This window comes from Zingiber officinale, chromosome 3A (genome assembly GCF_018446385.1).
Source record: "Zingiber officinale cultivar Zhangliang chromosome 3A, Zo_v1.1, whole genome shotgun sequence".
Lineage (NCBI taxonomy): Eukaryota > Viridiplantae > Streptophyta > Magnoliopsida > Zingiberales > Zingiberaceae > Zingiber > Zingiber officinale.
In genome coordinates, this window is record NC_055990.1 from 134382036 (window position 1) to 134439972 (window position 57937).

The 57937-nt window shown below is 41.0% G+C and overlaps 2 protein-coding genes across 2 annotated transcripts; one reads left to right on the top strand and one right to left on the bottom strand.

Annotated features, from left to right (window-relative positions):
- The first annotated feature begins 28850 nt into the window (after window positions 1-28850).
- LOC122050679 (G-type lectin S-receptor-like serine/threonine-protein kinase B120) lies at window positions 28851-30332 on the top strand. The gene is made up of 4 exons (XM_042611567.1): window positions 28851-29073; window positions 29169-29406; window positions 29892-30034; window positions 30202-30332. The coding sequence occupies exons 1-4, from the start codon at window positions 28851-28853 to the stop codon at window positions 30330-30332; spliced, it is 735 nt and encodes a 244-aa protein (XP_042467501.1).
- A 1435-nt stretch (window positions 30333-31767) lies between these two features.
- LOC122054049 (WD repeat-containing protein 48-like) lies at window positions 31768-35591 on the bottom strand. The gene is made up of 14 exons (XM_042615892.1): window positions 35490-35591; window positions 35120-35278; window positions 34938-35000; window positions 34760-34849; window positions 34396-34665; window positions 34222-34319; window positions 34070-34105; window positions 33240-33360; window positions 32930-33163; window positions 32733-32828; window positions 32581-32646; window positions 32397-32435; window positions 32160-32294; window positions 31768-32076 (listed from the first exon to the last, which is right to left on the bottom strand). Exons 1-14 carry the CDS (start codon window positions 35589-35591, stop codon window positions 31768-31770), a joined length of 1818 nt encoding a protein of 605 aa, XP_042471826.1.
- Window positions 35592-57937: the final 22346 nt, after the last annotated feature.

Consider the following 57937-nt stretch of genomic DNA (forward strand, 5'->3'; position numbering starts at 1 on the left):
TATAAGTTCGATAAACGATTACAAGTTGAAGTACAATAAACGACAGTAAATAATTATACCAACGACAAAGAAATGAAGATTCGGAGCTCCTGGTCGTCGGGCACAAGTAGCAGCACTTCGGAACGTCGTTTGGAGCAGCACGTAGCACTTGAATCACTTGGAAGAAGATCGTGTGAAGCTGCTGGTCGAGACCCCTTATAAAGGGGGTTTAAGGCGCCTTATACTGTTCATTAAGGCGCCTTGAACGAGCCGAGTCACCCGCGTGGATCAGCACTGACCTGGTCGAACTCTATCTGGTTCAAGGCGCCTTCAGCCTATCCAAGGCGCCTTCAACCTCCGGTCCAAGGCGCCTTGAACTCCATTCAAGGCGCCTCCAGTCTGCTGCGCTGGCCTTTTCCTGGCTCGCACCCGAGGCGCCTCCAAGCTCCATGGAGGTGCCTCGGACACTGTTCATCCGAGTTCTTCTTTGTGTTTTTGGTACCTGCAAGTATGTTAATCCAAAAGTACCTGCAACACAAAGTTAACACAAAATAATAGTATGAATATGAAGTTATGACAGTCTCTGGACTGTCTGGGTCTGACTTCGGATTTTCGACCGGAAACCCTATGTCGACCCAACGCCTATTGTTCCCTCAACGGGGAACGCGTCCTCACCTACTCCACTCAGGAGATTTACCTGTTGCCAGTCGATCCTCCAGATCGACTGGACTTTTGCTCGGCACTCGATGCTCCCGGACTTTCTGCTGAACATCCGCTTCACCGGCCAGTTCAGACTTTCACCTGGTTCGCGACACCAGGACTTTCCACCTAGGGTTACCACCCCCTAGGACTTTTGCCTGAAGCCATCGACCTGCCAAGGCTTTCCGCATAGGGTTACCACCCCCTATGACCTAGGGTTACCACCCCCTAGGGTTTTACCTTGCCTAACCGCAGTTAGGACTTTCCTGAAACACTCAGCAAAAGCTGTCAGACAACAAAGCACCTTAACTTTGAATCCTTTGCCATTATCAAAACTTAGGTTCGATCGTCGGATGCTTCCCGCACCAACAATCTCCCCCTTTTTGATTATGGCAATACGTAATTCAAAGTTAAGAAAAAAACAACATATGCATAAAGTAAACCAAGCTTAAGTAAATAAACTTCAAATGCAATAACAGTTAAGCTGGAAACTTTTAACTTGGTAATATTAGACTCCCTCTTAATAAAAGCCCTCCTTTTATTAATTACTTTGAGTTTTCTTTTAACTTTAATTTACCTACTCTCCCCCTTTTCCATATATCAAAAATAAACCAGTTTGAAAGTAGATTTGTATTTTTTTGAAGGAAAATTTTCAAAGAAGGATAACAACACATTTTCTTCTTAGATTGCCAAATTTGAAAATACTTAGCTATATATTTAGCTTCGAAATGATTTGTATTGAGAAAATATTTTGCCAAATAGCTAAGTTTAGAGTACAATCTAACTAAGTCTAGTTAAAATAGTCTTAAAACTAACTAAGTTTGAAAATATGAGTATTTGAATTTTCAATAAAGGGATTTGCTTAGAAGTTATAAAATATGAGGTCACTTGAAAACTTTAAAACGTTATAAAAAGTTGACCAGATTTGAAAATATTTGAATACTCAATTACATGGACAAGTTTTGAAAAACTGTAATTAAGTTTTGAATATGCATTTTGAAGAAACTTTGATATATAAAAAATATTTAGTTTTAGGACACAGGGAGTAGCAGTAGATTGTTTTCTAGTCCAAGCATGAGTCAAATTAAATTACTGAGTTTAATTTGATTAAGTATCAGAGCCTTAAAATGATCAGGTAAAGTAATTTGATTAGAACCTTAAAACAAATTGAAACACACTTTTCTCAATTGTCTAACCTTTAGCTACTTGCTGATTGCCTAGAGGGCAGTAGCTTTCACATGGTTAGTCAAATTAAGTCCATTTGGTCCAGATAGAGTTGGCTAGAGCTGGAAGACTTGACTTAATTAATATTTATGATGTGTTTAACGCCCAGACTCATATTGATGCACAAATATAAGCATTCCTGAGTCCAGGCTGTACCCTATGCACCTCACGCCATTCTAAGTTTGTCAAACACAAGCAAGGTATACCTAGGTGATTGTGAGATGCTCTGGCTTTAATCTAGGGGTACATGATATCTAGGGGAAAGCCTAAGCTAAATCCAGAATTTTTGAAAATTCTAAGAAATTAGAATTTTGAAATAAGTATTTTCCTAGAAATTTTTAAAAGCAAATCATAACCAATTTTTTTTTTTTAAAAAAAACATTGTCTATTCTACCCAACACATTCCTATTTGTCTTCTAAGTGAGCTGAACTCAAGTTCAGGTAAGGGTTTTGTGAAGATGTCAGCTAGATTTGATTTTGACTCAACATAGTTGAGTATAATATCACCCTTAGCTACATGATCCCTTACAAAATGGTGCTTCACTTCTATATGTTTAGTCCTTGAGTGATGAATTGGGTTTTTTGTTAAATTTATGGAACTTATATTATCAATTGAGATTTTTGTTTATGATAGTTCAGTTGATAGTCTTTAAGAGTGTGCATCATCCAAAGCAATTGAGATGTGCATTCACCTAAGGCTATATATTCAGCTTCAGTGGTAGACAAAGCCACACAATGTTGCTTTCTACTTGACCAACTTACTAGGCATTGTCCTAGAAATTGACAACTACCACTTGTGCTTTTTCTATCTAACTTGCATCCGGCGTAATCCGAGTCAGAATAGCCAAGAAGGTCAAAGGTGCAAGTTCTAGGGTACCAGAGTCCTATATTTAGAGTACCTTTAATGTACCTAAGTATTCTTTTAACATAGGTTAAATGTGACTCTTTTGCACAAGATTGGTATCTTGCGCACATACCAACTGCAAATAATATGTCGGGTCGGCTTGCAGTTAGGTAAAGCAAGCTTCCTATGGCACTCCTATAGTACTTTGGATCTACTGGTTTTCCTTCAGGGTCAGAGTCTATGTTAATGTTGGTTGCCATTGGAGTATTTATTATTTTTGAATTTTCCATGCAGAATTTTTTAATTAATTCCTTTGCATATTTAGTTTGATAAATATATATTCCATCTTTAGTTTGTTTTATTTGTAAGCCTAAGAAAAAATTAAGTTCACCAACCATACTCATTTCGAATTCATTTTCCATTAATTTAGTGAATTCTTTTAAAAATTTAGAGTTATTTGATCCAAAAATTATATCATCAACATAGATTTGAGCTATGAAGATGTCTTTGTCTATAGTTTTTACAAATAGAGTTGGATCTATTTGACCTTGGTTGAAACCTTTGGATATTAAGTGATTTGACAATCGTTCATACCATGCCCTAGGGGCTTGTTTAAGTCCGTACAAGGCCTTTTTTAACCTAAATACATGATTACGATATCCTAAGTCCTCAAATCCTAGGGGTTGGCTTACATATACTTCCTCCTTAATAAATCCATTTAAGAATGCTGACTTGACATCCATTTGGTATAGTTTAAATCCTTTGTTTGCTACATAGGCTAACAACATTCTAATGGATTCGAGTCTAGCTACTGGGGCATAGGTTTCATCATAGTCCAAACCTTCAACTTGGCTGAATCCTTTAGCTACAAGCCTAGCCTTATTTCTAATTATTTCGCCTTGATCATCTAGCTTGTTTCTAAATACCCATTTTGTATCGATTATTGATTTATTTGAGGGTTTAGATACAAGTTCCCAGACTTGATTTCTCTCAAATTGGGCTAACTCTTCCTGCATAGCTATGATCCAGTCCGGGTCAGGTAGTGCTTCTTCTATTGTTTTTGGTTCGATTTTAGAAATTAGGGCAATCTGACTGTGAATTCTATAGGAGGATCTAGTTCTTACCCCTAGATTTGGATCACCCAAAATTTGATCAGATGGGTGAGAGGTACTGACCCTAGTTGGTCTGATAAGTGGGTCAGGGGCTGGTTCCTCTGGTATATTAAGATTTGGTTGAATTTCATCATCTTCTATATTTCTTGGGTCAACTTCAACATTCTCATTTGGTAGATTATATTCTTCATCAAATATTAAATTAGTTGTTTCTTCAACTTTTAGGGTGTTTTGATTGTAGACTCTATAGGCTCGACTGTTTGAGGAATATCCTAAAAATATTCCTTTGTTAGATTTGGGTGTGAATTTTCTTAAATAATCTTTAGTATTTAAAATGTGAACTTTACATCCAAATACTTTTAAATAATTTAAGTTAGGAATTTTATGATAATATAGTTCATAAGGGGTTTTCTTGTGAAATTTGTTGATCAAGATTCGATTTTGAATATGATTTGCAGTATTTATTGCTTCTGCCCAAAATTGGTGATTTAAATTATATTCATTTAACATGGTTCTTGCGGCTTCTTGTAGAGTTCTATTTTTACGTTCCACCAGACCATTTTGTTGAGGGGTTCTAGGACATGAAAATTCATGTTGATAACCATTTATTTTACAAAATTGGGTAAATTTATGATTTTCAAATTCCCCTCCGTGATCACTTCTTATTCTTTTAATTTTAGTATCTTTTTCATTTTCTATTAATTTACAAAAGTTACTAAATATTTCATAGGTTTCATCTTTAGTTTTTAGGAATTTTACCCATGAAAATCTAGAGTAGTCATCGATTATTACTAAGCAATACTGGTTCTTGCTTAGTGACTTAGCTCCATGTGAATCAAATAGGTCAAGGTGAAGGAGCTCAAGTAAGGAGCTGGTTCTTTCAAGATTTGTTGATTTGTGTGTTGACTTAGTTTGTTTTCCTTGTTGACACGCATTACAGATAGAATTTTCAATGAATTTTAGTTTTGGTAAACCTTTAACTAAACCATTATGACTCATTTTTGAAATGAGTCTAGTGTGAGTGTGACACAATCTTCTGTGCCACAAATCAGTTTCCTCTTCTTGTGTTAGAAAACACCTTTTTGAGGATGTCGGTAGATTAATTGAATACATATTATTTATCCTAAGTCCCTTAAGTAAGATTTCAGGATTTTCAATGTTTTTAACTAAACACCTGGTTTTGTCAAAAGTTACTAAGTATCCGCTATCACACAATTGACTTATACTTAATAAATTAAACTTGAAATTTTCAACTAACAGGACTTTTCGAATAATAAAATCGGAGTTGAGTTCAATATTACCTCTTCCGATTACCTTAAGTTGACCTTCGTTACCGAATGCAACTGATCCTAAGTTCTTGTACGTTAGTTTAGTAAACTTCAATTTATCTCCAGTCATGTGTCTGGAGCAGCCACTATCCAGCATCCATTGATCCAATTCCTACATAGTAAGTGGTTGAATTGTTTTAATGGATTTCATGATAGTTAAATTGAAGTAAACTTGTTAGAGATAAATTTTTTTTGAAGGAGTTTTGAATAATTTTGAGATTTAGTTTAATTTTGAGATTTAGTTTTAAAATAATTTTGAAATTTAAGTTTAAAATAATTTTGAAATTTAAGTTTAAATAATTTTGAAATTTAAGTTTAAAATAATTTTGAAATTTAAGTTTAAAATAATTTTGAAGTTTAAGTTTAAAATAATTTTGAAATTTAAGTTTTTAAAATAATTTTGAAGTTTAAGTTTAAATTAATTTTGAAGTTTAAGTTTTTAAAATAATTTTGAAATTTAAGTTTTAAAATAATTTTGAAATTTAAGTTTTTAAAATTTCTTAATCATCTCACCCGACCTAGATTTTCAATCAGGGAATCCTATAATTGTTGTGAGATGAATTATAATTCAATTTTAAGGTTTGGGTTAACTTTGTGTTAGATTCAGGTTTAGCTTTGGGTTCAACAAGTAAGCATTCTTTGGATAAACTTCTGGGCTATGGTGAGTCACAAGGAACTCATTAAAGTAACCATGCCTTCGAGGTTTTCCAAATAGTCCTACCCATTGAGCTTGGTACTAAACCTTGGTCTAACTAGTTAGGATCCATTTAAGGGTAGCTTCAGTCAGTTCCACTTGGCCAAATGCACCAGGTCGAAGCCATATCTTCCTAGACATGCGATGCCCAAGCTTCCCTAACGTACTATCATCCAAAAACTTCACCAGTACTGTGGTTCAAGTTAACCTTAGTCCGTTTTAATCTAACCTTAATTGCCCTGCCGGGTGATCTACTCTTGTTTTACCCATTTCGGGTAGATTAGGTTCAGCTACCCTGCCGGGTAATTTAGTTGGGGGTGCCAGTGAGTCTGGATCCTCTATATTGAGTTTTAATTTCAAATTTTGAATTTAATTTGAATTTAATTTTAATTTCGAATTTTGAATTTAATTTTAATTTTAATTTTGAATTTAATTTTAATTTTGAATTTAATTTTAATTTTAATTTGAATTTTAATTCTAATTTTAATTTTGAATTTAATTTTAATTTTGAATTTAATTTTAATTTTAATTTTAATTTGAATTTTAATTTTTTTTTTTTTTTTTAGGATTGTTTTTCTTCTTGCTCCCCCTGGATCATGGCCTCGATATGGTCTATCGAGGTAGTGTATTTGATCCTTCGGAACCCAGTATTGGCCAAGTCCAACTTGATTGACCAAGTTAGATTTGGAGACCCATGCTTGGACTGATTTAACACTTTGTTTGTTTATTAATGATAAATAAGATCTATATTTACTTTTGTATCCCAGCCCAGTTCTGTTGTAGACGGCTCTTTGTGTCCCAAGAATCAAGTCCAAATTCTTGGAGCCCAAAGTAAACCGTTCTAAGGTATTTTCTAAATTTTTAACCTGATTTGTTAGACTTGAATTTTCTTTCTCAAGTTTTTGAACTTGAGTTGGTAATTCAGTCTGACTCTGGTCAGGTAAAGGTTTGGTGTTAGCCACTTCTTTAAGGACACTTACTTCCTTTAGAAGTGACTTAACTTTCAGGTTTGACTTAGCTAATTTGCGCAATAAATAGCTAACTAAAGTATTCAACCGGGAAATACTTACAGCGGGGTCTGGTCCTTCGGAAACGGATACGGATCCGTGGCTTTGCTCGGACTCGGCCTCAGACTCGCTCTCGCATCCGTATTCGACGACTTGGTCCCGGGCCATTAATGCAAGTAGACTCGTTTGTTCGAGCTCGTCGTCGTCGTCCTCCGATGAAGATTCGTCCCATGTTGCCTTAAGGACCTTTTTCCTTCTTTGCTTTTTGACCTCCTTCAAGTTAGGGCAGTTGGATTTGATCTGCCCTTTTTGGTTACACCCGTAGCATGTAACTTCAAACTTCATCTTTGTATTTTGTGGGCCTTCCTTTGATTTTACTACCTTCTTTAGATCTCTTTTGTCGAATCCTTTCGTCTTGTAAAGCTTCTTCACGAGGTTTACCAGCTCGGTTGTAATGTCACCTTCTTCATCGTCAAAATCTGGTTCAGCTTCTGATGCTGGTTCGGTTCTCCATCGTGGTCTTGGTTCCCGGGTTCGGCTTGTACCTGCAACCAACGCAATACCTTTCTCGGTAGGCTGTGCATTAGTCTGCTCATGAAGTTCAAATTCACTAAAAAGTTCATCTAGTTTTAAAGAAGATAAATCCTTGGAAACTTTGTAGGCATCTACCATTGATGCCCACAATGTATTCCTTGGAAACGAGTTTAGGGCATACCTTATCACGTCCCGATTTTCTATCTTTTGGCCAATTCCGTGAAGAGAGTTAAGGATATCTTGTATTCTCGCGTGAAGAGAGCTCGCTGTTTCGCCTTCCTGCATTTTTAGATTATATAATTTATTAAGCAAAAGATCTCTTTTACTTACCTTGGTGTCGTCAGTGCCTTCATGGAGTTCGATGAGCTTTTCCCAGAGCTCCTTTGCAGAGGAGAACGGGCCAACTCTGTTGAGTTCTTCCTTGGTAAGACCACACTGGAGGGTGCAGGTAGCTTTGGCGTCGGCTTCAACCTTTTTTATTAAAGAGGCGTCCCACTTCTCGCAGGGTGTAGTTTTGCCGTCGTCATCGATTGGCAGTTTCAGTCCCGTCTTTATGATCATCCACGTTTCGAATTGTATCTTTAGATACGTTTCCATTCTTCCCTTCCAGTAGCCAAAATCCTCTCCGGAGAATAGCGGGGGACGTACAGTGCTGAAACCCTCTTGTTGGGCCATTTATAATATGTAACAAAAGAAAATAACAAAATATGTTCCAAGACTGAGTCTTGGATTAGTAGTGCTGGAATAAAGAATAATAAAGACGAACTCGAGTGGTGTTGCACCTACTTCGAGCAAAAGTCGATTCGAGGGAAACAGAAATTAGAATATAGCTATAAGGCTAAATTCTAATTCGACTCCGAAAACGAAAAAAAACTGCGAAAAAATTTGTTTTGAAAGGTGGTTGCACCAATTCAAAACGACCCCGCTCTGATACCAATTGTTGGATCGAAACCGCGCTAGAGGGGGGGTGAATAGCGCTCGCGGCTATTTCGTTTTTCGGAAAACACTCGAGTAGAATACGCAGCGAAAAATGTAAATAAACACAAACACAGAGACACGGTCGTTTACTTCGTTCGGAGCCTAAGGCGACTCCTACTCGAAGGCCTGCGATCCTTGATCGCTTCCGGTGGGCAACAACTATAAGTTCGATAAACGATTACAAGTTGAAGTACAATAAACGACAGTAAATAATTATACCAACGACAAAGAAATGAAGATTCGGAGCTCCTGGTCGTCGGGCACAAGTAGCAGCACTTCGGAACGTCGTTTGGAGCAGCACGTAGCACTTGAATCACTTGGAAGAAGATCGTGTGAAGCTGCTGGTCAAGACCCCTTATAAAGGGGGTTCAAGGCGCCTTATACTGTTCATTAAGGCGCCTTGAACGAGCCGAGTCACCCGCGTGGATCAGCACTGACCTGGTCGAACTCTATCTGGTTCAAGGCGCCTTCAGCCTATCCAAGGCGCCTTCAACCTCCGGGCGCCTTGAACTCCATTCAAGGCGCCTCCAGTCTGCTGCGCTGGCCTTTTCCTGGCTCGCACCCGAGGCACCTCCAAGCTCCATGGAGGCGCCTCGGACACTGTTCATCCGAGTTCTTCTTTGTGTTTTTGGTACCTGCAAGTATGTTAATCCAAAAATACCTGCAACACAAAGTTAACACAAAATAATAGTACGAATATGAAATTATGACAGTCTTCGGACTGTCCGGGTCTGACTTCGGATTTCCTTCCGGAAACCCTAGGTCGACCCGACGCCTACTGTTCCCTCTACGGGGAACGCGTCCTCACCTACTCCACTCAGGAGATTTTACCTGTTGCCAGTACGATCCTCCAGATCGACTGGACTTTTGCTCGGCACTCGATGCTCCCGGACTTTCTGCTGAACATCCGCTTCACCGGCCAGTTCAGACTTTCACCTGGTTCGCGACACCAGGACTTTCCACCTAGGGTTACCACCCCCTAGGACTTTTGCCTGAAGCCATCGACCTGCCAAGGCTTTCCGCATAGGGTTACCACCCCCTATGACCTAGGGTTACCACCCCCTAGGGTTTTACCTTGCCTAACCGCAGTTAGGACTTTCCTGAAACACTCAGCAAAAGCTGTCAGACAACAAAGCACCTTAACTTTGAATCCTTTGCCATTATCAAAACTTAGGTTCGATCGTCGGATGCTTCCCGCACCAACATAGACTAGTAGCCAAAGGATTTAGTCAGGTTGAAGGTTTAGATTATGACGAAACCTATGCACCAGTAGCTAGACTCGAATCCATTAGGATGCTGCTAGCTTATGCAGCACATAAAGGATTTAGATTATACCAAATGGATGTTAAGTCAGCCTTTTTGAATGGATTTATTAAAGAAGAGGTATATGTAAGTCAACCCCCAGGTTTTGAGGACTTAGATCATCCAAACCATGTATTTAGATTAAAAAATGTCTTATATGGACTAAAACAAGCACCTAGGGCATGGTATGAATGGTTATCTAATTACCTAATATCCAAAGGCTTTAACCAAGGTCACATAGATCCAATTCTATTTGTAAAAACTATAGAAAAAGACATCTTCATAACCCAAATCTATGTTGATGATATAATTTTTGGCTCAACTAACTCTAAATTTCTAAAAGAATTCGTTAAATTAATGGAAAATGAATTTGAAATGAGTATGATTGGGGAACTAAATTTTTTCTTAGGTTTACAAATTAAACAAACTGAAGATGAAATATATATTTACCAAACTAAATATGCTAAAGAACTAATTAAAATATTTGGCATGAAAAATTCAAAAATCATAAATACCCCAATGGTCACTAACATCAACATTGACTCTGACCCAGAAGGAAAACCAGTAGACCCAAAGTACTATAGAAGTATAATAGGAAGTCTACTCTACCTAACTGCAAGTCGACCAGATATAATATTTGCAGTTGGTATGTGCGCAAGATACCAATCTTGTGCAAAAGAATCACATCTAACATATGTTAAAAGAATACTTAAGTATATTAAGGGCACCCTCAATATAGGACTTTGGTACCCTATAACTAGCACCTTTGACCTTTTTGGCTATTCTGACTCAGACTATGCCGGGTGCAAATTAGATAGAAAAAGTACAAGTGGTAGCTGCCAAATCCTAGGTCAGTGCCTAGTAAGTTGGTTAAGCAGAAAGCAACATTGTGTTGCTTTGTCCACCACTGAAGCTGAATACATAGCCCTAAGAGAGTGTGCCTCTCAACTTTTGTGGATGATGCATACCTTAAAAGACTATCAATTAGAATACAAAAATACAAAAATCTTAATTGATAATATAAGCTTAATTAATCTAACTAAAAATCCAATTCACCACTCTAGGACTAAACACATAGAGGTAAAACACCACTTTGTAAGGGATCATGTAGCTAAAGGTGAACTTGCACTCAACTATGTTGAGTCCAAATCAAACCTAGCTGACATTTTCACAAAACCCTTACCTGAACTTGAGTTCAGTACACTTATAAGACAAATAGGAATGTGCTGGGTAGAATAGATGTTGATCTTCAAACTTATTGTCTTACTTAATCATCGTGTTCTTTTAAAAAAACTGTTTTGAGAATTATAGGGAAAATAATGATTTTAAAATCCCCTTTTCTTAGATTTTTCATATATGGACTTAGCCTAGGCTTTCCCCCTAGAAATCCTGTTCCCCTAGATTTAAGCCAGAGCATCTCACAAACACCTAGGTATACCTTGCTTGTGTTTGAAAAACATAGAATGGTGTGAGATGCATAGGGTACAGCCTGAACTCAAGAATGCTTATTTCTGTGCATCAATATGAGTCTAGGCGTTAAATACTTTATTAACAGTAATCAGTTTAAGTCATCCAGCCTTAGTCAAATCTAACTGGACCAAAAGACTTAACTTGACTAACAAGTGAAAACTGCTGCCCTCTAGGCAATCAGCAAGTAGCTAAAGGTTAGACAGTTGGTGAAGAAAATGGAGATTTTAAGATTGAGCATGCTTGTATTTTAGGGCTCTGATACCTGATCAAAACATTTTGGATAAAGTTAACAACTATTTAACTTGACTCATGCTTGGACTTAAGGACCAACTAAATTTAAATAAATAACCTAAATTATTTAGTTACTCCCTCTTCATCCTAAAATTTACTAAATTTTTACACGAATATTTTCAAAATTAAGTTTTTTAATTAAGCTAAGTACCTTTTTAAACTAAAACTACATTTTCAAAATTCAATGTTTACAAAAGATTTAGCTAAGTGATTCATATAGCTACTTTCAAACTTTCTCAAACTTAGTCACCTTTATAAATTTTTGCTAAAATACTTTTCTAAGTTACCTATTAGATTCATTCTATACATAGCTAAAAGTAGTAAAAAGCATATTTCTTCACTTGCAAAATTTATCTCATTGCTTTCAAAAGATTTGTGCTAAGTAAAAAGAGACTTCCAATTTTTTAAAAAATAATTTGGCTCCAAAAAATTCTTTAAAATCTAGCTAAGTTTTTCAAAATGTTCTCAAAAAAAAACAACTAGGTTTAAAAAGTGGCTAAAATCACTTCAAAGTCAACCATATATTAGCCTTTTAAACTTAGGTGAAAAATATTCCGTTTAAGTCCTCTTTCTCCCTTAGCTAACAATTTTCTTTCAGTAAAATTTTATTATAAGCTAAGTATGTTTTTTATAAATACTTAAAACTTGCTTTCAAATGGCTTATTTTTTGATAAATGGCAAAGGGGGAGAGTAGGGAAATTCAAAAGTAAAAATTTGATTCACAAAGAAAGCCCTGTATTAAGGGGGAGCTTCACAAAGTTTAAGTGTTAGCTTAAGTTATGCTTGTATTTGAACTTATGTACTTAAGCTTGCTCACTTACACTTTTTAAGTATCTTATGCATTTGTTTTACTTAACTTTGAATTTCGGTTGCCATAATCAAAAAGGAGGAGATTGTTGGTGCGGGAAGCATCCGACGATCGAACCTGAGTTTTGATAATGACAAAAGATTCAAAGTTAAGGTGGTTGGTGATCTAACGATCTGAATGAGATTGCAGGAAAGTCCTAAGTGTACTTAGGCAAAAGTCCTAACTGTGGTTAGGCAAGGTGAAAACCCTAGGAGGTGGTAACCCTAGGTCATAGGGGGTGGTAACCCTATGCGGAAAGTCTTGGTGGGTCGAGTACTTCAGGCAAAAGTCCTGGGGGGGTAACCCTAGGTGGAAAGTCCTAGTGTCGCGAACCAGGTGAAAGACTGGACCAGCCGAGAAGCGAAAGTCCAACAGAAAGTCCGGAAGCATCGAGCGCCGAGCAAAAATCCAGTCGATCTGGAGGATCGCACTGGCATCAGGTAAATCTCCTGAGTGGAGTAGGTGAGGACGCGTTCCCCGTAGAGGGAACAGTAGGCGTCGAGTCGACCTAGGGTTTCCGGTCGGAAACCCGAAGTCAGACTCGGACAGTCCGATGATTGTCGTTCACTTATATTATTATATTTTATGTGCTAAATTTGTACTGCAGGGTATATTTGGAATTAATGTATCTTGCAGGGACCAAAGTGCAAAGAATAGCCTCAGATGAACAATACCGAGGCACCTCCATGGAGCTTGGAGGCGCCTCGAGTGCGAGCCGAAGCCAGCTGTCCAGAAGGGTTGGAGGCGCCTTGAAGGAAGCTCAAGGCGCCTTGAACAGGTGGTTTAAGGCGCCTTGGACAGTGATGAAGGCGCCTTGATATGGATAAAAGGCAGCGGTTAAAGCTTCATCGCAGAGTCATTTCCGGGATAAAACTTAGGGATTCAAGGCACCTTGGAGCCTGATGGAGGCGCCTTAAACACACTTTATAAGAGGGTATCGACCAGCAGCTCAAAAAGTCAAGTACCAAGCGATCCATCTACAACGTGCTGCTAACGAAAGGCTCCAGATAAGCTGCGACAAGTTTTCGACAACCCGACGCTCCGATTTCTGTAAATTTTGTTGTCGGTATTGCTTAGATTTTCTGTACTCATTTCATACTTGTACTATTGACGATTCTATAGTTGTTGTCCACCGAAAGCGGTCAACGACCGCGGGCCTTCGAGTAGGAGTCGAACTAGACTCCGAACGAAGTAAACACCTTGCGTCTTTATGTGTGCTTTTAATTTCCGCTGCATTTATTACTCTGTTAACTCTTCGTACGATTTACGATTACGAATCGAACGAAATAGCCACGAGCGCTATTCACCCCCCCCCCCCTCTAGCGCTTCTCGATCCAATAGCGGCGACAGAGCTAAAGTAATTAAGATTTGAATAAATTTTGGATTAATTTTGTTATTATAAATTTATTTTATTTTTTAATACAATATAGGAAAAATATGTTGAGTTAGAGGCAGCACAGAGATGTTCAGCTTCTGCTAGTGCTGATATTGAGGGGTATGAGTCGTCTATTGGTACTAATTTCAATTTATGGTTACAGGTGAGTGGGGGCTAAAACGGGAAGGAAAGATATTCAAAATGAGTTCTTTAAGCAGAACCTATAGAGTTGGTCGTATATCTTCTTCCTCCACCTCATATACCAAGCAGAAGCATAACTTGACTGAAGAAATTTCCCAGTTGAAGGGCATTGTAAATGAAAGGGATTAAGAAATGAGAGAAATTAAATGCGCTGACAAGAAGACTTTATTATGCAGCATCTTTAGTTAAGTTATGTTCCAAATCAAATTCTTCCCGGTGACGATGATGATGGTGATGATGATAATAGTGGTGATGGTGATTCTTTATAAATTTATGGTAAATTTTATGTTTGGATTTTTTTTTCATGTCATGTTATAATTGATTCTATATTTTTATTTTTCCTTGATACTTTGCATATTGTGTCATGTTTGATATATTTTTACAAGTACATCATATGTCATAACTATACAAAAAATATATTCAAATCAATATTATGAGTTTGACATTAGTAGGTATTACAACTCTCTATAAGAAATATAAAACAAAACATTAACTAGAAACATTACTCTTGAACAAAGGATATGAATTGCAAATAGCTTTAATTTCACCTTAATACTTTGCATTTTATGTCATGGTGATACTTTACATGTTATAACAAACAATCATAGTTACAAATTCCATTTATGTGAATATTAGATACAAATATCAGTAATATGTTTGATATATTTTTTTAGTTATAAATGTTACTTATTGTTTGTTTGTAATTTAACGCAAGAAAAGAAGTATGGAAAGCGAATGAAGCTCCTGAGACATGACGATTTGTATTTTTTTAGCTTTGGATGCCTTGTTATATTTGTTGTTTGGATTATGATAGAACTTTCATGTTTAGATATTATGATTTGTTGAACTTGCTTTTGTTTGGATTTTGATTATTTGTATATATAAATATGATGTGTTTAGTTTTTGGATGATTTGTTTGGATGTTGGATATGGATGTGTTTAGTTTTAGGATGATTTGTTTGGATGTTTGATATGGATGTGTTGGATATAATTTGTTGAAGATGTTGTATGTGTAATATGTAAATAGGATTAAAGAAAAAATTAGGAAAGATTTGGAAATTTTTTTATTTTTGGGACAAATTTTGAGACTTTTTACCGTAAAATTATCATAAATTTATGACAAATCAAGAGTCGTTGTAAATTTGCAACAAATATGGATTAATTCCAAATCTGTGATGAATCAAGATTCGTCCCAAAATTCGTCGTAAATTTAGGACAAAAATTAGGGTGTGTTTGGTTTATGTGTTTTCCATTTTTATTTCTTGGAAAATGCATGTTTTCTATAAAATAGAAAACGACTTTTAGACATTCTCTATTTTTTTTAGAAAATGATATCTAGTTTTTTAGAAAACAAACATAGAAAATGTAAACCAAACATCATTTTTCAGAAACGTGCATTTTTTCAGAAAATGAAAATGAAAATGAAAAACGCACAGACCAAACCCACCGATAGTTTTTTGTCGCAAATTTTGGCCGAGATTCATATGGAAAAGGAACAAGTATTGCGACGAATCAGAATTCATCCCAAAATGCATCATAGATTTGGGACAAAAATTAGTTTTTCGTTGCAAATTCTGGCCGAAAGGAACAACTTTTGCAACGAATCTAGATTTTTCCCAAAATTCGTTGCAAATCTACGACAAATCTAGATTTGTCCCAAAAATTATCCCAAATTTGTAAAGGATGACCGAGCTTTGTAGGGGAAAAAGCGACTTTTTCTGGGACGAATCTAGATTTGTGCCAAATCTACGACGAATGCAGATTCATTGTAAATTTGCGACGAATCTTGATTCATTGTAGATTTGCGACAAAAATCTATTTTTGTCGCAAATTTGCGAAGAAAATAGCGTTTTTTTTTTTTTTGCCATGGTTATTTGCAATTATGCAACATTTTTTGTGACGAAAAATTTTCGTTGCAAATTTGGGAGGAAATATATATTTGTAGTAGATTTAAGATTATGAAATTTATGATGAATTAATGTTTCTTGTAGATTTACAACGAATTCAGCAATGAATATTAAAATTTGTCACAAAAAATTCTAATAAAAATTATTTATTCGTCGTAAAATTTAGCAGTGCCATTTTTGAGACGAATATATCTTCATCCTAAAATTCATCATAAATTTTTTTGTGATGAATTTTTTTAATAAATTCATCCCAAATTTCATCCCTAAAAATAAAATTTTTTTTTTTTTTTTTTGTAGTGCTTGTCTAGGAACACAGCTAGCGTGGGGGAGATTGCTGGGAGGCGTGCTTGATAAATTGCTCGTGCCTAGCCTACGCTTATCGCGCCACTGATATCTCGTGATTGATGTGGACGACTGATCTCATCGACATTTACCAATCGACCGTTTTCGACTACGATCTCAACATCAAGCTCGCCGCTTCTGAATTGGGTGAGTCATTAATTATATTGCCTTTGAATACTTCTTCAATTTCTGATTGATGGAAAATAGTGGATTTGGATCATGTGATTATGTGCTTCTAGTTGTTTGCTAAGTCTTAAGAAAATAATATATCGAGTTTCATCCAATGAAACTTCATCCCTGTGGCACAATTAATTGGATGCATGGTATGGGTCAAGCCCACACTGATTGATGTTTAAAAAAGTGGGAAAGAAACGTGCTTGTGATATCCAAGCAACCTTCGCTAATTAATTCTCCATTCAACAAAGCACTGACACGATAAAAATCAGGATATTATAAAGTAGACTATTTCGAATTTAATTTGACTGGCAAAGTGCAAGTTGAAGTTTGTGTATGTATATATATGGTTGACTTTTGTAATTGTCTATAACGCCATATGAAAATATGTTCAACGAACTTAATATTTCTAAGTTGTTGGCTATTCATTCGTAGATTGAAGAAAACGTGTAAAGTTGCACTGTGATATTATAATACTTTTATTGTTATAACTATTGATTTATTAAATATTATAACAAAAGATGAATATATTTATTTTTAATGTTCTCATTAATTCATTTCAGGATCAATATGCAGAAGATAAATCATGGGCGACTATTAACCTTTAGAATAGTGACTAGTACATATACAACTGCAGGTAATACGAGCAAATCAATTAGAACAGTAGCACTGATTGCATCTATGTCAGCTTTGACGTCTTTCTTCATTGTATCCCTAACTATAATATATTTATAGAATTTTTTTTTTCTAAATGAGGAGCGTAATCAAAGGATGTTGGATTTCTAAATTGATCACCGCGTGCACTTCTCGATTTATCATAATGATCGATAAAAAAAATTTCCGATCAGATCGATTATTCCAAAAATAATCAATAAAATTAATTAAAATTATCAATTTTTATCATGAAAAGATAATGCAAGAAGAAAAGTTCAGTAATATTTGGTTCATTATTTGACGTGTAACTCTGACTGAATTATCATGCTTTAGTTTTTGAAGACATCAACTCAAAACATAAGAAACACCATGTAAGTCCAATTTCTTTCTATTTTAATAACATGAAAATCAGAAGGAAGTTTCTATTATATTTCATCCTATTAAAATTGCTTTGCAGTAATCGTAGATATTCCCGGTAGTGGAATAAGGCTTTATCATATTGTTAATCCCAAATTGTTGTGATGGTGATGATAATGCGCATAATATTATTACATATGTGGATGAAGCACTATTAAAATGTATATTAATATATAAAAGAACAATTTTTGTCACAAAATTTGGTATTTTGTCACTAAAGAATGTAGTTTTATTCTCAGATTCATTATCCTAAGTTTCTGTACTAATGATTAGTAGTTACCTGTGATTTATTTCCTTCGTGTTAGTCTAATATCATATGATTAAAATAACAATTTTTTAGTTGTTAATTTACAATATATTTTATAATATATCACTAATTGTGATAATGTTATTATAATTTTTTTGTCACATATATATATAATCATTATCACAACTGTCACAAGAATTACCTTTAGTGACCACTATTCAATATTAGTTATGACTAAAATCTCATCTTCTTATAGTGAAGCAAAGAAAAAAAAAGGGAATTCAACGGCTAGTTCACAGTTGAGTGGAGGACTAGTATCGGATTTTTGTAGCTTTAGCTATTATGTAGAAGAAAAGTATGAAGGAAACAACTCAGATCTTCCTGTTTATACATTTGATGCTATTCAAATTGCGACAGACTATTTTTGTGAGTCAAATAAGCTCGGAGAGGATGGCTTTGACTACATTTATAAGGTGAAATTTAAACTGATCCTGTCCGAGCGTTGAGTCGACGGACGCTGGAGACGTGGCACGTTCCGCTGTCTCCGACTGGTGATGTAGCTCTCTGACGATCCTGTAAAGAAGCCGAGCCGGGAGGAGTTTCCCGGCAACGACCCTCCGACGCTCAAGTCAAGCAACGAACGAGGCAGAGTAACATAGCTACAGTAAATAGTTGCGCATACCTTCGTCGACGTCTGGGGTCTTTATATAGGACCCCGGGGAAGCGCGGGCACGTTTCCTGACGTGTGCACGCTTCCCCAAACATACCTTAACAAGCCTGTGTCAGAAAAGTACTTCTGGCGCCATTCTGCAATCGTCCGAGTATATCCCGGATGTGACGGTGGAAGCTTTCATCGTACGATTCTGTATACGGCTCGGCCGCCAACTCTGCTGCTTGTCGGCAGAGGTGTCTCGAGGATGATGTTATCCCCTGTCTCCTTTGTCCTCTTGCGCTCCTTGTCTGTTCCAGGGCCGAGCGGATCGACCGCTCGGCGAGCACATTACTCCTGCATCGGTCATATGCTCGGCTGAGACTGCTCCTGCCTGTGTTGCCTTGTGCCCCGGTCGAACGGTGAGCCCGCTCGACCATTGAAATCTTTTTACCTTGAGCATCGGAAACCCGACCCCTAGTCAGGTTGTCTTCCATTCGGTTCGGAGAATTCCCGGCCGGTCGGCCTGCAGGGCACTGTCAGTAGGCCTGCTCCGTCCGGTCGGCCGGTCTCTGGGCTGACTATCTTGACCTTTGACCTCCACGTGCCGTTGACCCACTGACGAGGATCCCCTGTCCTTATCACCGGATCACATGTCTCCCCTTCAAGTCTAGTCGAAAGAGGCGTCAAGTCCGACTGACTGGACTATCAATTTGGTCGAGCGACATTCACTTCGCCACTCCCGAAAGTGTATTTCCGATCGGCTCTAGGAGGCCCCCTAGGCCGATCGACGAGTTGATGGCTATGCCTTGTAGTTTTGATCTCCCTCCATTGCTTGTTGCGCTACTGTTCCGGGGGCGGTCGGCGTCGTCGGGTCTCCTCGAAATTCATGCCAATCCCCATTAAGCTGCCCACGCGCGGGTAATGGCGCTCATTAAATGCTTGTCCAATCTTTGACCGCCACTTGGCATGTCCGTCGTCATCGTACGACGGGGGCGTAAGCTTCGATGGGACATACGTCGGTTCAAATCCGACGGTCCGATGTCCTCGCTTCTTTCGATGACCTGGATCGGACGGTTGTGGTGAACCGAGACCGAGGTTTAAGAAGCGCTGGTTCTGAGCCTCCTTCTATCACTCTTGCCTTTGCGTTTTTGGCGATTCCTTCCGCGACCATCCTCCCAGTGTCCGCTTGCCTTGGTGCTCCAACAAACTCTCGGCCTTCTCCCTTGCACTTTGCTCCCCTCTCCTATCTCTGCTTTTTTCCGTTTTCTTCTTTTTTGGTGGTCTTTGCATTCGTTCACTGTAGTTTCAGTCTCCTCCTTCAACCCTTTTGTTTTCCTTTCCTCGGCTCTTCCTTCCCCGCTACTGTTCCGGCGATGGCTAGCACTTCGCAGCCTTCTGGTCCTTCTCCTGGCCTATGGTATATGACCATGGTCAGCCGCTTCGACGAAACTGACGCCGGACGCTTCCTTAATGAATTTGAACTGCCTTCTGACCATATACTAGTTTTAGCCACCTCTTCCGATCGGCCCTCTAACCCGTCGAACGACACTGTTTGCTTCTTCCGCGACCAATTTGTGGCCGGTCTGCGCTTCCCTCTACACGCTTTTATCTGGGAAGTTTGTAATTATTTCCGCATCCCGCTCGGCCAACTTGTCCCTAACTCTTTTAGATTGTTGTGCGGCGTAGTAATCCTCTTCAAATTGCACGGCATTCCCTTAGTCCCCAGAATTTTCCATTACTTTTACTACCCAAAACAGTCCGAGTGGGGTACTTTTCTTTTCCAATCGCGGATCGGCCTCGTCTTCTTCGATAAGATGCTGACCTCGAACAAGCACTGGAAGGAAAATTATTATTACCTTCGTTTTCCCGAGCTGCCCTCATTTCGCACCAAGTAGCAAACCACCGTGCCAGATCCGCCTAACCTCGGCAAATACAAGAACCAGTCGGAGTATCTTCATGCGGCTAATCTACTGGCCGGCCAGAGGTTCAATATCGATAAACTACTTCACGAGGAGGTGTTGTATGTATTTGGCTTGAGCCCGATCCGCACAAAGCTTCCGAGCAGTTTGGGTAAGCACTCTCCTTGTCCTTTTTCCTTTTGGTCTAACTGATTTATTCTTCTGTTATGCAGCTGACATCATGTGGTGATCCAAGGTTGTCGATCGGCTGAAGTTGAAGGCCGCTGAGATTGAGGCGGTGGCAGCTAAGGAGATGGCTGATCGAGGCATTGCACCGGTCGGCTCGCATGAGGACGAAAGTGAAGGGACTCCAACTGAGGCCCGAGAGTCTGCCGCTCAAGGTACCGCCACTGGAGCAACTGGGGATGCTATCTCTTCGGCCGATCAGCAGCCCACATCAGAGGACACGGAGCGATCGGCCGACGATACCCCACTGATAACTCGCAAACATCGTCGGACCGCCATTGAGCCCGTTGAGCCGATGATTGGGCCAGTCGACGCCCCCCCAGAGGCAATCGACCCGCTACCTACCGGACATGAGACCATTTCTTCTGATCAGACCCCCTCCCAGCTCGGCCAGCCAGCAGCCTCGACTGGAGCACCACCTGTTAGTTCTGCGCCCCGGGTCCGCCTTCGGCTCAAGCGCTCGGACATTACTTCTGCATCGATCGGCGAGTCTTCCAGCCGAGCCGTTTCTACCCAATCAGATCCGAGCGGCCGCCGAATGATCAAGTTCGTCCTCCGTCTCCCCACCGAGGAGTTCCTTTTGGCGGCGGACCAGCCTGCCGCTCCCGAGCACCAAGTTACTATCCGGGGGCTGCTCGCCCAGATGTGGGAAGATGCGAGGGCTCGAGTGGCCCTGATGACTCCCGGTCAGCTGGCGGACAGCCATATGCAGCAAGCTACCAGGGTATGTTTCCTAATTCGCTATTATGACGACTTCACCAGGTTCCTGACATTATCCCATTCGAACGTAGCAATGGGTGGAGAACATAGCGGTCAGCAATCGTCTGGCCGAACTAGAGGAGGAGTTGAAGAAGCTCCAAATTTCTGGTGAGGCGCCGATTGAGGGGCCCTCGTACGCCACGCTCAAGTCAGAGCTGGCCAAAATAGAAAAACTGCTAGCGGCCGAGCAGCACAAATCTTCCGGCCTGGAAACTAGGATGGCTGGACTTGAAAACCAAGTCAAGTCCCACGACCACCAGATCACTGTGGCCACTAACATAAAAAATAGGGTCGTTGCTGATCTCGACGCAATGAAGGTGCAGGTTCGGGCGTTGGAGCAGCGCGTGACGGAATTGACCGACCTGCTATCTGCTGAGAAAGATAGCCGATCTGCCACTGAAGCTAAACTGCAGGCGGATAAGGAAGAGCTCCAAGGGGCTCTCGACGCTTCCTGAGCGGCGCTAAAGGAATACCAAGATGGAGAACCTGACCGCTTCAAAGTGATGAGACAGAACTACCTTCGATCGGATGCCTTTGGTGAAAAGTTTAGCGATCGGTTGGTTCTGTCCTTCGAAGAGGCTATCCGGGCGACCACTGTTTACTTGAAGGCCAAGGGCCATCTCTCCGAGGATATCCCCCCCCCCCCCCCCCCCCCCCCCCCGGAGACATGGCCGGCCTGCAAGATGTCGTTCCGGAGCCCATCTTCGAGCCACTGGAGTGAGGAGCGTTTATGATTTTCTTGTAATGTTTTTTGTACCTCTTCCGATCGGCTCTAAGGGCCGGACTTTTAATGGATACCTGCTGTCTTGTTATTAGCTTTGTCAATACTTGTGTCCTCCGCTCAGACCCCAAAATACAATCGTTCAAGTCTCCTCCCTCTTTCTTTTCGTTAATCATTTCTCGTCATGCCCGCCCTTCTCAAGGAATTTTTAGCGAAGTTTTCTGTATAATTATGCCGCTCGGCTGCGTGTCTATACTTTTTTAAATGGAATCCCCGCTAGATGCTCATGAAGTATCTTTAATAACTTGGTCGATCGGCCTATCGACTCACGAGTCGACCCTTTTATTATCTTTGTCCGGCCGGAGGTTTTAACGTCGGAGCTCGACGGTCTTCAAGCCGGGGGGTTTATAGTCGCCGGTCTGACTCTAGAGTTTAACGTCGCCGCTCGACGGTCTTCAAGCCGAGGGGTTTATAGTCGCCGGTCCGACTCTAGAGTTTAACGTCGCCGCTCGACGGTCTTCAAGCCGAGGGGTTTAAAGTCGCCGGTCCGACTCTAGAGTTTAACGTCGTCGTTCGACGGTCTTCAAGCCGGGGGATTTATAGTCGCCGGTCCGACTCTAGGGTTTAACGTCGGAGCTCGACGGTCTTCAATGATGAGCTTATGGCTCGGATAATATACTCCCAGCCGAATGGCTCGGGGTCTTTGCCATTGAGCATTATGTTGCTACTCGCTTGGTGCGCCCAAATCATGCCTTTGTTCTTATAGCTTTCATTCCTGCAACCAAATAATACATCCGAACAGAATATTTCAAAGTATATTACATCAGCGCACCTTTCATCCAGCCCGATAGGGCTGGAGGTGGTTTGCGCTCCACGGCCTCTCTAGCCTTCGCCCATCCTCATCTTCCAAGTAATAAGCTCCCGATCGGAGCTTCTTGATGACTTTGAACGGTCCTGCCCAGGGAGCCTCCAACTTGCCCACGTCCCCGACCGGCTTGACTTTCTTCCAGACCAAGTCGCCCACCTGGAATGTTCGAGGAACCACGCGACGGTTGTAGTTCTGCTTCATTCTCTGCCTGTAGGCCATCAGCCGGACGGACGCTTTGGCTCGCTCCTCATCGATCAAGTCCAATTCCAGCTGCCTCCGCTCGGCATTATCTTCATCGTAGTTCTGGATCCGGGTGGACTCTACGCTGACTTCGACTGGGACGACCGCCTTGCCTCCATATACTAGGTGGAACGGGGTGACTCTCGTTCCCTCCTTAGGGGTCGTGCGGATGGCCCATAAGACTCCCGGCAGCTCGTCCACCCAGCTTCCTCCCATGTGGTCGAGCCGAGCTTGAAGAATTCGGAGTATCTCCCGGTTGGCTACTTCGGCTTGACCATTACTTTGGGGATACGCCACGGACGTGAAGTGCTGCTCGATGCCATATCCCTTGCACCATTCTTCGAGTTGATTTCCGACGAACTGTCGCCCATTGTCCGACACGAGCCGACGCGGAATGCCGAACTGACAGATGATATTTTGCCAGATGAATTTCTTGACCATGTGCTCGGCTATCTTGGCCAATGGCTCAGCCTCCACCCACTTGGACAAATAATCTACTGCCACCAATAGAAACTTCCTTTGTCCGGTCGCCATAGGGAAGTGTCCTACGATGTCCATGCCCGACTGGTCGAACGGGCAAGACACTATGGACGTTTTCATTTCTTCCGTCGGCTTATGTGAGAAGTTGTGGTACTTCTGATAGGAAAGACACATTGCGACGGTCCGAGCGGCGTCCTCATGTAGCTTTGGCCAGAAGTATCCGGCCAGCAGAATCTTTCTAGCCAAAGATCGACCGCTCGGATGACCTCCGCAAGATCCTTGGTGTACCTCCTGGAGAATGTACTCTGCACCTTCTGAGCTGACGCATTTTAGCAGGGGTCGGGAGAAAGCTTCTTGTAAAGCTGATCTCCGATGAGAGTGAACCGGTCGGCCCTTCTCCTTAGTAGCTGAGCTTCCTCCCGATCGGACGGTGAGGCCCCTGAGCGTAGAAACTCCATGATGGCCGTTCTCCAATCGCTCGGGAATGTGAGGACTTCCATCCGGTCTATATGCGCTACCAAGGATACTTGCTCGATTGGCTGCTGGATGACGACCGACGATATCGAGCTTGCGAGCTTGGCTAATTCGTCTGCCGCTTGGTTCTCCGCTCGGGGTATCTTCTGGATCACTACCTCGGTGAAGCCGGTCTTGAGTTTCTCAAAAGCCTCTGCATACAATCTGAGTCTTGCATTGTTTATCTCAAAAGCGCCCGTGAGTTGCTGAGCGGTGAGCTGGGAATCCGAGTGGATCATGACCCGATTGGCTCCAACATGCCTTGCGGCTTGCAATCCGGCTATGAGGGCTTCGTATTTCGCTTCGTTATTGGTTGCCCGGTAATCTAGCCGGATGGATAGCTGCATTCGCTCTCCCTGAGGCGACAGTAGCATGATCCCGATTCTGCTTCCGAGCCGAGTGGACGATCCGTCCACATATATTTTCCATGTAGCTTCGGGCTCAGGCTTTTGTATTTCGGTCACGAAATCTGCCAAGGACTGCGCTTTGATCGCCGAGCGGGGTTGATATTGGATGTCGAATTCTCTAAGTTCTGTTGTCCACTTGATCAGCCGTCCGGATGCTTCAGGGTTCAGTAGTACCCTTGCGAGCGGGCTATTCGTCATCATAATAATTGTGTGCGCTAGAAAGTAAGGGTGCAACCTCCGAGCTGCAAGAACCAAGGCGAAAGCCAACTTCTCGAGACCAGTGTAGCGAGACTCAGCATCCTTTAAGATATGTCTTAAAAAGTATATTGGCTGCTCCTCGCCGCTCGGCCTCACTAATGCTGAGCCCACAACATGCTCAGTTGATGATAAATAAATGCGAAGCGGCTCACCTACGGCTGGTTTTGCCAGCACGGGTAAAGAATTCAGGTAAGTCTTTAATTCCTCGAACGCCCGATCGCACTCCTCGTCCCATTGAAACTTGGTGGCTTTACGGAGTATCTTGAAAAATGGCAAGCTCCGGTCGGCAGTCTTATAGATGAACCTTGACAGCGTCGTTATCCGACTGGTGAGACGCTGCACTTCTCGGAGATTTCTGGGAGGCGGCATGTCCTGCAGCGCCTTTATCTTGCTGGGGTTCGCCTCTATGCCCTGCTCAGTCACAATGTAACCCAAGAAGCACCTGCCTCTTGCTCTGAACAGGCACTTCTGAGGGTTAAGTTTGACGCCATACCTTCTCAATGTTTGGAAAGTCTCCTCCATGTCCGCGTAGAGATCGGCCGCCCGAAAGGATTTGATAAGTATGTCGTCCACGTACACTTCCAAATTGCATCTGATCTGCTCTCTGAAGACCTTGTTCATCAGACGCTGGTAGGTGGCTCCTGCGTTCTTCAATCCGAACGGCATTACATTGTAGCAGTAAGTGCCGTCCGCCGTGACAAAGCTGACCTTCTCTTGGTCCTCTCAGGCGAGCGACATTTGATGGTAGCCTTGGTATGCATCCAACATGCATATCAGCTCGCACCCCACCGTGGAGTCCACCAGCTGATCGATCCGGGGAAGAGGGTAGAAGTCCTTCGGGCACGCCTTGTTCAAGTCCCGGAAGTCGATGCAGACTCTCCACTTGTTGCCCGGCTTGGAGACCAGGACCACGTTTGCAAGCCAACTCGGGAATTGTACTTCCCTTATGTGGCCGGCCTCCAGAAGCTTTTCTATCTCCACACGGATTATTACATTCTACTCCACGCTGAAGTCCCTCTTCCTTTGCTTCACCGGACGAGCGTCTGGCCGGACATGAAGTTCATGTTGTGCTATACTTGGCGAGACCCCCGACAGCTCATGGGTCAACCAGGCGAAGACGTCGCAGTTCCGTTGGAGGCATTTGATCACCTTTTCCTTCTGCCTCTCCTCCAGATCGGATGCTATGAAGGTGGTGGTCTCTGGTCGGGATGGGTCAATCTGTACCTCCTCTTTTTCTTCATAAACTAAAGAAGGTGGCTTTTCAGTAATAGCATGTACCTCGACACACGGCACTTTCCGAGCGGACTTGGATTCGGCTCGGACCATCTCCACGTAGCATCTTCGAGCGGCCAACTGGTCTCCCCGCACCTCCCCTACTTGATCCTCCACCGAGAATTTAATCTTCTGGCAGAAGGTAGAGACGACCGCCCAGAACTCGTTGAGAGCTGGTCGCCCCAGGATGACGTTTTATGCAGAAGGAGCATCCACCACGATGAAGGTGGTGGTCCTTGTCCTTTTGAGCGGCTCCTCGCCCAACGAGATAGCCAGCCGGACTTGACCGACCGGCAGGACTTCGTTTCCCGTGAATCCATAGAGGGGGGTCGTCATTGGCAGTAGCTCGGCTCGGTCAATTTGTAATTGGTCGAAGGCCTTCTTGAAGATTATGTTGACCGAGCTGCCTATGTCAATGAAAATGCGGTGAATAGTATAATTGGCTATTACCACTCGGATGATCAGGGCGTCATCGTGAGGGACTTCCACTCCTTGAAGGTCCCTGGGCCCGAAGCTGATCTCGGGTCCGCTCGCCCTTTCCTGGCTGCAGTCGACGGCGTGGATCCTCAACTGCCTTGCATGCGCCTTCCTGGCTCTATTCGAATCTCCGCCGGTCGGACCACCAGCGATGATGTTGATCTCTCCCCGAGATGTGTTGCCCCTGTTCTCCTCCTCCCGAGCGGAAGGTCGAGGTTGTTCATTTGATGCTCGGTGGTGGGCTTCGTGTTGCTGACGGTGATGTCGCTCAGGGGATCGCCTTTCTGTCCTTTGCATGGGGCTCCGTTGTCGATGTTGCCGATCTGGTGAAGGCGATCGACGGCGGTAACCCATTGGTGCGGGATGAGCGATCTGGGGGAGGCTCCGACAGTCGCGGGTATTGTGAGTGGCCGACTGATGGAGTGAACAAAACATTGGGGTCAATACCTTCCCCTTGTGCTTGGGCCGATCAGCCGCGACTTGTTGGACGGCGTGCGGCCGAGTATGCTGATGAGGACGGGCGGCTTCAGCTAGCGGTCCTCTGGGTGGCTGGCGACTGATGGGTTGCTTCCGCTCGGCGGGCGCTGGTTGGTCGCTCTGGGCTTCTTTCCTTCTTGCCGCCTGGGCCTCCTCCACATTGATGTATTCGTTGGCTTTATACAACATGTGGTCGTAGTCCCGAGGCGGCTTCCGGATGAGCGATCGGAAGAAGTCACCGTCCACGAGCCCTTGCGTGAACGCGTTCACCACTGTTTCCGAGGTGACCGTTGGAATGTCCATGGCCACCTGGTTGAAGCATTGAATGTACGCTCGGAGCGGCTCCCTCGCGCCTTGCTTGACGGCAAACAAGCTGACGCTTGTCTTCTGGTGGCGCCTACTACTAGCAAAATGATGGAGGAACGCCGTTCAGAATTCCTTGAAACTGGTGATTGAGCCGTCCGGCAGTCTCCGAAACCACCGATGCGCCGATCCCGAAAGCGTTGTGAGGAACACTCGGCATTTTACACCATCTGTGTACTGATGCAGAGTGGCGGTACTGTCGAATTTACCTAGGTGGTCGTCTGGGTCGGTTGTCCCGTTGTACTCTCCGATCGCAGGGGGCACATAATGCCTCGGCAGTGGATCGCGAAGAATGACATCTGAGAACTGCTGGTTGATTCGCTCGGGCGACGTGTCTGATCGAGGCGCCTCGTCTGATGAGGACCCCTTGTCTTGATTGGCTTGCACCACCTGCGAGGGCGTCTGGAACAGAGCCCGATGAAAAGGTATTGGGGCGGGCGGCGCACCCATCTGTGTGTCGGTCGGCCCCTTGTTCTGCCCCCATATTGAGAGCTACTCCTGCCGGTTTTCGGGTGGCGCTCGGCCCCCCGAAGCTGAGGTTGCTTACTGCACCGCCCGTTCGGCCTGAGCTTTCTGTTGTTGCTCCACTATTTTCGCTGCTCGCGCTTGGACGAGTGCTTCGAGCTCTTCAGGAGAGAGCATTACCAAAAGTTGACGTCCAGCTTCTTCCATCTTCTTGGCTTGGATTCAGGTGCGTTCCCATAGACGGCGCCAATTTGATCTTGTCCGAGCGCTGAGTCGACGGACGCTGGGAACGTGGCACGCTCCGCTGTCTCTGACAGGTGATGTAGCTCTCCGACGATCCTGCAAAGAAGCCGAGCCGGGAGGGGTTTCCCGGCGACGACCCTCCGACGCTCAAGTCAGGCAACGAACGAGGCAGAGTAACGTAGCTACAGTAAATAGTTGCGCATACCTTCGTCGACGTCTGGGGTCTTTATATAGGACCCCGGGGAAGCGCGAGCACGTTTCCCGACGCGTGCACGCTTCCCCAAACATACCTTAATAAGCCTGTGTCAGAAAAATACTTCTGGCACCATTCCGCAATCGTCCGAGCATATCCCGGATGTGACGGTAGAAGCTTACACCGTACGATTCTGTGTACGGCTCGGCCGCCAACTCTGCTGCTTGTCGGCGGCAGGTGTCTTGAGGATGATGTTATCCCCTGTCTCCTTTGTCCTCTTGCGCTCCTTGTCTGTTCCAGGGTCGAGCGGATCGATCACTCGGCAAGCACATTACTCCTGCATCGGTCATATGCTCGGCTGAGACTGCTCCTGCCTGTGTTGCCTTGTGCCCTGGCCGAACGGTGAGCCCGCTCGACCATTGAAACCTTTTTACCTTGAGCATCGGAAACCCGACCCCTAGTCAGGTTGTCTTCCATTCGGTTCGGAGAATTCCCGGCTGGTCGGCCTGCAGGGCACTGTCGGTAGGTCTGCTCCGTCCGGTCGGCCGGTCTCCGGGCTGACTATCTTGACCTTTGACCTCCACGTGTCGTTGACCCGCTGACGAGGATCCCCCGTCCTTATCACCAGATCATAAACCAAAGAACTAATGTATTAAGATGAAATTGTGTCAATTCTAAGAGGAGATTAATTGATGGTGTTGAAGGGTGTGTTGCCTGGAGGTCAAGAAATGGCGGTGAAGAGGCTTTCAAGGAGTTCAGGGCAAGGTTTGGAGGAATTCAAGAATGAAGTCATTCTCATCTCTAAATTGCAGCACAGGAACTTGGTCAGATTGCTCGGCTACTGCATTCAAGCCCATGAAAAAATTCTCATCTACGTGTATCTCCCAAACAAAAGCCTAGATGCCATCCTTTTTGGTATGTAACTATTTCTCTATATATGAAAATAGTTAGACAAAAAAACTATGCAATCAATATAATTCTTGAAGCATATATAATTGTGAAATTAACAGATCCCTTGAAGAAAGATGTATTAGATTGGAATAGAAGGTTCAACATCATAGAAGGCATTGCTCGTGGTCTTCTTTATCTTCACAGGGATTCAAGGTTGCGGATCATCCATCGTGATCTTAAAGCTAGCAACATCTTGCTGGATGAAAACATGAATCTTAAAATATCAGACTTTGATATGGCGAGAATCTTTGGAGGCGATGAAAATGAGTGCAACACCAATCGTGTGGTTGGCACACTGTAAGTTAATTATGAGCACTTAGCATTAGCACTTCATAATCATCAATGAGTTGTGTAGCTGAAATTTTGTTTCATACTTCAAAATTTGGCAAATTCGCAAGTTAAATGCCATATTTTATGGAATAGCTCTCTAAGTTTTACATTGTTGTCGCCTTGCCCTTTATCGTAGATTCATGAGTTTAAAATTTAGATGAAAAAATTGTTGACTGCACAATAATTGTATATATGCATGTTATAGCTTATAGTGTTTAGTTGAATACTTTACGTCATTTTTCTCAAAGGCAATTGATAATGGTGCCAATGTGGCATTCAGATGACAAAATGATACTGTATTGTTTTAAAATATAATTTGTGGTGCAAATTACAAAAATAATGTGGAGTTCAAGAGACAAATTAAAACTTTAATAATTTTCTTTAATTAAGAAGAAAATTTCATAAATATTCTTTCTATTAATCTAAAATTGATATATTCTTAATACATGCAGCAGTTACGTGTCTCCTGAATATGTAATGGAAGGTTTATTCTCAGTGAAATCTGATATTTATAGCTTTGGAATTCTTATCAGGGAGATCATCAATGGTCAAAGAAATGGTAACTTTCGTCACATGGAGAATAATGCTGGGATATGTAAGTTTGTGTACGTAATATTATTGTCGTTAATATTTTATATGTAAAATTATATGCAATTTTACTACATTATTTATAATTTATTTTCATCTCAAGAAACTATTGTCATTTATTTGGTCAGTGAATTAACACTTATTCATCACTAAACATAAAACATAATGTTACAGGCTTGGACGAGGTGGAACGAGGAAAAAATAGCCAAACTAGTGGATCCAATGATTGGGTCGTCATCCACAATCAACCAAGTAAAGAGATGTGTACATATAGCATTATTGTGTGTTCAAGATTGAGTGAGTGATCGACCTGATATCGATAACATCATTCGCGGATGATGGATAATGAAACAAGTGTTCTTCCCATTCCAAAACAAGCCACGTTTGTAGTAGAGTTTGTAGTAGAGAGAAGCCCAATTGAGATAAAGTTGACAATTAACAAATATGGATCCTTCTCCACTTATGATGTTACCGTTACAGTGCTTACAGGAAGATAGATTGAATGGTAGATGAACTTTTTCTTCCATACAAGCATTGAATATATAACTCCATTGTTTTTGTTTCATGCATGTTTACGATACATTAGATTCAAAATGTAGTCGGCACAAAATATAGTTGGGATAAATTAAATATGACTTGATGGTGATGATATATCTCCATGATATCTGGGAAATTTTGTAATTCTTATTTTTTTGTTCTCAATTTTTGGGAAATACTTACATGAAAATGTGAAAATTATTGAGAAAACAAAAAAAGATATGAAATTTGTGTGATTTATTACTAAATTTCCTAGTGATTTCATATCTATGTTTTTTTTGCCAAATTTTACTAGATGTTCATCGGGTGTTCTGTAAGAAAATTTACTATTTCTAGACAATTGTTAATGATTAGGTCGACGTTACTTTTGCATTCACTTGAGTGAGTTGAAATTCCAGGTTCAAAGCTTATTTATGTACCAGAATTTTTATCCTTTGAAACCAGATAAGATTTGAAGGTATTGTGTTATCAAAATATGCACTTAACATATATAATGTTATAACTTAGCCTAAAACACCTATATTTCTAGCATCATACCTTGAGAATTACTATTAAGGGGGAGTCTTGGTACAAGTATAGTTGTTGTCATATAATCTTGTGATTATGGATTCTAGTTGCCGAAACAATCTCTTGTAATGTAATTCTAATATAGTCTAATTCTTTTATAAAAATTTCTTGCACCGAATTATCCTTTGCCATGAGAATTACTATTATTTAGTTTCTTTAATTTTGTAATGGATCCACCACATTTAGAGAGTTATTCAAATCACTTCATAATATCATCGAGAGATTAATTCAAGCGTTGAACATGAGATTTCTTATCTCGACTTAATGAGATATTTTACACTGACAAGATGATTATTGATGACGATGAACATAAATTTATCAGAATCAAACCATATCATCCTAAATAATTTGTTCTTTGGGTGAGTTATCATTTTCATTTATTGAAAAAATCCTGCACAAGTCTAATATCAGAGAGTAAATATTATCCACCAAGAGTAAATAGTGAAATGTATTGTTTAGATGGTTAGAATGGGAATTAAACTTGGGCACAGCACAAGGGCACAAAGGCACAACCAAAGTCACATTATTTTACTTACAATTGGTCCTCCATTATAATTATAACAATGAAGTAATAAAGCAACAAAATTGGAAACTAGACTAAGAAAATGTAAGTTGAATAAGATGACCGAATAAGAATTATTTGGTAACTTCTCTTTGAGATTGATTACCATTTAGAATACAATCTATACACCACCAAGGTAGATCTTTCTCATCTTCTGTACCATCTAAGTTTGTATTCCTTCTTCTCCAAGAACCTCCTTGTGAACCCTGTGTAACTATTGATGGAGGTGAGTTTGAGGAAAACTCAAAAGAAGGGTGCACCATGAGAGTGTTATTCTCTTGTTCAATATCGGTATTAGATGAAGCTTGAGATTCCATCCTCTTCATTCGTTTAGCCTTCCAATGTGCCAATAGACCACTAAGCGTCTCCTCGGCTAGATTTATCTACAAGATTTTCTAAAAAGTTTCAGAATTCATCTCAAAGAAATGATATGAATAAAATGAAACATTGAAAATAACAAGTTAACCTTTGCATCATCTTGTGCCGCTTCTGAATTTAATTCAGTAGCATTCATCTCTGCTGAGAAACATTGAGGACTATCTAAGTGAATCGATAGACAACCTAGACGATTATCCACGGTAAACCATGCTGGTATGCTTGCCTGAAACTATGCAAGTGGAAAAAGAGAGGAAATGTTTCAAATCTATTTAGAGAAGCAGATAATTTATTAAAGAATACACAATTATAGAAATATCAAAATTACCTTTTCAAATAGCTCTTTCTTTTTCTTTTCAAACGAAACCTGCAAGTGAATATTCAGATCTAAGTTTAGCATAGAAGGTTGATGATTTTTCTTTCAAACTCTTCTAAACACTAGATCAATTTATATGAAACATCAAAAATATCAATAGGGAATCGATATGTCATTACAGTGCCAATTTAAGTACCTTTCCATAATCCTCAATGACAAGCCCATTGGTAATCTCCCATAACTTAACTGAACCTGAAGTATCCTAAATCAACAATGCATCTCAAAAATTTTAAAGCACCATAAAAATGAGAAAAACATTCATGAAAAATATAGAAAATGGTCTACTACCTTGGTCAATATATGCCTTCTACTATTTAAAATTTCATACTGTAGAATTCTTGGCTTTCCTGGAATTGTTAAAGATGGTGATTTGTATAAAGTAACCTACAAAAGCATTTCATTCATGAAATTTAAATTTATTTATCTAATCTCACAATTATTTTCCTAGAATGTAATTCAAAGCTGAGACAAATTTTACTACTTACGGGTGCAGGTCCTTCTGAAGTTCTTGACCTTGTAAATGACAAGCTTCTGGCTATGAAAGAAGCACCATTTTTTAACATTCTTTGAAGGTTGTTTCCTTCAGCTGGCAGCCTGTCTACTGATGAATCCGTTGTCGCAACCCAAATACTATCATCGCATAAGGCCATTCGTAAAATTGGATCTTCTTTTTTGTAAAGCAAAATGCTCTCCCTTGTTGACAAATCTGTCAAGTATAACTATGGAATAAATATCAATCAGTGCTCAGTCTTACAGCTGGATTCAGAATGCAAGTAAAGGGAGTGGAGTATTTACAGATTGGTCTCTACCACCACTATAAACATGGGTGAATTCTGGAGTAGAAGCAAGTGCGAAGACTGAATCTTTGTGCACAACATAAGAATGCACACAGCGCTGTTGACCAAGATCCCATAGGCTACATACCACAAAGTCTCTTAAATAAACAAATTATATAAAAAAAAGGTCACCACAGTTATGATGCTACTTATTATTTATTAACTCTAGTAATTCATATTGAAGATATATTTAAACGATTCATATTTTAGTAGATTTATTGAAATATTTATTAGCAACGACTCAAAGATGATAATTAACATATATTAACTTATTATAATTGACAATTAAACATATATCAATTTGGTAATTTAATTAGTAATTAAAGATCTCAAAGGAGAACTTAATTAAACTAGTAAGATAAATTGTGACTTGTTCTTTTGATCTCTTAAATTTATGTAATTCTTTTTTATGTACTTGTTAAGTAATTTGTGCTTAGTTTTTTTTCTTAGTTAATTTTATAGGTAAAAGTGATTTTGATATTATAGTTGATGTTTGTCGTATTTAGAATTACTTAGAGATCCTCTAAGTACACATTTTTAATGTAATTTTAGATGATGTGTCTTTTTGTATTATTCATATAACTTTTAGTACTCTATGGTTTTGTTGTACTTTATTTAAAAAATTATATATAGTTTGTTGAAATCTTTTTAGTTCTCGAATTCTAATTATTTGTTTGGTTTTGATCTCCTAAATTAAATTAATGTAAAATTTTGTAGTAATGTTTCAGTGTTGATACAAAATTTTATTCATCAAATCATATAATAGTTTATTCATCAACTAATGCGTACCAAATCAATTTATCGGATGATCCTGACAGGCAAAATCTGGAAAAATAAAAATAAATAAAAAGGATAAATTTAATTAGAGTGTGACCAATATTCATATCAAAACATCACAAAAGGCTCTCAATGCCAATCACACAAGAATATCAAGAGCTAACCTTCCTGTAGAATCAAGAAGCAGAGCCCTAATGTTGTCACTGTGGCCTTTAAGTTTCATATTCTTGGACCCTGTTCTTGCATCCCAAACACGTATTACCTACAAATAATTATGAATGCATTTGAAAATAAACACGCAAGGAAAAAAATGATTATTAGGTAAATTCTAAAGTCACCTTTTCAGTTCCTCCGGATACAAGCACATTCCCATTATCACTCATGGCCAAAGAATATATTGATGACTTCTTGTGTCCCTCCACCGTAATGGGATTGTGCCCATGAGGTTGAGTATTGTGGATCAGAATGTCATCGCTAGCTTTGCATCCACATAGACTTGGCATCATTTCTTCAGCTGTGTCAATAGGGCTAGCGATCGGCGAATGAGCTGCATTAAGGTCCCATATGAAAACTTCACCACCAAGCGCCGCTGAGGCAACTATGTTGCTCTAATTATGTACATGGTGTTCAAAGAATACGAACGTTAAGTGAGTAGTCCATTTCATTCCTTAATTTTAAAGGATCATTATAAGTAACAATTACTCTTTGTCGACTTGTTGCGAGACACATAACGTAGTCGGAATGCTGATGGAGAGTCCCAGTGCAAACACCATTAGACAAGGAATTCCATGTCTGACAAATATACAAGTGAGAAATTAAATGATCAACTCTTATGTCTAAAAAGTCACCAATACTCTACTATGCACAAGTGAAGAAGAACCTTGATTGTGGTGTCTGAAGAACAAGAAACAAGCACATCGCCAGCCAAAACTGCATCATTTACCTGCACAGAATCATAACAATAGAAAACCATAGTGGCATATAGAATTGTTAAGTCAATTCATCTATCGTACCAGTAAAAGGATGTTCATTAAAGAATTCGTGGAAAACATAGAACAATACCCAATCTATATGTGATTCGAATGTTGCTGAACAACTCGCTTCATCATCCGTTACAGCCCATCTCTTCAATGTTCCATCTCGACTGCCAGTGAAAACATAGTCAAGGCCATCTGAAGTTGATGGTTTTGACACAACTACACAATTAACGCCTGCACAATGCTGCAAACAAAGAATCCTTCTGTAGCAATCTCAAAACCAAGTTTTAAAAGAGTTGAAATCAATTATCGTAAGAAAAATACAAACAACTACAATGCCACATCTCCTTATCATTAGTAGGTCACAAAGAAAAGGTATAACTGGATGAACATAAAGTATATATATATATATATATAAGAGACAGCAAGGTCAATGTAATATGATATTTAGAGACCTTTTTATCATCTCCATCATTCAACACATATGATAAGCGTTTCTCTTTTTGAGGAGGACGACCTGAATCAGATGTGTTGTTGGAACTTGTCACACGATGCATTCTTGACTCTTTCCTGTTACAAATTGATTTTTCATTCAGTATCACATTGATTAGAAATAACTTAAGAAAATCACTTTTTGATGGAGAATACAAATTAATTATAAGTATATTTTGTGAACACAGAAATCAGACACGACTATTTATAAACTTAATTATGCTTTTGGATATATCGTAAATTAATTATAGAAATAGTTTCTTAAATTATTGAATGCAGAAAATAAAAACTCATAATAAATTTTTTTTTGTAAACTTTAGATTACGAACTTAAATATAATGTACTACTTAAAATAATTTATATAAACTACAGATTCAGAAATATATTTGTTTAAAAATAAAATAATTAATCTACTTAAATATTGAACGTATGTTTATGAAATAAATTTTCTAAGTAATACTGGGAATAAAAACCTAATTTCTATAATCATTAGATTTATGGATAAAACATGAAAATTATATTAACTATTACATATCAATCTCTATATATTTAGTATATATGAAGAGATTAAACAATATAAAGTTTAAAAAAATGAATAGGAAAGAAATCATACAGGGGATTAATCAAAAGCACAACATACCTTAATTTGAGAGACTTTGATCTTCAATCTCTTGTAGAACCCTCAAGGATAGAGAAAGAAGGAAGCAAAGATTAAAGAATAAGATTAATGAAAATAAAGTCGAAAAGAATGATAAAAAAAAGTAACTAATCTAAAAAGTAACAAATAAACAAGTCTAGCTTATCCTTTAATCATGCTAATTTATAGAATCAAGGATTGACTCAGTTTATGGAGATGCAGTTGATAGAATTTATCCATATATATCGCCAAGTCTTAAAAATATTTAAATATAAATATTTACTTCTTTTTAGTTCTTATCTTGATTAATTTATTTCAGTTTTATACTATAATATCTATAAATGACCATATAACTTTTAAAATATATCTCTAAACAAAATTATAGTTTTGATATATATTATTAATATTTTATTTTTAGTTTAACCAATTATGTAGTCAGTTAATTGTTAATTAATGTTCAATTATTGTTCAGTTGTTTAATTAATTGATATTATACCTATAATACCTTCTAATTATTTGCAATATGTGTAGATAAAAACATAATAAATTAAATCTATGTTTATCTATATGTATGGATTTATTGAACTTATAATTTAAACTCATCCAATATTATTCCTTTAACAAGAAAAAGTAAAATTAGGGTTAATCAAATGATTAGGGTACAATCGGTTTAAAATTGAACCGACCGAACCGAACAATTTGAAATTGATTAAATCATTTTTTTTTCCAAATCAACCGAAATGACCAAATTTTTCAACAAAAAACGAACTAACATAACATCGATTAATTTAGTTGAAAACCGAAATAATCAATATTTCTATCATCAATTAATGTTTTTCAACAATCAACTAGTGATGAATTAACAATTTATTGTTATTTTCTAGTAATCGACTCATGATAGACAATAGAATCCAACGATCGAGTACGGAATAGTTATTCAATTTTAAGTTTAACAGTCAATTGCTATATAATTAGTGATGACTGTTATAATAATCACGTGCTAATAACATATCAGTTCGAATGATTTATCCCATTTAATCAATTTAATTGAATTTAGATTTTTAAAATCATGACCGAATCGATTTAACTGAATTAATTTATATTCTTTTAAAATAAAAAATTAAATTTCTAAATTAATTGAATTGAACATGCAAATTCGATTAGTTAGATTGATTAAACTTATACCCATCCTAAATATGTTAGGTCAAGTTAAGCACCACATGACTTGTGGTGGGTGCTTGACTTGTGGCGGGTGTGCTCGGGTTAGATTAATTAATGTATGTGTTTTGTCCTAAGCTGAGCTAACAAAAATATTAAAAAAGTAAACACTACAAAGAATAAATTTAATTTTTTAAATAAGTTTACTGAAAAAAATATTAGGTATAAAAGGATTAGGATCTTTATATATATATGTTAAGTTAATTTTTCTAATTTATACTATTTTATCTAAAAAGTATAGACGCCAGTCCCATGGGATCCCTCCAGACTTATATTCACTAAAATTTTCCAATTTCCTTTAGTTTTTTGCATCATCCAGAACTTTTTGCGTTTTCTGATAGAAATTTTATTCAAGGGTTTTACTCTTCCGCTTCCACAGTAGATGGTAGTGCTAGATTATGGCTAGATAACAAATTGGTAGTAAATGGTAATATTTTATTATTTGTTTAATGATTAGTACTATAATTTATTTTTTTTTCTATTAATCTAAGATGAATTGATAGAGATACTAGGAGCAAATATATCACTTTTTTACCATATAGATTATGATTATTTATATTTCCTATGATACGGTGGTTGAAACATAAGGTGTTACCATATATTTGAAATTTTAACTTGATATGTTCGAATGTATCTTTCTTTATACCTTGACCACTTATATTATTAACAAATAATCATCTGTAATTTACTTATTTTGACAGAAATATTAGGGATAAACGAATCACGATTTACCATTGGTCATTTGCCATTTGCCACACAAGATTATGGGTACTTACAGTAGATAACAAATTTTAATTTCGTGCTTCTGACACACGGACGAAGCTCAGAAACCAACACCCTGCACTAGATTATATCACAAATTTTAATTTCATGCTTCGACATCATCGATGAAGCTTAGAAACGAACCCACTGCACATGCTTGATCCTCGTATCCTCCTCATCATCAATTGGTTTGCGCAAGTCGGTCTTGTCCTTTCTGTAGTTATGGTAGATTGTTGCGCAAATAGGAGATAATAATTCTCAACCTCTAATAAAGAGAAGAAAACATTGTGCAAAGTAATAAGATAAAGACGTATAAAAAGAGTAAATATGAGGAAGGAGAACAAGAAGAGTAACAATACGGTGTATAAGAGTAGAGCCTAGTCGTTGGAAGTCAAAGAGACATAACAGTTAGAAGTCAAGAAAATATGATAGTCAGAAGTCAAGGAGACGTGACAGTCAACAGTCAAGGGGACGTGATAGTCAACAGTCAGGAGGACGTGATAGTCAGCAGTTAGGGAAAGAAGAGGTATGACCGCCTGGTGTTATTAGCCACATGATGCCCGGTCGGGTGCTTGCAGATCAGGATCCCAGATCTGATTCAGGGTGTGCAATCAAGATGATACTTGACTTGCTCCAACTGGTCGGGTTTTCACAACTCGATTAAATCCAGGCCTGGTTCTCTTAGTAGGTCAACTCCCGGTCAGCTCTTGAGCGATATCATATCAGCTCTCCCTGCCTCTCAAGACTTAGACCAGGTGTTATACCTGATAGATCATTCCGAGCTGCCCTAGTCATACCCGGGCGGGACGGAAGACACTACATGACAACAAGATCAGGGAATCATAACTACCAGTCAGAAAATAACTGCTGTATGTCAGGGAATATTCCAAGGGTCTACGATCATCTGAGAATGAAATCATCTTCCAGTCCACAAAAGGGTGTCACACGTCCTCCATCACCAGACAGGTCCTGACACCCGTAGAGGTACGCTTTGTCATATAAAAAGGCAGGTCCTCTCCCTTGAGCAAGTACGCTCTCTCACACATTTGCACTTGTCTTCTACTTTTTTTTCTCCTTCGTACATTGTTCTTTTGGGGAAAAAGTACCTGATTTCAATGTCGAAGGGCCTGCTCTGGGGACTTTTTCCCTGGTTTATGACCTCTAACGTTTCGTGTGCTTGTCTGAGTACGCGCAGAGCTCAAGTACCACTGGCTTAGTTACCGCCGTCCTTCAGCGCCACGTGGGGGTCCATTCTTTGGGGCATGTACGATAAGGGTGTCATAGTCGCCTCTCCATCAACACCAGCAACAGGTCATCCGACCTTTGTCTGACTCAGATTCCTGACAGAATCAATTTGGCGCTGTCTGTGGGAACTTCCTTCACCTGTTCTGGAGTGTGAAGATGGAGGAGACCGGAAGAATCAACATGACCATGATGGTAGAGGAGTATGAACTGTTCAAGGAGGCCAACAGGCGGGTGACTTCCGAAAAACAGACCACTACTTCGCGACCGTACAAGATGCCTATAATTTTCAAGGACCCTACTCACGTCTCGGATAGAGGATCTAAGAGAAAACAGCCCAAGGAGTTCCCCCCAGCCTTCTATCGAGAACCTAGCCCAGACTATTATCACAAGGGTCCGGACTGTTATAATAAGAAAGAAGAACCACATGCCTCCATGGAGAAAAGCTCCTCGCCCAGGGACTCAAAGAAAGGGAAGGTCATAGTCCTCAGGGAGGAGCCTCAAGGGGAGCCTGAGGAGCAAGTGTCCTTCTCTCTAAGGGTACTCGAGGAGAAGCTATCGAAGGGGTACAAGCCCCCAGCTATCGGAGAGTATGACGGTAGCAAGAATTCGGAGGATCATCTCTGAAAGTTTCGGAACGTTGCACTGTTGCACCAATATAACAACGCCATCAAGTGTCGAGTGTTCTTGAACACTCTGTCCAGCTCTGCACAAAAATGGTTTGATGGATTGCCGAATGGGTCCATCACCCGCTTCCATGACTTTAAGACTATTTTCCTATGTCATTTCGCCAGCAGCAGGAAGTACCAGAAGATAGATCACTGTCTCTTCGCCCTCAAACTGTTGGACCCCGTGGTTGTTTTGATATGATGAACCAAATTAGTTAGGTCCTGTTTGTTTTTTATCCCTGTGTCTAAGTGTGCAGGAGCTTAGGAGCGCAGGAAGTTGAGTGGAAGACGCAGTTGGCGAGAAGGACGGCACGAGAAGGGGGCCGATGGGCTCGGTGCGTCCAAAGGACGAGAGAGCTGTGGAAGAGTATACCAGTGGGTGGAAGAGTATAACGGTGGGACGGAAGATTGCTCGAGGAGAAGGCCGGGAATTGGGTTCGGGTGAGCCCTATTCCGGTTGGCCGCAATCATCCAAGCGAACGAAACCAAAGCAAGTCAACCGGGAAGTTGACTTGACAAGTGTTCGGTCGACCGAATGTCATGATCGGTCGACTGAACCCCAATCATCAGAAGCCAGCCGTTGATGACACGTCAGCAGCCATGTCAGCAACCAACCGTTGGTTGATTGGTCGACCGAACCTTCTGATCGGTCGACCGAACAGGAGATAAACCAGAGATTTAGTCGAGCATGCTGATCAGGCCAGCTTAGGGAGAGACCGTTAGCTGATCGGTCGACTGAACAATGAGATCGATCGACCGAACGCAGGCTTGATCCACACAGACTGCATCTGGATGGAAGGTTGGGCAAGTACGCAGGTTCGGTCGACCGAACCTGGGGATCGGTCGACTGATCCCTCTCGAGTCAAATCCTGATCCCGAGGATCAAGTGAACTGGATAAGTCTTGGAACCCCTATATAAAGGGGTCTCGAACAGCTATTTTGAATTAACGAAAATCAACGCTGTATTTTATTTCCAAGCAACGTGTAAGAGCTTTCAAAGTGTAAAAGGCTTCTCCGCCTTCATAGAAGGAGACTCTGTTAGTGCACCTGTTCAACCGCCTTAGATTAACAACCGTCTCGGTTGTAACCAAGTCAATTCGTTGAGTCCCTTTTTCTTTTCTGTCATTTTTACTTTACTTTATTGTTGCTTTTATTTTGATTTGAAAGTTTTGAGGAGGGTATTTTTTTTTTTGCAAGCAATTCACCCCCCCCCCTCCTCTTCTTGTCGGCCCTACTGCACCTACAAGTGGTATCAGAGCCCGACAGCCTCAAAAGGACTAACCGCCGACTAAAACACAAAGATCGAGACAATGGTCGGCGTGAACATTCATCCCCCAAAGTTCGACGGAAACTTCGCTATAAGGAAGCAAAAAATGGAGGTATTTTTTGAAACTAAATTTGATATACTTTTAATAATGAAATATAGATATGCAGCGCCAAAAGACAAAGAAGAGTATAACTGGACAAAGAAAGAGCAAGTCGATTTCGTGGCCAACGGAAAGGTGGAATTCCACCTGCTTAGTGTCCTGCCACCCCAGGAGGTAAGTCGGATCGGAAGATAGGACTCTGCCAAAGACCTCTGGGAAATATTCCTGGAGCTCCACGAAGGCACCTCAGAAGCAAAGGTAGCGAGGCGCGACATCCTCCGGACACAACTAACAAACCTCCGGATGAACAATGGCGTGAACGTAGCGCAACTCCAAGCGAGAATCAAGAAACTGATAACGCAACTGACAAACCTTGGCGAATCTGTAATGAACCGAGATTCCATCCGATACGCGCTCAACGTCTTGCCCAGAACTCCTGAATGGGCATCCTTAGTAGATGCATACTACATCTCTAAGGACTTTGAGGTAAGCAGTTTAGAAAATTTATTCTCTACCTTCAAACTTCACGAGTCTCGACTTGCAGAGCCTAACCAAGTAGAGAAGTCGAATCTCAACATTGCCCTACAAGCTGAAAAGGACGATCCCGACTCCGAAGCATCGATCGACGAAACTGAAGCGACTCTTCTGGTAAGAAAATTAAATAAGTTCGTTAAAACTGATAAGTTTAAATCGCAGTCGAGGAAACATCAATGCAACAAAAAGACGGTTCGATGCTACAACTGCAACGAGGAAGGACACATCAAGGATGATTGTCCCAAACTCAAGAAAAAGAACAAGGAGAAGTCTCAAAAACCGACGTCCTCAACACGCAAGAGTTTGAAGGCTACATGGGATGATTCTTCATCCTCCGAGTCAGAAGTCGAAGCCTTCTCAGGAGTAGCACTGATGGCCAATCATCTCTTTGAAAATGATTCGGACTCAAAAATAAGCATAGATGAAGGGGGAGAATCATCAGAAGAAGAACAAAGTTCCGATGAAGGGGGAGCATCATCAAGTGAGGTAAGTAAGGTACTTGATCTCACCCCCACTCAGTCTTTTCAGTTCATCAAAGTGCTGACGAAAGATCTTGCAAAATTAGAAAAAGAAAATCCTGAATTAAAATTGAACCTAGCAAAAGCATGCCCACTAGAAATGTATGATAATCTAAAATCAGAAAATGAAAAATTAAAATTTGAAATTCAGAAATTGAAAAATAATGATGCATGCGTTAATAAATTCCCAAAATATAAACTAAGAATTTATGAAAATTAAATTGATATATTAGAAAACATCAGGGTCAACTTAGGAAAGTTCCTAGAAACTATGTACCCCCTAAGTTTTTGAATAACCCAGTAGGAAGAAATCTATACTGGATTCCAAAATCTTTACTAGATTAAATATTTTATAAGTTAAGAGCTTTCAGCGAGAAAATTAAACATTAAGATTTCTTTATGAGGCTTTGACTAGAAAGTGGTTGTTGCTCCAATAACCAAGAATGCCTAGTGCCTCGCCATTGCCTGGAAGCCGAATATAGAAATGAAATATTTAATTAACTTTATGATAAAACATTAAAATTAGAAATAAATAATGCTTTGAAAAGTTTTTAAACATCTTCCTGAAAATTCTTCAAAAATATTTTTATATCTAGAAAAATATTTCTTGCTTGAAATTTTTCACTTAGAAAAATTCTCATTTTTTTAAAATTAAAATCTTTTCTGAAATTAGATTTTTTTTAAATTATCTATCACGCCCCGAGGGAGTCTCTGTCCGAAGAAATTTCGGCAGCATCTCCCCTATATGGGTGACAATCTCAGGCAAATCTACATACAAAATATACATCAGCCACAAGCGGCTGGAATATACACACAACCACGTAGTTTATATCATCAGCCCATTCGGCTGGAACAAAATAAACAACCACGCAGTTATATATATATTTAACAGCCTACTTAGCTGTACTAAAACCAAAGACACAGCGAAAAAGGACAACACATACAACCCAAAACTAAAACTGCTAGTCGGCTAGGGTTACACAACACAACAATATAACATCTCCAGAAACAAAATCGGAATACAACACTAATTACACCAATTATAAATACTGAAGTAAAAATACACAAAAACGTAGACATGTCTTCGGATGTGATGTGGGGACCGGCAGCCAGAATACTCCAAGCGTCTCTATAAACAATCTAGTACCTGAAAAAGATAGTGTCCACGGGGTGAGTTCAACAACTCAACAGATATCTAGTTGACATGTATAGTAAACTATAACAAATAGTAATAACTATGGAGTACAGTCTCCTGATCAAAATAAGGTAATGCATAATAGAAAAAGGCTGAAGAGTACTGTACTCACCAGGGTCACCTATCAGAATAATCAGGTCGTCAGACCGGAAGTATCATAAATCCTGTATGCATGTCAAACATATGCATCCATCCAAATACAGCATATAAGTGCAACAAACACAAGCAGTAAATGCATAAATGCGTATGATGCCAATAATGCGTCCTGGTCACCCCTGACGTCAGTCAGTCATCTCACACATAATGGTGAGACCGAGTGGGTAGGGCTGTGACAACCATGCACTCTACCATCACTATACCTGATGAGTGACTGAGTGGAGGGATGCTGTCGGAGTACTCCTGTCCTCTGACCCCAAATCATAAATGGGGGAGCTCAATGCTCTCATCTCCTGGTACACGATGACGGGATCTGCCGGCTACTACACTGAGTCACATGACCAACGGAGCCAACAGAGTCCACCGTCTGCTACCACTGCTACATTAAATGCCGTGAGCCAAACAGAAGGAACTGCGGTTACCACGTTGAGTCCTCGGACCAACAGAGCCAAACAAACGCCACACACCTGTCTGATATACCACTAACCCATGAGTGGTGGTGTGTGCAGTACATGTAACTGGTGATGTGCTCAACCATAGTGGAGCCGACAATCGCGCAGCATGCAATCATGATGCATGACACTAAGCATAGCCACCAACTGATAGCATAACCATATCCATATATATAAAATGAGTACCGTAATATCGATGGTCAAATACGAAGATCTAAAGTACACAGGTCAGATAGGATATCAAAAACCTAGGTCCTGAACATAGCAAGCATGGTATGTCACTACCCCTCTGAGCATATATATATAATCATGTGGGTACTAGCATAAAATGCATAACAGATGAGCAAACAAGCATGTAACAGGTATCCAAAAGTGACATACCGAAACAATGACGAACATAATTATTACTAAAAGTTATGACCTACTAAACATATCAACAAGACATATCAAAAAGATAAGTCAAGGTACCCGCCTTTAACTGTAGATCATGTCCAGAAATCCTACGTTGAGACGCTCGTTCCAAAACAAAAATCCTGCGATCACATATGGTATGATATCACTAGTCAAGTAAGAACTAGTTAGCTAAATTCATCATAAACCAAATAGTTAACATATCCCAATCTGAATCAGAATCTTTATATTAATTCCATTTCAATTATCAACCCCAAATCTGGTAGTTAACCAATCTCATTAATCCTGTTACGTTTAACTCAATCCATAACCTCTTATCATTCCACAACCTAATGTGTAGCTCAATTAAATTTAACTATTCCACAACATCTAGTTAACAACTACCCTTTCCAATTTGAATCTACATTCATGTATAAATCAACAACAACTTACCCAAATCAATGCATTCCATTGCTATCTCATAGCCGGAGAAAGTTGTGGTTGTGAATGTCCAAACCAAGTATCCTACATTACAATCATCACAGTAACATCTTAACATTAGATCTAATTCCACCATAAATTCCAATATCTGAAATCATCCCAATTATGGCACAACAACCTCCTTACTAAAAGGAGTCTTACCTTTGCTTAACACGTGATCCAGATATCCTGATCCATATTCATCTATTAGATTATCTTACGGTTGGTTACTGTCGAAGGCACTGTTTCTTTTCCATCTCTGCCGGAGGATGATCTTGAATACTCCTAGATCCGGTGAGAAAGCGTCGTTGGACCTCCTTGTTCCAAATCTGGTGATGAGGAGGGGAAATCGGGTCTAGGCCTAGGGTACAGAAGGCTGCGAGCAAGCATCAGAGATGTTGGCCGTCGGTGATCGGGTCGTGGCGGTGGGCTTCGGCTAGGGCACGACGTGCTTCCCTGATCTTGGCCGAGGACAACCCAATGTGGCCGGCTTGAGCAGAGAAGTCAGTGAAACTGCATCTCTGCGAGGAGGAGACGGTAGGACCAATGGTCGACCGGCGGCAGTGGATTAGGGGGAATACTCGGCGACGTCGGGCGGTAAAGAGGAAAAAGGATGGCGTCGTCAGAGATTAGGGCACCGAGAGGGAAGAGGGAGAGGAAAGGCGAAGTTCAGCCACTGGCTCTCTAGTCCCTGGCGTCGTCGGCGTCGGCAGAGGAGAGGGAGGAACCGGCAGTTTGCGGCGCCGGTTAGGGCACGCGCGAGGGAAAGATATGAAAGCTCGGCACGCACAGGTTTGTGGGGGAAAGGGAAACGGCGTGTTGTGAGAAAGAAAAAGAAAATAGAAAAATGAATAAATAAATTCAACTTTTCCTCACTTAAATGGGGTAACCTAAACAGGTTTTCCCTGACCCCGTTTTTATCCCCGTAAACTTGTCCATACAGTCTCCTAAAAGTTTCAGAAAAATTTCTAAAAATTCTGGAAAATTCCCTTATCATTATTCGCCATTTTTCTGGTATTTTACATTCTCCCCCACTAATAAAAATTTGATCCCCAAATTTCGTTATCTACCATCAGCAATTACCAACAACAGGCAAAGAGTATAAATGTTGAACGGTAAATTAAATCACATACCTCAAGTGAAAAGATGGGGGTATCGAGCTCGGATAGTATCCTCGAGCTCCCAAGTAGCCTCCTCGTCCGAATGATGCTGCCATCCGACTTTAACCAGCCGGATAGCCTTGTTCCGCAACTGACACTCTTTCCGGTCCAAAATCAGTACCGAAATCTCCTCATAGGTGATGTCAGGCTATACGGAACTAAGATATCGGTCAACACAAATGTCTAGTCGGATATATACCTCCTCAGCATAGACACATGAAATACGTCGTAAACACCTGCCAAGCTGATGATAGCGTCGAACGATAAGCTACCGCTCCAACCCTCTCCAAGATATGGAAAGGTCCAAAGTATCGTAGAGCTAGCTTACCTCTGAGGTCAAATCTCTTCACCCCTTTCATGGGTGAAACTCGCAGAAATACATGATCTCCTGTAGAGAACTCTAAGAGTCTCCTTCTCCAGTCTGCATAACTCTTCTGGCGGTCCTACGCCTCTGTCATCTTCCGTCTGATAGTACGGACCAACTCTGTATCAAGCTGAGCTCTACGAGGTCCCAATAACTGGGCCTCACCAACCTCATCCCAGAGGGTGGGTGTCCGACAAGGCCTATCATACAACACTTCAACAGTGGCATTTGGACAGCCGAATGCAAACCGTTGTTGTAGGCGAACTCTACCAATGACAAATAGTCATCCCAACTGCCTCAAAAATTCTAATACACACGATCTCAGCAAGTCCTCTAGAGTTTGAATGGTCCGCTTTGACTATCCATCTGTCTGAGGATGGAAAGCTGTACTGAAATAGAGCTGCGTGCCCAAGGCCTGCTGCAGACTCTGTCAAAAATGAGATGTGAACCGAGGGTCTCTATCCGAAATAATAGTCAACGGGACACCACGTGATCTGATGATCTCCCGGCAAAACAGATCTATCAATCGATCCAGGAAATCAGTCTTTCGAATCACTAACGAGTGCGCGGATTTGGTTAATCGATCAACGATTACCCAAATCGCGTCATGGCCTCGTCGTGTTCTCGGCAAACCTACCACAAAGTCCATGGTAATATGTTCCCATTTCCACTCAGGAATAGGAATCTGCTGAAGTAAGCCGGCAAGTCTCTGGTGCTCGGCCTTCACTTGCTGACAGACAAGACATCTTGCTACAAAATCCGCGATATCTTCCTTCATGTCATTCCACCAATAAAAACACCTCAAATCTTGGTACACACGGGTACCGCCTGGGTGGACAGCAAATCATGAGCGATGAGCCTCCGGAAGTAACTCCTATAAGACCGGATGAGACTGAAGTGCGCACAATCTGCCTCGGAAGTGTATAACACCCTCCTCGTCTCGTGTGAACTCGGTCTACTGCCCAGAAGCTATCTAGCTGCAAACAAACTGCAAATACTGATCAGCAACCTAGGGCTCTCGGATCCTCGTCCTGATCGACGACTGAGCAACCGTGGTAACCAGAATACCCTGCTCTGTCTGTCCTATCCCCTCAAGGCCCAACTCAAAGAAACCCTGAACTAAGTCTGTGACCACTACTCGGTGGCAAGCTAAAGTCCCTCTGGACTTCCGGCTAAGTGCATCGACAACCACATTAGTTTTTTTTCCCAGTTGATAGCTAAAGGTCCAGACATAATCCTTCAGGAACTTCATCCACTTCCTCTGTCGGAGATTAAGTTCCTTCTAAGTAAACAGATATTTGAGACTCTTATGGTCAGTGAGAATCTCAAATGTAACACCACATAAATAATACCGCCAAATCTTCATGGCAAAATAATGGCGACTAGCTCCAGATCATGTACAGGGTAGTTCTTCTCATGCTCCAACCGACGAGAAGCATAGGAGACTACTCTATCGTGCTGCATCAGAACAGCGCTCAAACCCTGTAGAGACGCGTCAGTGCAGAGCACGAATCCGTCCTCTCCAGAAGGTAAAACCAAAATTCGGAGCCGACACTAAACTCCGCTTCAGCTCCTATAAGTTGGTCTTGCAAACCTCAGTTCAAGTGAACTTCACGCCTTTCCTGATCAGGCGTGTAAGTAGCATAGCAATCCGTGAGAAACCCTCAATGTATCTCCGGAAATATCGAGCCAAACAAAGGAAGTTGCGAGCCTCTTATATCGACTCCGTCTACTCCCAACGGTAACAACCTCGATCTCCTGTGGAACCACGGTATACTCCTACTGGTGACCGTGTGTCCCAATCATCATCACATAAGACAATCCAAATAAGCACTACTGATCATCACATATAGATGTTCTCGTCGAAACATCTCTAGATCTAAGCAAAGGTGGTGTACGTGACTCACCTCGGATCCATAATAAAAAACAACATCGTCAACAAAGACAATGGAAACCGATCCAAACATTCTGGGAATACCAAAATCATCAATTCTCTGAAAACATCTAAGGCTCCGCAAGCCCTAATGGTAAAACCGAGACACATAATGTCCGTATCACAGACATTCCTAACCATAAGATCTCTGATAATAATTTCGGAAATCTAATCACCAACAACATAAATCACCTAAGAATAGATCCTCTAGTGTGAGAGCAACACTCCATCACACAAAATACCACATATATGGGAGCAACGCTCTACCACAAGAAATCCTCCATATGTGGGAGCAACGCTCTACCACAAATAATCTGAAATATGTATCTGCAATAAATATGAGAGCAATGCTCCGCTATAAGCAATCCGCAATAAGTGGAAGTAACGCTCCACCACCAACAATACATAAGTGTCCAAGGCACCTAACTATCCAGCTAGAGACTGCACGAGATCTCTCTATCATAGATCACTGTGGGTAGCCTATGGTATAAACAACCTAGTAAGCAAATCAAATCCATAGTCAGCTCTATCATCATCCTAGTAGGCCGGTCACCCACTAATAGGAGAATTAGTTGATAGAGTAATACCACACATGTCATAATATAGACATTCAACATTCTACATTCAACATAGGTAGAATTATCATGATGCTACCAACCATACATCTGGCACACATGCACACATAACATATGTATAATCGACATAATCCTCCAATTATTATACACCAACATACACACAACTCAGGTATATTGAGTATGATACCTCCAACAAAGTCTAATTGACACAAGTGTATCCACAAATCAAATATAATCAACAAGATACCTCGAATATTACATCGAACACATCTGCATCTACCATAACACCGGTTTAATCAACATGATACCTTCCATAATACAATCAACATAAGCTCAATGATGCAATCGGCCAGTCTACCACAGGACTCCTACAACACATAATAATCATATCTACACACCACATAAATATGCATAATCAACATATTTTAAATCCAATCTACCACACAAACCCTATGCCACCTTCTAAGTTATCCTACAAGGTACTTACAGTCTAAATTTAAAGTACCCATGGAATAAGATAAATCAATCCTCTAAAGACTAACCAGACCAACAACGATATACGGCTAATTCAATCTTTTCCCACGTCAGTAACGGTCATGTACTCCAATGTGCTCATAATATCCAACTAAGCACGAATAATCAAAAGATTCGAACCTCTAAAAATAGAGTATGATTGTCCTCTACTGATCAAACCAACAAAACTAAATCAATCATCTACTAACTAATCAAGAATACCTTAATCCTCCACAAGCATCTAAGGTATATCAATATACGACTACCCAAATCAACAAATGTAAATCAGACTCCTACTGACCGATCTAACAAGAGTAAATCAATATTTACTGATGAAATTAACTAAGATAACATAGTATACTACTGGCTAGGTCAACATAAATAGGTAGATACTATCCACTACACAGCTAATAATAACAGAGACTGGTATGTGCCTCGATCTTCTAACCAACTAATAGTAACAGAAGCTAAAACTACTGGGAGTATGACATGTAAAATCACCAAAGCCTATAATCCTTAATCTCTATTAAGGTCCACCATAATTAGTGATTTACCTAACACATAAAATATATGCTATATCAACTCGTCAGGTACTAATAAAAAATGCTAATACATGTCATAAACTGTAATGGTCAACGGTGCATATACTAACAAAAAGGTAGGATAACAGTATACCAACATACCTCCTATAGCTTGGAGATGTCTTGCTGCTGCCAGGTCCCAAAACCCGAAAAATCACATCGAGAAGACCAAAACGCAAAATCCGAAACACAGAAAAAAAATAAGACTCATAAGCCGAGCTCTGATACCCAATAAATTGATATCAGATAAATCTCAAAAATCCAGAACACATAGCAAGTATCGTATACTCGCTCTGATACCACTAAATTGTCACGCCCCGAGGGAGTCTCTGTCCGAAGAAATTTCGGCAGCATCTCCCCTGTACGGGTGACAATCTGAGGCAAATCTATATACAAAATATACATCAGCCACAAGCGGTTGGAATATACACACAATCACGCCGTTTATATCATCAGCCCACTCGGCTGGAACAAAATAAACAACCACGCAGTTATATATATATTTAACAGCCTACTCAGCTGTACTAAAACCAAAGACACAGCGAAAAAGGACAACACATACAACCCAAAACTAAAACTTCTAGCCGGCTAGGCTTACACAACACAACAATATAACATCTCCAGAAACAAAATCGGAATACAACACTAATTACACCAATTATAAATACTGAAGTAAAAATACACAAAAACGTAGACATGTCTTCGGATGTGATGTGGGGACCGACAGCCAGAATACTCCAAGCGTCTCTATAAACAATCTAGTACCTGAAAAAGATAGTGTCCACGGAGGTGAGTTCAACAACTCAGCAGATACCTAGTTGACATGTATAGTAAACTATAACAAATAGTAATAACTATGGAGTACAGTCTCCTTATCAAAAGAAGGTAATGCATAATAGAAAAAGGCTGAAGAGTACTGTACTCACCAGGGTCACCTATCAGAATAATTAGGTCGTCAGACCGGAAGTGTCATAAATCCTGTATGCATGTCAAACATATGCATCCATCCAAATGCAGCATATAAGTGCAGCAAACACAAGCAGTAAATGCATAAATGCGTATGATGCCAATGATGCGTCCTGGTCACCCCTGACGCCAGTCAGTCATTTCACACACAATGGTGAGACCGAGTGGGTAGGGCTGTGACAACCATGCACTCTACCATCACTATACCTGATGAGTGACTGAGTGGAGGGATGCTGTCGGAGTACTCCTGTCCTCTGACCCCAAATCATAAATGGGGGAGCTCAATGCTCTCATCTCCTGGTACACGATGACGGGGAGGTATCTCTGCTGGCTACCACGCTGAGTCACATGACCAACGGAGCCAAACAGAGTCCACCGTCTGCCGGCTACCACGCTGCTACATTAAATGCCAGCGGAGCCAAACAGAGCGGAACTGTCTGCCGGTTACCACGTTGAGTCCTCAGACCAACAGAGCCAAACAGCAGAACCGCCACACACCTGTCTGATATACCACTAACCCATGAGTGGTGGTGTGTGCAGTACATGTAACTGGTGATGTGCTCAACCATAGTGGAGCCGACAATCGCGCAGCATGCAATCATGATGCATGACACTAAGCATAGCCACCAACTGATCAGTATAACCATATCCATATATATAAAATGAGTACCGTAATATCGATGGTCAAATACGAAGATCTAAAGTACACAGGTCAGATAGGATATCAAAAACCTAGGTCCTGAACATAGCAAGCATGGTATGTCACTACCCCTCTGAGCATATATATATAATCATGTGGGTACTAGCATAAAATGCATAACAGATGAGCAAACAAGCATGTAACAGGTATCCAAAAGTGACATACCGAAACAATGACGAACATAATTATTACAAAAAGTTATGACCTACTAAACATATCAACAAGACATATCAAAAAGATAAGTTAAGGTACCCGCCTTTAACTGTAGATCATGTCCAGAAATCTTACGTTGAGACGCTCATTCCAAAACAAAAATTCTGCGATCACATATGGTATGATATCACTAGTCAAGTAAGAACTAGTTAGCTAAATTCATCATAAACCAAATAGTTAACATATCCCAATCTGAATCAAAATCTTTATATTAATTCCATTTCAATTATCAACCCCAAATCTGGTAGTTAACCAATCTCATTAATCCTGTTACGTTTAACTCAATCCATAACCTCTTATCATTCCACAACCCAATGTGTAGCTCAATTAAATTTAACTATTCCACAGCATCTAGTTAACAACTACCCTTTCCAATTTGAATCTACATTCATGTATAAATCAACAACAACTTACCCAAATCAATGCATTCCATTGCTATCTCATAGCCGGAGAAAGTTGTGGTTGTGAATGTCCAAACCAAGTATCCTACATTACAATCATCACAGTAACATCTTAACATTAGATCTAATTCCACCATAAATTCCAATATCTAAAATCATCCCAATTATGGCACAACAACCTCCTTACTAAAAGGACTCTTACCTTTGCTTGACACGTGATCCAGATATCCCGATCCATATTCATCTATTAGATTACCTTACGGTTGGTTACTGTCGAAGGCACTATTTCTTTTCCATCTCTGCCGGAGGATGATCTTGAATACTCCTAGATCCGGTGAGAAAGCGTCGTTGGACCTCCTTGTTCCAAATCTGGTGATGAGGAGGGGAAATCGGGTCTAGGCCTAGGGTACAGAAGGCTGCGAGCAAGCATCAGAGATGTTGGTCGTCGGTGATCGGGTCGTGGCGGTGGGCTTCGGCTAGGGCACGACGTGCTTCCCTGATCTTGGCCGAGGACAACCCAATGTGGTCGGCTTGAGCAGAGAAGTCGGTGAAACTGCATCTCTGCGAGGAGGAGACGGTAGGACCAATGGTCGACCGGCGGCAGTGGATCAGGGGGAATACTCGGCGACGTCGGGCGGTAAAGAGGAAAAAGGATGGCGTCGTCAGAGATTAGGGCACCGAGAGGGAAGAGGGAGAGGAAAGGCGAAGCTCAGCCACCGGCTCTCTAGTCCCTGGCGTCGTCGGCGTCGACAGAGGAGAGGGAGGAACCGGCGGTTTGCGGCGTCGGTTAAGGCACGCGCGAGGGAAAGAGATGAAAGCTCGGCACGCACAGGTTTGTGGGGGAAAGGGAAATGGCGTGTAGGGAGAAAGAAAAAAGAAAATAGAAAAATGAATAAATAAATTCAACTTTTCCTTACTTAAATGGGGTAACCTAAATAGGCTTTCCCTGACCCCATTTTTATCCTCGTAAACTTGTCCATACGGTCTCCGAAAAATTCCGGAAAAATTTCTAAAAATTCCGGAAAATTCTCTTATCATTATTCGCCATTTTTCCGGTATTTTACATTATCTAAGCTAAGTTTTTCTGAATATAATATTAAATTTTTACTTAGCAATGTTTTCAAATAACTTAAAATTTTTTTTTGGGGATTTTGGAAAAGACTTAAAAAATTATTATTAAAATTATTATAATTTTTGTGATTAAAATGTTAGTTTAGTAATTTTCTTAAAATTACTATTTGTTTGTTTTTACCCTAACTTGAACTTGGGTTGATGCAATCAAAAAGGGGGAGATTGTTGGACCCCATGGTTGTTTTGATGTGATCAACCAAGTTAGTTAGGTTCTGTTTGTTTTTGATCCCTGTGTCTAAGTGTGCAGGAGCTTAGGAGCGCAGGAAGTCGAGCGGAAGACGCATCTAGCGAGAAGGATGACATGGGAAGGGAGCTGACGGGTTCGGTGCGTCCGAAAAACGAGAGAGTTGCGGAAGAGTACACCGGTGGGCGAGAAGAACATGCGCGACGTTCGAGGGACGTAAAGCCGAGACGGAAGACTACTCGAGGAGAAGGCCAGGAATTGGGCTCGGGTGAGCCCTATTCCAGTTGGCCGCAATCACCCAAGCGAACGGAACCAGAGCAAGTCAACCCGAAAGTTGACTTGACAAGTGTTTGGTCGACCAGATGCCATGATCGGTCGACCGAACCTCTATCATCAAAAGTCAGCCATTGGTGACACATCAACAACCAACTGTTGGCTGATCGGTCTACCGAACTTTCTGATCTATCGACCGAACAGGAGATAAACCAGAGACTTAGTCGAGCATGCTGATCGGGCCAACTCAGGGAGAGACTATTGGCTGATCGATCGACCGAACAATGAGATCGGTTGACCGAACGCAGGCTCGATCCACACAGACTGCATCTGGACGGAAGGTTGGGCAAGTACGCAGGTTCGGTCGATCGGACCTGGGGATTGGTCAACCGATCCCTCTCGAGTCAAATCCTGATCTTGAGAATCAGGTGAACTGGATAAGTCTTGGAACCCCTATATAAAGGGGTCTCGAACAACTATTATAAATTGACGAAAATTAACGTTGTATTTCATTTCCAAGCAACGTGTAAGAGCTTTCAAAGTGTAAAAGGCTTCTCCACCTTCATAGAAGTAGACTCTGTTAGTGCACCTGTTCAACCGCCTTGGATAAATAACTGTCTCGGTTGTAACCAAGTCAATTCACTGAGTCCCTTTTTCTTTTCTGTCATTTTTATTTTACTTTATTGTTGCTTTTATTTTGAGTTGAAAGTTTTGAGGAGGGTATTCTTGTTAGGAGGTAATTCACCCCCCCCCCCCTCTTGTCGGCCATGTTGCGCCTTCACAAACAAGGGTCTGTCGAGCCCTTGAGAAGTTATATCAAACACTTCAACCAGGTAGCTCAGGACATCCTGTTCGCTACCTCTGAAATATTAATGAGCACCTTCTCCCATGGTTTGATAGAAGGGGAGTTCTTCCGAGCCCTCATCCAAGAGCCCGTGAAAAACTTCGATGAGATGCGAGGGAAGGCCGCCAGTTACATCAACATGGAAGAAGCCTAGGCGGCTCAGCGGAAAGCGGACAAAGTGTCTGCTACAGCAACAAATGGAAGAAGAGGTCCCTCCAATCGCCAGCTCAACCTCTTCCACACGCCTGGGATGCTCGATCGTAATTCTCGCCCGATCTGGATTCCAAGATGACCCAACGTGTGGCAACTGTCCAAGCTCCAAGACCCGGTTAGTGGGAGCCTCGCTATTGCACTTACCACACTCATGCCACTGGGGACTGCTTCTAGTTTGCCCATGATTCACGGCACGCTGCTGTATTGGGCTTACCTCCACCTAAGATTGTGCCCAAACTTCAGAGGTTGATGGCTGGCCAATAGGCCACGATAGGTTAGTCAAGTAAGCCCCCGTTCGACAACGCAGGTCCAGGAAGCCAGCAGCCAGGCCACAGCAAGGAGCCATGGGAATCCCTAGAGGATGAGAATAGGGGAAATGCAGCTATCCGAGAGATTGACATGATCTCCAGGGGGCCCACAGATGGAGATTCTGCTAGGGCTCGAAAATCTCATGAGCGTCGCCTGAAAATACACGTTGTAGGATGCAGCCGAGAGCAAGTTGCTGGGCCCATAATCAGTTTTGGGCCGCAAGACCTGGAAGGGTTGGAGCTCCCTCACGATAATGCCCTAATAATCAAAGTCGTCATAGTCAATAGTCGCATGGCCAAGGTTTTCGTGGATACCGGAAGCTCTATCAACATGCTATTCAAGAACGCATTTGAGGGCATGCAAATCGATGTCAATGAGCTCTAACTTGTAGCCACTTCATTATACGGCTTCACCGGTAATGAAGTAAGATCCATGGGCCAAATCAAGCTAGCCATATCATTGGGTAGCGAGCACCTGGTGAGGACGCGGAGAAGTACTTTCATAGTAGTGGATTCGTCGTCCTCGTACAACATCATCTTGGGGAGACCAACACTACACGAGTTCTGGGCGGCAGTCTCCACTTTTCATGAAAAGATTAAATTCCCTATAGAAGACTAGGTCAGAGAAGTCAAAGGTGAGCAATTAGTCTCTCGCAGGTGCTATATTGACATGGTGAAAATGGAGGCCCATAAGGCTCAGAGAACCCAGGATGGCAGGATCCACATCATCCAAGAGGAACCTCTGCCTATAGCAGAGGAGCCCATCCCTTAAGTGCCACTTGACCCTTTTTCTTGGCCAAGTTAGGGCACTTACTCTTGTAGTGCCCATGTTCCCTACACTCAAAACATATAATATAATTTTTATTTTTAATTGAACTAATTTTACCTTCATGTATAGGGATGTCACTCAATCCTCCATTTGATTCTTCATGACTTTTGGAGGTTGCATTATCTTCTTCTCCACTTGACCCGGATGTAGAAGCTTCTCCTTCTTCTTGATCCGGTGTCAACAAAGGTTACTCCACCTCAATCCTTGAGGTGGAGGCCTCTTCCTCTTCATCCTCGGATGTTGAGCATCTCTCAATTTCCGAATCCTCATGCACATGAAATAAGGAGTACACTCCTTTACCTTTATCTTCGTGCCCTCTTGAGGATGGACTTTCCTCTTCTTCTTTCTATGTTGAGCACCTCTCAACTTCGGAATCCTCCTCCTCTTTGTCTTAATCTAATGAGTCACCCTCTTTAGATTGTTCTTGATTGTGTACAGTGGAGGGGATCTCATGAATCTTTGTCAATTTGCTCCAAAACTCATTGGCATCCTTGAATTCTCCAACTTGAGACAAAATATTGCTTGGCAATAAATTGACCAATAGCTTGGTCACTTTGTCATTTATCTCGCTCCTTTGAATTTGCTCTTGGCTCCACTTTCTCCTCTTAAGAGTTTCGCCCTTTAAATTTGTTGGAGCTTCAAAGCCTTCCATTAGAGCAAACCATTGCTCTATCTCCATCAAAAGAAAATTTTTTATTCTTGATTTCCAAGAATCGAAGCTTGTTGACATGAATGGTGGAGACACCCTTGTATCAAATCCAAGTCCATCTTGGAATTCCATTTGAAGTTGAGTCTTTTGATGAAGTCTTCGACTTGTTGATCTTGCTTCAACTTTTTCACCCTCTAGCCTTGTTGCCCCTTCTGGCGATGATTCCAGTAAAGAGCGACCTTACTTTGATACCACTTGTTAGGATCAAAATGTGCTAGAGGGGGGAGGTGAATAGCTCGTCGCGCTTGTTGATGTGCTTCTTCGATGATGTGTAGCGGAATAAACAACAAGAAACACACTCACAACGCTAACACTAAGGATTTACTTGGTATCCACCTCAAGAAGAGGTGACTAATCCAAGGATCCGCACACGACTCACTCTCCACTAATGAAATACTCCTTCTCAGTCACAGCGGGAGGTGGAGAAGCCTCATACAAACCCACACAACAAAAATAAAACACACGCAAGAAGAAAATATAAAGATACAAAGAAAAATCTTTTCTTCTTGCTTACTTGTTGCTTGTTGTTGCCTCTTGAACCTTGGAAGTGTAACTGCACTTATCTCCAAGAGCCTTCAAGAACTGGTTGTGGAAGTGTGGAGAAGCTCATGAGAATCGGCGCTAAGATCGTCACTTTTGTCGCTGGAGAGGAATCACTGAAGAAGACGCTCGCCAACGGTTATAACCTCTACAACGGTCGGATCCCAATCGATTGAATGACTCTCAATCGATTGGGGAGACTTTGAATCGATCGGTTGATCGATTCAGAGCACCTATGTGCTCTCTGGAAATAGCCTGAATCGATCGCCCGATCGATTCAGCTTCTGTGCGCGATTTTCAAGTCCCCAATCGATCGATTGATCGATTAGAGGTGCCCAATCGATCGGCTGATCGA

What these genes read in the sequence shown, in the direction of transcription:
- LOC122050679 (XM_042611567.1), top strand. Translation starts at nt 28,851, where the DNA reads ATGGTGTTGAAGGGTGTGTTGCCTGGAGGTCAAGAAATGGCGGTGAAG. An exon ending in CCTAGATGCCATCCTTTTTG is followed by an intron (nt 29,074 to 29,168) that starts GTATGTAACTAT and finishes TGAAATTAACAG; the next exon opens with ATCCCTTGAAGAAAGATGTA. An exon ending in GGAGAATAATGCTGGGATAT is followed by an intron (nt 30,035 to 30,201) that starts GTAAGTTTGTGT and finishes ATAATGTTACAG; the next exon opens with GCTTGGACGAGGTGGAACGA.
- LOC122054049 (XM_042615892.1), bottom strand. Translation starts at nt 35,591, where the DNA reads ATGCATCGTGTGACAAGTTCCAACAACACATCTGATTCAGGTCGTCCT. An exon ending in CTTCAGACACCACAATCAAG is followed by an intron (nt 34,850 to 34,937) that starts GTTCTTCTTCAC and finishes TATATTTGTCAG; the next exon opens with ACATGGAATTCCTTGTCTAA. An exon ending in TCATCCGATAAATTGATTTG is followed by an intron (nt 33,361 to 34,069) that starts GTACGCATTAGT and finishes TGTGGTATGTAG; the next exon opens with CCTATGGGATCTTGGTCAAC.